Below are 60924 nucleotides of genomic sequence, written 5' to 3'. Positions count from 1 at the left end.
CAATCTAACTTTAAATAATCAACCACTCTAAAAACTAGAAGGTTAAGACAAAGAAAAAAAAAAAACTTCAACCCAAATATATCTTTCATCGTTATTGTTCTTAAAATAATAACATAAGGTGATCTCATATTCACAATTGTGCTTCCTTGTCATATTCATAATTTTTTTTATAGTAACGTTCATAAATATTTATGCATGTAGATATCCACAAATATTTGTAGATTTGTAAAATTCAATATAATAAGGAAAAATCATACACATATTACTTTTTTTTTTACCGAAAAATAAAATTTATCTCATTCACAAATGAATAAAGTCTAATATAGGTTGAAGTCAAGGGTATGAGGAACATGGTTGGCTTGCCTTCTTATAAAATTAACATATACTCCATCCGTTTTAAAATGAGTATCGCTTTAGCAAAAAAAAATTGTTTCAAAATGAATGTCGCTTTACATTTCCAATGCAACTTTAATTTTTTTTCTTCCAACTTTACCCTCAATAAATACTCCAACTTTTCTCACTCACACAATTTTCAATGCAACTTTAAGTTTGTCTTTTTCTTATAAAGTAGGGTTATTTTAGTAAAATTGCTATGACATTTGACTACTTTAGTTCATTTCTTAATCTGTGTGTAATTGACTAAAGCGACACTCATTTTGAAACGGAGGAGTACTTTTGATTCAAATGTAAACAAGCTTTGTATTTCTTCAAGATAGTGCCAAACTACTCAATTGCATTTATCCTCGTTGATATCATCCACCACTGACATTCAATTCAATTCTATGGTAACTCAATTAACACCCATTTCATATATATGCATGTCAAGGCTTGTAACCCTTTTGGGGGAATGTTTCCATCAAAGTTTACACAATTATGTTGCAAGTATATATGACAGAAATGTCATCACAATGGTTTCTCAGTTTCTTCTCACATCTTCTTGTTCCTTCTTCGTGAAATATACCAAAGTTTTGTAACAAAATCATTAATCGTTACATTGATTTCTCGATAATATATGGGGATTAATCTAAAAACTAGAGGCTTGAAGCCCTCGATCATCTACATATATTACTATAAACTATATAATATTGTTAATTTGTATGGATTGTTTGTACTTCGACTTTGTTTAGTCCATACACCTTGTGCTTGAATGGTTCTTACCGTTTTTTATTTTATTTATCATTCGACTTCATAAAAGATATTGTAACAAGCTTTTGTAAAAATAATAATTTTAATAATAATAATATTGTAAAGACATTATTTATATATAAAAATAATTGTTTCATGTTACACGTTCATAAATATGAAATAAAAAAATATTTTAAAATAATGGAAAATATCATAGTATATGTTATATATCTAATAAAAAAAGACATTTTTAAACCTGTTTTTTAGAGGATTTTTAAACCCATTTTTTTTAGCCCTTCACTTGTAAGGGGAACAAGCTCAAATAATTCAGAGTTTATAGCCGGAAGAAAGTAAAGTCTGACCAAGAACTCTTCCACACAGTAATTGAACTCAATTTCTCCTAAACAATTCATACTTTGGTCGAGCTTATCAACCATTTGAGCTCAATTGCTTCGTTTAAACCGATTATTTCTTTAAAAATAAACTTCAAATGTTCCGTTAAATGTGTTATTACGCCATGTTATAATTAAGTCAACTCTTTTGAACAAATTAGAACATCGCCAAATATTAAGTTGGGACATTAAAAGGTTCCTTTAAACGTTCTATTACATCCTCATATACTATGTCGTGACATTCTAAGACATTCGATAAACACAGACGTAAAAGGTTCATTTTAACGGGTCTATAATCCTTTTTTTGGACCGGTGGTTATCGTTTTGGTGAAGTTTCATCACAAGATAGCCAAACTTAATCATTCAGTTAAGTGATCTTTCTTGTTTTCTTCCAAATCAAGCTTAAAATCCTTTTGTTCAAAGCTTATTCTCAACAACTATAAGTAAAAGACGGCCATTCACCAAGAGAATGCAAGTACCCAAATCATACTTTTTCAATTGTTATAAAAGTGTAACATTAATATTATTCTTTATTAAGAAAAAGTACCAAAACCTTAATGTTGAGAATTGTTGTTCCCACATTACGTAAGGCTGTGCCACACGAGTAAATGACATTTTTGCCCCTGCGGTAGTTAACTACCGAAGTTTGGAACCGGCTGCAGTTAACTACCGAAGTTCCTTCGACAGTTAACTACCGAAGTTCCTTCGACAGTTAACTACCGACGAAAAAACGAAAAAAAAAAAAAAACCTCGGCACTTAAGTGCCGAAGAACTCATAATATTTTTTTTTTCAAGATTCTCTTATTACATAATTTTTTTTTTTCAAGATTCTCTTAGACTTACAAAAAAAAACTTGAAGGTTCCAAACTTCGGTAGATAACTACCGCAGGGGCAAAAACGTCATTTACTCGTGTGGCACAGCCTTATGTAATGTGGGAACAGCAATTCTCCTTAATGTTTAAGATATGGTAAAGGAAAAAAGAAGTAAATGTGAGAGGATACCCCTCTTCCAACTTTAGAACATCCTTAAAAGCATGCGAAGAAATAGTGAGTTGGGAAAGGTGAACTTGGAATCAGAACCAAGTCAGCTGAAATGATCGTTATGAAAGTGGGCATTGGGCGGTAAATGTAAACCGTATTGATTTTAAAATGAGAGTGAGATAATAGGAGGTGATGTATGTGCTAAACCTGATCACACGATCAAAGGCGGTGCAGAACAAGGTTGACCATTATTCAAATAATTATAACCTAGACTATTCACCCTCTACTCACACTCATCAAGTAATCAATGAGCACAGATCAAATATTTGACCCCTATAATGTAGCAAACTTGCATAATACAGATCAATGCATAATACAAATCATTTTATTCACATATGGTATTGGAACCAACTTGCTCTACCATGTTATCAAACTCCATAAACCATAACGGCGATTAAAAGTAGACCATACAATTTATTGTAATCAGATAGGTACAGAATTAGTAAAAACAAGACTTGACATCTAAAACCCAAGAAGGATATCCAGAAACACTTCTTTTCACTAACAAAATCAGAATATTAGCAAGAATAGAAGAAAATATTAGGAGTTTGAATAATCAATCATCTAGAAATTATAACTCTTCAATATTTCAAACATCAAATCAACTAATAATTAAGGAGATGGCTTTTACTCCATATCCATTGATCAAGTCACACAAATTTATGTCATTTCATAGAATATTAAAACTTGTAACTGATAAATTGAGTTTAAACTTAGCAGGACCATAATAATGCAGGCGGTCAATAACAAAATAATAGAACACAACTTTCTTCGATAAGCGAGCGAGTTGAAGAAACTGTTAGAACGCTTATCCGGCAACCCAAAATTCCACCTCATTTTCCAGCATCTTTTCATATGAATATGTAATTAGGATTCAGGGGTTTCTTTCAAAGCATATAGTCTGCAAAAGGAACAACAAAAGAAGATAATCAAACCTCATTGTTAAATCTGGTTTTGAAAATTCATAATGATAACTTGCCATGGTGATGTCTTGCATATATTCAAATAGATCCAGATTTCAGTAAAAGCTAATTGCATATGAAAATTAAATGAAGAGCTAGTGAAAAATTAGAACTGTGTATACTTATTTCGCAAGCGCACATTTGTTAGAAAAACCCACAGTCAATGTACATTAAAAATTGTCTTTTTCTACAAATACAAGTTGAAAAATTTATTCTGAGTCTAACAACAAAAACAAAGCACAATAAAGCTATATATGACAATGACATTAGAAACCTTTCAATGCAAGATAACATACTTTGTTACTAATTCAGCTTCTTTATCCGAGGTGTACGGAACAATTTAGAATATTTAGGATAACTGGACAAATCCAAAACCCTACCATCATCCAAGTCCAAAAAAGAGGTCTTACAATACCGATTGAAGATATTATCCATAATGATCACACAATTCCGTTTCCGAACACACAAATCCGATGCAGAAACAGAAAATGAACATAGCCACCCCAAGAACAAAACTCTATCCCCTATATTCGCCAACTTTACCCACTTCTTTTCCTTTTCATTAAGCTTAAACACGTTAATCCTTATATGTTCATCAGGAGCATCAAACCTCCGCTGGTAAACATCTGCTAACAACAAATCACTGTCGCTCTCCACCAAGAATTTAATATCTCCACCACCAACCAAAGATTGAGCCACTAACTGGACAGTGGAATCCTCAGGTCCAAGTTCAACAGTAACTGTCCGTCCAGTATTGTCTACCGCATAAGGTCGGCCTTTGAAAACACAAATGTCTCCAAAATAAGCCGACATGTTAGGTATAGCCTTCCAATTCTCATCACCGCATTTGAACACTACTGGACATCCTCGAGAACAGGCAAAGGTGCCGAGAATGATAGGTTTATTTCCATGGGACGTGACGGCAATGGCTTTTGTAGGGTTCCTAAATGACATGTCTGTTAATGAGATTGGTAGTTTCATTTGTTCGTCAATGCAAATGAAGTTGGTTGCCAGATGAAGAAGGGAGAATTTGTTGAAGTCAAAGAAGACGGGATCAGAAGATGAATGTAAGCCACGTCGTAGGAGTGGGTCGTGGAATTGTATTTTGCCAGTTGAGTTTTGTGTAATTCTAAACAACCAAGGACGACGATGGCGACCAACTTGTGGTGGTTTGATGAGGAAGAAACCGTGTTTAGAGAGGTTACGGAATTCAGAGATGTTGTTGATGGAATCAATGTTGAATGGGGGTCGGAAGAGTGGGAACTGAAGTGTAAAAATGTTACGGTGCTGATTTGGGATGGAAGCAGAACGCCAATTGGAACATATTGATCGGAAGCTATTGAGATCGATTTTGTTGTCGAATAGTTGCGATATCAGATTCAAAAGGTCGTTTGGAAGTTCAGACCAATCTACCGGCATCATCGCTATGGATGATGCTTGCTGAATTGCCGATTCTCTTTTCTTTTTCTTCATCTTCAGAGTAAGGGATAGACTAGGGTTAGTGGTTTCACGCTTTCTCTATCGGGTCAGTCATATATATATATATGAAGATTGCTTTTTAGGCCCCCCAATATCTCTTTAGGCCCCCTAAAAATACAAAAATAACCTTTATAATACATCCGGTAGTTACATACAGGTAGTGCATTTTAAATTTTCACATTTTACACCTTCGATATGTACATACCGGAGGCATATTTACAAATTTTCACGTTTATCGTAGTTATGTTCTGGAGGAACATTCATTTTGCGATTTCTCAATTACACCTCCGGTATATATATACCGTACTCCACCCACGTTGTTATCTGTATAAAATGGTGCAGTTTTTTAAGAGTTATTTTCTAAGCTTCAATATTGTTCCATACCTTGCGTTTTTTGGCCAATTTTTGTTGTGTTTTCATCACAATTAATAGAACAAATGGCGTCAATCTTTACTCAATTGCAATCATTTAGAAGGTAAACCTTGCTTCTTCCTCTCTCGTATTGTTTCTGCATAATTTTTTTAGAGTTCTGTCATATTCAATGAAAAGTTTGATCCTTTTATTTCTGTAAATTTTATGCACCCTACCAAAAGTTTGTGAATTTTCCAACATAGCAGAGCATGTACATTTAAATAACATAATGCGATAAAAGCGAAAATTTGTAAATGTGCCTCCGGTATGTACATACCGAAGGTGTAAAATGTGAAAATTTAAAATGCACTACCGATATGTAACTACCGGATGTATTATAAAGGTTATTTTTGTATTTTTAGGGGGTCTAAAGAGATATTGGGGGGGCCTAAAAAGCAATCTTCTATATATATATATACTAGACTTTTGACCCGTGCTGTCACACGGGCCTACTAAAAAACACAAACAGACTTAATATTCCAAATAAAATAATTTTAATAAGCAATAAATTTACCAATTTCTATTCTCACTCATCAATTCCTGCGGTGAATATTCCTTTTAAAAAGACATCAAACTATATTTGTTTGAACAATGCAAATAACCCAAAATCCTTCCCAAACATACAAACCAATTAATATTATTTAGTCTCTGCACAATCTTTTTTCTTTTTTTTTTTTGCACTTTCTTCTTACTAATAGGAATTCATAAAACTGATCTACATCCACTATGTTTTCATTTTATAGAAAACATAGTTCAATTGTCCTTCCTTAGATTTTTTTTAGTTCAATTGTTGTCAAGCAAATTTTTTATTTTTTCCTTTAATTTACGGCTTGTAGACCATAATGGTTGCTTAGTGGATCATATTTGAGGTTTACTAGATCAAGCTCTATCATTTGCTCAATGGCATCAAAAGTCTAGGACATGTGCTCTAAATATCAAGTGCAAGTTATAATTCTTATGCAACATCTAAAGCAGGAAGAATATAATCTTTGCATAAAACACAGACATGCAATGGACAAAACATATTTGAGGTTTACTACCTCAGGATCTAAAATGTCTAAGCACTTTGATTGTGCAGATAATCCTTAAGCACTTTGATTTGTGTTTTAGTTGACCGTGTCCATTCTTTTCTGCCTTAATATCAAAGTCCTCAAGTTGCATTTCATGAATAATTTTGTTTAGAACAATCACTATTGCTAGATCAGTTTTTACAAGATTCTCAAATGTTCATCCATTGTGATATTTGAAGCTATTAATTAGGAGCACAATACTTTATTGGTAATTGTCATGTGGTTACACATTGTTACTAATACCATCATGAGCAGTATATTAAAATATCCATAATTGTTCAATGGTTGTTATACTTGTGTCTGTTTCTTTATTTTGAGTATAATCAAATCATTTGAGGTACTGATCAGATCAATGTATCATACATGTGTGTACATATATTCTCTATGTGTAAACAAAAGAAAAATTAAATTTAATATCAAAGCATCCCCGAAGGATCACTTAAACAATTAATTTTTTTTTATGATTGTTTAAAAAGACTTGAGATATAGTTCCTGAAGAACTAAAAGTTAACATTAAAGCATCCTTGAAGGATTGCTCAAACAATTTCTAAAGAGCTTAAACTAAATTAAGATTAAAGCATCCCTGAAGGATTGCAAACAATCAAAATTTTATCATTGTTTATGAAGGTTTAAGATAGTTCTTGAAGAACTAAATATTTAATACTAAGCATCCTCCAAGGATAGCATAAGTCATGAAGATTTATGATTGAAAATAAGATATATTTTACCGTTGTATAACTTTTAAAATGAAAGTGTTGAAGAGTTACACGTTGTGAATGTAATGTAGTTATCGAAGGATTAATTTGTTGTTTTTAAGGATCCCCGAAGGATCGCTCAAATAAAGAATTTTCTCGATCATTGTTTATAAAGATTTGGAATATAGCTCCTGAAGAACTAAAATTTAATATTATAGCATCCCTAAAGGATTGCTCAAAGAATGATTTTTTTTCCCGTTGTTTATGAAGATTTAAGATATAGTTCTAGAAGAACTAATAACTTAATATCAAGCATTCGTGAATGATTGCATAACAAAACTATTGTGATTTCCTTTGTCATTGGATAGAGGTTTGTGTTTGAGTTCCTGAAGAACAACACATTTAAAACTTGATATTTATAAGATCTATTTTCTCTATAAAAATAAAAGAGAGAAAATATAAGACAATATGTCTATTTCAATTCTATGTCATTTGAAATGCTCCTGAAGTAACAAAATAAGTGAGTATCTTCAAGAATATTTTTTTAAAGATTAGTCACATTTGTATTTGAACAAAGAGTGGCTCTTGATCAAAATGTTGAAAGGTCACATTGAACCTCATTCCCAGAAATGGTTGATACTATTAGTTTCATAGAACCAATGTTGTGGTTATGGAAATTAGTGTTTGATCAATGATTTTCTTCTTTCTTATTGCATAAGACTTCTAGAAGGCCTGAATTACAAGGTAAGCAAGCACAAACTCTTCTCTACACAACTCTTGAAAACATCGTCTATGAATTGACATTCTCTTATTTGCTTCTAAATCCTTCAAGATTATTATATGCACTACTAGAAAAATCATGAATACCGACGGAATTAGAGATGGAATATAATTGGCTGAGACGGAAGTTGAGATTTTACCTTTAGAGACAGAATTTAGAGACGGTTGTTTCCGTCAGTAATATTTTCCGTCTCGAAATCCGTCTCTCACAAATATAATTTATTATTTTATAATTTTATAATCCTTCTCGGCATCTTTTCCTGTTCCGAAAAAGAACAACCAGCATTGTTGAAATGCGGTGATGAGAATTGGAAGGCTATACCTCACATGTCGGTTTATTTAGGAGACATTTGTGTTTTCAAAGGCCGACCTTATGCGGTAGACAAAACTGGATGGACAGTTGGATTTGGACCGGAGGATGATTCCACTGTCCGGTTAGTTGCTGAATCTTTGGTTGGTGGTGGAGATATTAAATTCTTAGTGGAGAGCAAGGGTGATTTGTTGTTAATAGATGTTTACGAACATAGGTTTGATGATGATCGCGGATGTGTAAGGATTGACTTGTTTAAGCTTAATGCAAGGGAGAAGAAATGGGTGAAGTTGGCTAATTTAGGAGATACAGTTTTGTTCTTGGGGTTGTTCTGGTCATTTTCTGCTTCTGCTTTGGATTTGTGTGTTCACAAAGGGAATTGTGTCATCATTATGGATAATATCTTCACTCGTGTGCGGTGTAAGAGCTCTTTTTTGGACTGGGATGATGGTCGACTTTTACCTTTGTCCGATTATCCTGAATATTTTGAATTGTTTTGCCATCTCAGATGAAGAAGCTGAATTAGTAACAGAGTATATTATCTTGCATTGAAAGGTTTCTAATGTGATTTTGATATAGCTTTATTGAGCTTAATTTTTGTTGTAAGATTGAGTAAACATTTCAACTAGTACTTGTAGAACAAGAAAAATTGTAATGTTACATTGACTACGGATTTTCCTAACTGATATGTTTTCTGTAAATAAGTATATTTCACTTCATTTAATTTTCTTTTTCTCATATGCAATTAGCTTTTATTGAAATCTGGATCTATTTGAATATATTAAAGACATCACCATGGCAAGTTATCATTATGGATTTTCTAAACTAGATTTAACCATGTGTTGATGGGTTTGATTATCTTCTTTTGTTGTTCCTTTTGCGGACTATATGCTTTGCAATGAACCCCTGAATCCTAATTACATATTCATACGAAAAGATGTTGGAAAATGTAGTGGAATTGGGGTTGCCGGATACACATTCTAACAGTTTCTTTAACTCTCTTAAGTAAGAAAGTTGCGTTCTGTTATTTTGATTTGATGTTGATTACTTGTATTATTATGGTCCTGTAAAGTTGAAACTCAATTCATCAGTTACACTTATGTCTGTGTGACTTGCTCGATGGATATGGATTAAAAGCCATCTCCTTATTCAGTGATTTTCTGTTGGCACTCTACATGTTTGGCCATAAATAAGAGGATCAATCTCAATTATAAAAAAAATAATACAGTACCAATTTCAAGTAATCAATCTATCCATTCATTAAAGGATATACTTAGCCTTTAAAACTAAGAGTTGGGTAGCTCAAAACACAGACAAAAGAAAAACGAATATAGTAACAATTAATTACTAACATTTCTTTTCAAAAAGTAATTATTGGCATTTCTCATTTTTTTTAAAAATGTCTTAAACCAAGTGTGCATAAGTGGACAGTTTTCTGGTTGGTGCACATTAAATTGGTCCTTGGTGTGATAATTCGAGTCAATATTCAAAATTAAACTTGTATCATTATAGTCTCTTGCAGAATCAATATTTCCTCTGTTTCAAAAGTTATTAGTTCTTCCCTTTCTTTCTCCTTTTCACCTTTTTTCTTTCTTAATTTTACATTTTCTTTCTTAGGTTTTTATCTTTTGCAAATTGCAACCGTTATAGAAAAAGGAAAGTCAAAATATGATATTTAGTAAATGAAGCTAGATTTCATATACTTTCAAAAAGAATTATTTTCATTTCAAAAACAACGTTCATAGATTTTATTTTATAGTTCTAACAACGAAAAACTTTAATCATTTTATGATAATCTCATCCAAAAATATAGTTGCAACTTACAACATTAACCACATCTAAATTAATAAACAATGATGATATTGCTTAAAAAAACAATGATGGTATTAAGAATCAATAAACCGTTTATATTTGAGTGAATTATAGGATGAAGTTTCGTAAATATACTTTTTATTAAACTTCATTTTTCAAACGTACATTAGGATAAATGTTAGCTCTTTGTTTTTTATTTTTCTGTTTTGACAAAATAAATCTGAGTTCTTTTAGAACAGGTAAAAAATGTGTTTTCTCTAACATAATTTATGTTTCATACTATCATGTAGCTCATTTTTATCGCAACAAGCTTTCCATATAGAATTAAATCCAATTCAATTGTCAAAATGCTAAATGATAAATATATAGTTCCTCCCTCAAAAAATAAAAAAAATAAATAAATAAAAATAAAATATATATATATATATATATATATATATATATATATATATATATATATATATATATATTCCTAAACTTTTTACACAATTCTAACGATTATAAGATGATCATTAAGGTAAACATTTTAAGTGAAAAGTAAACTTACAAGTGATCCATTAACCCAAAAAATGTAAACTTATCCATTAACCCAAAAAATTATTAATTATTTAACATCTTGTTTGACCTACAATTGTCATTCACATACGTTGCTTTTGAAAAATTGTGGATAAGTTAACGAGCATCAAAGAAAATTAGCCATATATAATTTACAATCATTTCACCGACAAGTTAAGTCATAAGTTTTGTTTGTGAACTATATGTAGCTAATATTCATTGATGATTAAATTATTCAAAATTCTTTAAAGGGTAATAGAGAAAATGTTGTCCATTGATCCCTTTCATCTCTTCTCAACATAATTATTTTTTCAGGCTGAAATGAAAAAGGCATGTAAAAGCATCATGATAGTTTTGAACATCCAAACTATATCGCCAGTACCCCCAGCACCATAGTACACATTTGGGTATATTTAAATTGAAAAAACCCAAAAATCTAAAAGTGGAGAGCTAGGCTGCACATAAGAAAACATCAATTCTAAAAAAATTAGAAAAGACCAACTCTATCTCTAAACAAATCAATATGAATAAAATTTATAATAAAATCCCACCAAATGAAACATTGGGATAAAGTGACAAAGGAAGCCAGTTTGTGAGCACTAACGTTCCCTTTCCTATAAATAGCAAGTTTGTGAGCTAGTAACATCCCCTTTCCTATAAAATATGAGAATAAGGGAAAAAATACACCGAAAAACCTAAGCTCGACGTATATACGATGCTATTGTTTATAAGAAAAAATCTTGTATGTTCGAATATTTGCGATAATTTCATGAATTGAAGCAACTGCAGCGGCCAATGAGACAATCATACAAAACCAATTCAAAAGTTGGAGTGCACACCACCTCAATGATAACACGGGTATGCGCTTTTGAGCAATATGCATTTGTATGGGGAAGAAGACAACTAATGGCCCAAATCCAATCGCTCCCAAGAGACCTAGAAAATAATTGAAAAATGGCATTGCCATGGCAAGAACTGTTCCTACAATCACAAATATCGTCCTCCAAATTAGCCTAAACAAGTTCAAATTGATTGTTGCACCACACACGTTAAATAAATAGTCTTGATTTATGAAATTTGAATCGGGCCACGCGATATTAGCACCCATTTCAACGACGCGAAAAAATGGTTGTGCCATAACCTGTAACAAAATATTAAATTATCACGTATTCTTAAAATAAAAATTATATGATTACAATATACCTAACATTTTGTTAATATTTTGTCATGATAATCAGATTTAAAAAAAATATGATGATATTACAAAATGAAAAATATAATGATATGACAAAATGATACTAGATTTCTGTGCAATATCTTTCACTATACCGGCTAACTTTAGCATTAACATATTTTACCTATATATCAAATAATATTTTACAATATTGTTCTACTAGTAGAAATACCTATCATGGTAAATATTCAGTTATAAAACTCAACGATTAAACTGAAATTAGCAATGTTCTAACCTGATAAGCTCCAATCATGTGGATTACTACGAATACATCTCCAAGGGCAACTATCCAATAGGGCTCGGTAAATCCATAAAATATGTTTGATGGTGTGTGATCACCAAAAGCAGCATAGCCAAGGCAACTGCATAGTAGGAATATTATCGTCATTGTTGATACCCCTATCACGTTAGCCCTTTTCATTTGTTTATTTTCTGCTGGATGTGACCTTAATGTATCCTAAACAAAATAACAAAATAAATCAAATACAAGGGTAATAACAGAAAAATCCAACTTGTTACTACATCTTTTTATTTGCTTTTAATAATGATTATAAAAAATGAACTGTGATATGTTACCATTATGTCGTAAATAACCATAGCGTAAGTGCTAGCAAGAGCTATGTTTCCCATTGAAGTTAAAACACTCCAAACTTTATCTGCAACAGATAGTTCTGGCCCTATTTGTGTTCCGATTATGCTGGTAGGTGCTCCTTTTCCTGTTCTTAGCCAAAATGCCTTTGTAAGTAGACATATATAAAATAAAACTATGAATTTGAGGGAGAAAAGTGATCAACAAACTACCTGAGATAAGGACAGTAAGACAAAGACCAATTGCAATGAATACATAACCAAACGAGGTGATAGCGGCAATGGTTGAGATCCATGTCAGTTTGTGAAAGTTGGGAATTTGAGACAAGAAAATCTGCAATATCCCAAAACCGATCATGTAGGGATTAGAAGTACTGCTACAATCAGCTTCAAGTCCTTTTCTATGGACGCAAACAACTTTCGGTATTTCTCTGCCATATTACACTTGTTGGTAAGCATATATTGACAATTATAAAATTAGATAAAGATCATAATACAAATACAAACATTAGAAAAAAAAATATTTGCAAATAATATCCTACTTACAAATTAATCTAACCATGAATTTTTTTTGGATTCACAAGTAATTATTTAATGTAATAACATACCGTAAGCTATTCGATGAAGTTATTGTGTAGCCTATTGTTACCCCAGCAAGCTTTCCGTACAAAATAATTCCACAAAACACTTGCATCTTTCCACCTATTATCAAATAGAAATATAAAATCAAGTAAATTGAAATAGACCAAAAATATGCAACCCATATGTACAAAAACTTTAACTCCTCCAAAATTAAAGGAAAAAATAAACTACTTGGTGAGTAGTTTGAAACTATAAATAATTAATTAAAAATAGTAGAAAATTAGACTATTTCTTAATAATTTGTTATAAATATGTAAATATAGTTTATTATTGTGACCTAAAACCATCAACTCTTTGAGAGAAAATGAGACACGCTGATAGAACAACAAGATACAGCATGCCAGCAGACCCAATATTTGGACTTTAAGGAATATTCTGTTATAAAAGGAGGGAAAAGTGGCGAGTAAGTCATTACGAAATATTGTTAGAAGTTGGTTAGGACAGTTTCTCTCTGGTTAGAACTTGGTTAGAACAATTATCTCTTTCATTCTCTGTATTCACCATTGCAGAGCTCTTGATCTCATCTTTATGTTTGAACAATACATAGTTTTGTGATCTAGATTTTACGAGTTCTTTCACATGCACTATCAGTGTAAACCATCAATTCTTGAATAGTAAAGGGGACATCCGCTTGCCCTCGTTGCTAAAATATGTCTCATATATTTAGAAGTGTGCATGTATCAAAACGAAACAAATTGTCTGACAGAACACATCAGAACGGGGCAAAATCGAGTGTTTTTTTCATATGTATACAAGAGTAAAAGAGTATACCTAAGTAGCTCTTGACAGCTTGCATGTAAGTATAATTTCTCTTGCCAGTAACTGGGTCTGGATACCTATAGCAATCAGCTACAAGACTGTAAGTGAAAGCAGAGATGCATGCAAAGATTATTATACTGGCTATACCAGCTATCCATCCTAGTTGAGCCATGGCCCATGCTAGAGCCAACACCCCTGCCCCAACTACCACTGTTATAATGTGTGTTGTTGCTGTCCACACATTTCCTGCAATATTGCACACCAAATATTAATCATAAACATCATTTTTCAATCGTAATTATTCCTTAAAAAAACAAATCATTAGACGCATGTGTTAAATAATTGATGCATAGTTGCTTTTATAATTTTCGGGTATTTGTATGGAATTCTGGCTTCGATTTTGGTTTTTTTCATGAAAAAGAAGCTCAACTATTCATATACATTAGTTATAATTTTGGTTAGTTTCTGTTGGAAAATTTGTTGTACTAATTAAATTTTCTTGGTACGCAAGAGTCAGAGATCAAACCTACAAATAGCTTAAGTGTCCAAATCTTTAACCATTATTAAGATAAAAAGCATAAGTAAAAGAATCAGATTCTGATTCAGGGAATTAAGATAGAAAGAAAGAAGGTACATACCAGTTCTTTTGGGTCTGCCATCATCATCTTGTTCATGTTCCATGATTAGAGTTTGTGTAATACTGAATTAGATTTAGATTTAGATTTGATCCACTACTAGTTATATCAGTTAGTTAGTTATCCGAGTAAGCCCGGTTTATTTGGGGTAGTTATTTTTCAGTGACTGTCAAAAAAGATAGGAGAGATAGAGATATACACTCATGAATCATATAGATGGATGGATGAATGCCAATCAAATATTTTTTTTCTTTTTTATTTTATATATTCTAATAAATAAATGTAATTAATGGCCACGTTTCTAAAATTGATGTTTAATTTTTTTAAATACAAATCAACGTAAACTAATCACAAATAATAAATACATGGAATCTCTTTAAGAAAAAATATTGGATTTGTCAAAAAATAAATAAAATTGGTTGAAGAATATTATATGTAAATTCTAACTATATATACTTGAAGTACATCTAGAAATACATTATGGGAGTGTGCGTGTGATATAAGATCATCAAAAGCAATTAACACCAAATTGCAATTGAAGAGTTTAATGCCATTAACTCAACGACGGCGATGACGAATATAAGACTGTAACTTCAGCGGCGACGACATCAAGGCAACAACCTCAAATTGAGACTGTAAATCCGGCGACCGAGGCAAAGGAAGTATAAACGTGTGTGAATGAAATGATTTGGTCTCTATTAGTCTCATTTGGCTAATAGTGTTAGGTTCATTTCAGGAACAAGTATAAAATGAATTTGATGATTAAAAGAATAAAGTGGAATGGGTTGAAAACAGTGCTAGGTATAAATATGGGGATTGAGAGAAAGAAAACTTAGTTTTTCACTGCTTTCTAGTTATGAGTGTTTTTGGAAAGATGCATTGTTTTGATTATTCACTATATTGTTGCATTAACGTCTAACGTAATATCAGTATCAGGTGCTATTCACCCTATGTTTGTTGTTATTAAGCAAGCACAATAAACAACACAGGGATGTTTCCATAGGTGTAGCCGGAAGAATATTAAGGAGCTTGATTTTTTATATTTTTCTCTCATATTATTTATATCCTACATTCCCAATCTCTTACTTCTATTTCTTCATATGCTAATTTTTTGTATCATTACATTGCTTTGTGTTCAACAATCTTGAGAATATTTTCTTCCATTTTTACGTTTACTGCTCAATGGCCACTTTCATAAAGATCATTTCAGCTGACTTGATTCTGATTTGACGCATTCGGAAGCGTAGGCTAGCAAGGGCTAAACTTATATTAAAAAGAAACAAGTTAGCAAGCGTCAAATTTATGAAAATAGGGTTCCGGAATCCAACTGAAATTAAGAAAACCCTCTAAAATATTATTAAATGAATAAAAGTTACCTTTTAGACTACAACTGTTAAGCTTACATAGGGAGATAACAAAACTCTAATGGACCAAAAATCAAAAATAGAAAATAAAACAAAAATTATAAAAATACTACGGAAACCCTCCTTTTCACCTTTCCCAACTCACTATTTCTTTGCATACTTTTAAAAAATGGGAAAATATGTGAAGAGAATACTACAGTTTAATTCAGGTAACTATTGTTGGCTTTGGTCCCTAGTGGAAAAAAAATTCATAGCAATTGGTGGAAATACTGTTTATATTTAATTAACGTTTCCAATTTCTATGGAAATTAAGTTGTTGATTTTTTTAATAATTGATTGGCACCATCATTTTTGACAAACTATTGTCATTTTTTTATCGTAATAAAAGTTGAAAAAAAGATATACTGAGAAATACATAATTTATTGTCTATTTTTTTCCTTCGTTGGTTTCTTGTACCGGTGAAATCGATTACCACTTGTTGTACATGACTTTTTTGTTTTGCAGAGTAAATGTGAATAACGAGAAGATATTTTTTAATTTTTGCTGAGCACGTTTGTTGTAACATGCTCAAATAGGATAAGCAATTTAAGCTAGAAGAGCATCCCTGCATAAATCATATCTTGGTAACTGGAAATATTTCCTTTATCTAAACTTATAGTAACACATTGTTGTGTGTGATGCTTATAAGTTATACACAGAAAATTAAAAAGTTAATTCATTGGGATAGATGGCTCTTATGATATTATCATTTTAAAGGTGTACCCGTGTTTCTTCCAAGACAAAGCATGTAAAGAAAGTCTACGAGTTATTTCTTCAGAGAGAAGCTTTCTTACATAAATCTAACTCTGAAGCCACATGGAATGTATTCATGTTTCCTTATCAATGCAATGGCTATTGCTTTTTTCTTTAGGTGTCTTATTTTAATATTCTAAACATTAATATAAAGAAAAATTCTATAGTGAAGTCACGAAAATAACTTTTTTGGTGAAGTTAACACTATAGTATTAAAAATGTTGTGAGTAACATCCACTGTTTGTACAATGACATCAAAAGTTCAGTCCCCATAGTATCAACAATTAATCAGACTAACAAGAATACACTTAATCTAATTTTATTCTACCTTGTTTTAAGTGTAACACCCCACAAAGTGTAACACTTAAGACTATCACATAATATCATCAACTATGTTTGTATGTTAAAGATGCCAACGATAAAATAATATCTGTAAGTCCAAGATGTTGCAAGCATTACTAGATGAATTACTATTAATCATGAATCAGTAATCCACAATTTAAAAATGAATCAAACATTAAGATTAAAATCAACTTTTTCAAAAAAAGTTAGTTTTCTAACATGAAAAGTTGGTATAATTATAGGGATGAATTAAATTTGATTTTTTTTTGTGTGTGTTTTTGGCACTTAAAAGTTCATATTTATATAATGTTTTGTTAAAAAATATAATGTTTTTGGAGAGAATTTTATAATAATATAAATATTTATGCAAAAACTCATTCAACATTTTGAATGATACACACGAGTTGATTTAAAAGCAGGGATCAAAAGTGGTGGTTCACGACTTTTGGGAAAACAAAAGTTGGTTTTTTTAAGAGAACAAAAAATTGGAATATTTATAGGATCAAAGTTGTGACACAATCCTTGATGCGTAACTCCACTCCTAACATGCTTCTCTCATCATCCCTCTTTGTGGATGAGTATGTGCATCATTGTCCAGTCCCACTTAGTCTCGAGTCATTATGAGAACTTGATGATCCAATTTTCAGAAGATTTAAAGTCCAATATTTAACATTATTATTTTTTTCTCACGTTTGTTACTAATCTTTTTTTTAGAGGATTTAAAGTCCAATCTTTAACATGATTTTTTTCCTCACGTTTGTTAATAATCTGTTTTTATAGGATTTAAAGTTCAATTTTTAACAAAAAAATTTTGCTCACGTTTGTTACAAAAAATTTTTTTGGAGGATTTAAAGTCAAATCTTTAACATTATTTTTTGGTCACGTTTGTTACTAATTTTTTTAGAGGATTTAAAGTCCAATCTTTACCATTATTTTTTGGTCACGTTTGTTACTAATTTTTTTAGAGGATTTAAAGTCCAATCTTTACCATTATTTTTTGCTCACGTTTGTTACAATTGATCAAAGGCTAAGGAAAAGTAACTTAATAAAATAATATGAAAATACTGTTTTTTGTGGAAGTAATAAAATAATATGGAAATATTGTTTTTTGTGGAAGGGATATGAAAATATTTGGCAATCTTTGTCGGTTGTATTGAGGGGAACAACACAGATGTACAACATAAAATCGGCTTATAAAAAAGTAATATGAGTTTTTGTTTTGTGCTAGTTTTTTGTGATTTGATCTATGGTTAACGGAGGTAAAAGAGGGTTAAAGGAGACGATTAGTGACATGGATTAGTAATCACGTGTTATTTTATAATTGGCTAACAGTTCATAAGGAATTGTGCGTAAGTTTTCTCCTTAAATTAAAATTTATTCTTATCTATTTGTTACATGTGATATTTATATTTAAAATTAAAATTAAAAATTGAGGGTATTTTTGGAAAGAAAAGTCCAACCCAAAACTGTGCTGAAAGGGATGGCAATTGGACCCAAGCCCGATGGTTACCCGCAAAAAATACCCACAATGGGTAGGGTAAAACCCCGCTTTCATGGGTTTGGGCACGGGTCCGGGTAATACCCACAAATTTAAATGGGTATGGGCACGGGTAAGGTTACTATACTACCCAGCCCCGCAACCCTACATATACAATTTATATAATATCATAGATAATTTATTTATTTTGTGGTGTATAATTAATTAATTAATTAATTTAGCTATTTAAATCTAAACCAAAAAATTACTTAATACAATAACAGCTTCATCCTGTCGGTGTATAATTTTTTAGGGATATTCTTTTTTTGGTAGATAGACAAGATGACAAAGTCATCATAAACTCACACATAAAGTGAAGGTACCGGGGTTCGAACCCCGGTCATGACGTCCGGCCTAACAATTTCGACATTTTTGTCAGTTGAGGTAGGACTGATGAGACATTTTTTAGGGATATTTTAAATATTCTTTATTTGACTAAATACTACAATTCATATTATTTTATGAATTAATTTTAAAAAATTTGGACCATAGTTCTATTTCAATTGTGATGTTTAAATTTTGTCTTTTCACAGTTAAAGTACGAGTAATGGGTACGGGTATGGGCACTTAGGTACCCATAGAATATATGAGGAAGAGCACCAAGGTTGTTTGCCCACGAGAGTACGGGCAAAGGTACAGATATTTTTTACAAATGCGGGTATGATGAAGGGCATTGTAGTACCCTATCCATAGGTATCCATTATCCCTAGCTGAAAGGGATAATTTTCTTTATATATAGTATAGATTTTTCACTACCAAAAAAATTAGCCTATATATATGACTAACCCCATAGAGAAAGAGAAAGTGTGAAGCAACAACCCTAGTCCCTTTCTTTCTGAAGAAAAGGAAGAGATTCGGCAATTCAGCAACATCCATGGCGATGGCGACGAAGGCAGATTGGTCTAAACTGCCAAAGGATCTTCTGAATCTTATATCAAAACAAATTGACAACGAAATCGATCTCATTCGCTTCCGATCAATTTGTACCAATTGGCGTTCTTCTTCCATCCCGAATCACCACCGTGACATGTTAACCATCAATTTCCCACTCATCAAATTCCCACTCAACATTGGTTCCATCGTCATCATCACTAAATTCCGTAGGCTAAACACAGTTTCTTTCTCATTAAACAAACCCTAAGTCTTCGTCCTTGGATCCTTAAAATTACACAAAACTCCACTGGCCAAACCCAATTCAACTATCCACCACGAACTTTTCCTTTTGTTGTCGACTTCAGCAAAAGCTCCCTCCTTCATTTAGCAACCAACTTCATCATTCCCGACATCATCACACCCGAAGACAGAGAAACAATAAGACCACCGTCCTCACCCGATGGCCATGTCGTCAGCCACTTCAATCCTAAAATAGTGGTCGCTGTCATGTCCCATGGAAAAAAACCCTATCATTGTCGGCTCGTTGAACTGTACTGGAGAAGAACCAGTAGTGTTGAAATGTGGCGATGAGAATTGGAAACTTATTCCTGGAATGTCGGCCTATTTAGGAGACATCCGTGTTTTCAAAGGCCAGCCTTATGTGGTTGATAAATTCTTAGTGGAGAGCGACGGTGATTTGTTGTTAGCAGATGTTTATGACCATGAGATTGATGAAGATGCTGATGATTATGATCGTGCAAGGATTAACGTGTTTAAGCTTAATGAAAAGGAGAAGAAGTGGGTGAAGTTGGCAAATTTAGGGGATAGAGTTTTCTTCTTGGGGTTGCTATGTTCGTTTTCTGCTTCTGCTTCGGATTTGTGTGTTCCCAAAGGGAATTTAGTCATCATTATGGATAATATCTTCACTCGTGTGCAGTATAAGAGCTCTTTTTTGGACTTGGATGATGGTCAACTTTTACCTTTGTCCAATTACCCTGAATATTCTGAATTGTTTTGCCATCTCAGATGAAGAAGCTGAATTAGTAACAGAGTATGTTATCTTGCATTGAAAGGTTTCTAATCTGATTGTGATGTAGCTTTATCGTGCTTTGTTTTTGTTGTCAGAGTCGAATAAACTTGTCGACTAGTATTAGTAGAAAAAGAAAAATTGCAATGTTGATACATTGACTGTGGCTTACTAATATGTGCTCGGTAAATAAGTATATGCACTTCTAATTTTTCACTAGTTCTTCATTTAAATTTCTTTTTTCATATGCAATAATTAGCTTTTACTGAAATCTGGATCTATTTGACGTTTTTAGTTGACTCTTTTGCGGGGTAACTTTATATGTTTGTGTATGCAGGACATCACCATGGCAACTTAATCAACAACTTATCTTAACCGAGTTTACAAGGCCGATCTTGGTTCTATTATTTTGTTGTTGACCGCCTGCATTGTTTTGGTGCTGTAAAGTTGAAACTTATGTCTCAATTAAGGTTTATCTTGGCTTGTGATTTTATAAGTTTTAATATTCTATCAAATAACTTAAAACTGTGTGATTTGCTCAATGGATATAGACTAAAGCTATCTCCTTATTCAGTGATTTCCTGTTGGTACCGTACATGTTCGATATATTGACGAGTTATAATTTCTATAGTTGATTATTCAAACTCATTATTTCTTGATTTTTCTCGTTGAAGCTTCTAATATTTTCTTCTGTACCTGCAAATGTTAAACAAAGTTTAGTTTCTTTTATATGTCCGTCGGTTCTTTAAACTATTCTTACTTTGTTGTTATTTGGTTTCTTGTTGTTCTACTAAGGCGAACCTAGTAGATTAAACCCACGAGGCCAACTAATTAATTCTTTAGGGCATAATGTGGACAAAGATTAATCGGACAATTTTTTTTTTCAAGTAACCTAGTAACTAAACTTACACACTTGAAGTGTGGAGAAATCAAATTATTTTTGTTTGGTTAACTAGCCTAATGGTTAAACTCAAACACTTAAGGTTGGAAGAAGTGAGTAATCTCGGATTCAAACCCAGAACCCTGCTTATCAACGTCATTGCAACCAACTGAGTTGAATTTACAAGCACTAATCAAACGAAATTTAACTATCAATTTATATTTCAGAAGTTAAAGATATAGAATAAGATGGAACTAGACACCATGACCATTATTGTAATGCACAAAAAAGTACTTTCTAATACAAGTAGGCTAGTTTCTGAGTTACACTCATAACTCATGAGAGCTCAGTTTAATTGGATAAGCATAACTTATCTTGCTACTAAGAAGATGCTTCCCCAACAATTTAATTTACCCTAACATTTTAAAAATATTAATTTCTTGCTACCTCTGCATAAACATCAATCTGGCCAAATTGAGGTAGTTATTAGGAGTCTTAAATAGCCATATAACCATTCTATGGCTCCTTGCATTAAGTATTTTCAAATGTGATCAGATGCTTAAGAACTTCAAATAATCTAATTACAAAAACTTTTTGAGTATACAAACTTCAAATTACTATATTGAAAGTTTAATGTGTTCAACAATCATGAGAATATTTTCTTCCAGTTTTACATTTACTATATCATTTCAGCTGACCCGGTTCTGATTCCAAGTCACTATTTTTTCGCATACTTTTGTGTGCTCTTTTAAACCAATATAGCCTCGTATTCTCATGTACTTGTTATATTGCTAAAATTCAATATGTTCAAATATCCTATATCACCTTGAAAGAATTTAGACTATTTTCATGTTTTAAAACTTTTGTTTAATTTTATAGTTCCAACATCAACCTTAAATTCCATAACAAAAAGAAAGAACTGGAAATAAAAAAGAGTAGCTCACAAAAACTATTCATGGACTATGGTTTCTGATCCTTTTGCTACACACTTGGGCTGTTTTTGTTCGATTTTCTATTTTCTTTACGTTGAAGAAATCTTCCACTGTCATTAATTGATCATTTGGCTTAAAGGCATCATCAAATACATAATTTCCACTACTTTTCCATCATTTCCTCATATTCAATTGTTCTTATCCTACCATTGGTAATTTAAACAAAAATTAGTAAAATAGTTTTAGATATATAACAAAATTTATTAGTTAATTTAATAATATACAGATATAAAATAACTTCAAAATCTATATCGTGCGTTCTCCATCACAAGTTACAATCCAGTCACTGGCTAGTTATTTGATTTTCTAACATCACACAACTTCAAATAAAGATAGAATTGCTCCGAAAGACTTGAAGTAGGAAAGCATTCTCCATGAGGGATTGGAAGATGACACTGTGTGAGCAGCAGTAGGATGCTCTAAAGTTGGAAGAGGGGTATCCTCTCACATTTTCTTTCCTTTACCATAAAATCTATTCCCATCTGCAGCATTAACCATGGATGGACCTTCATCATTTTTAACATGATAACCGATCATATAATACTTTAATTATACTTAATTCAGTTTTATCAATGATTCATTAATAAAAAAATAAAAAACCTTTTTAGATTCGCTACTTAAGTTGGTTCTCTCTGCCACCCGACTTAACAAATAATGCGGTGACAGTTTCACAATTCTTTCAAACTTTCTTAAGTCGATTATAAGCTTACTCGACTTCTTTTTATGAAGGATACTCGACTTAACTTTGATAAAATAATTAAAAGAAAACATTTAAATTAAATTCTTGAAGTCGCTAGGTTAACCAATTTACTTAAGAAGTCGTTTTCTCAAGTCGGTTTGTTGACCACCCCCGACCTAAGATTTATTATATTCTAAAAAAAGTCAAAATATAGTAACCTTTTATGGTGTCCTTAATTAAACAACAAAAAATATTTCGGTGGTGTCATCCGGAACCACAAGGGTGAATGGATCGCTGGATTTTCCCATTATGAAGGAGGATGGTTTTCACTCTGTTAGCCACTGTCTTAGTAACAATCTTCATGATCACATTGCATAAACTTATAGGTCTGAAGGTGTGGATGGGTTAGTAATCTTGGGAATAAGGCTGAGAAAAGTATGATTGATCTGACCAGGGTTTCCCCCTTTGTTGAGTATATTAAGGGTATAGTCTAGGATGTCTTGACCAATAACATTCCAAAAAATTTGGTAGAAGAGGGCAGTAATGCCATCAGGGCCAGGAGCAGAGCTTCCTTTAAGTTGTTGAGTTGCCTCTATGACTTCATTTATAGTATAATCAGCTTCTAGAAAATTACTCATCTCTTTTGTGACTCTATTCTTAACAACGTACCTAAAGATCCCTAATATTAATTAGAGGATTGGAGCTGGAAAAAATGTTATGGAAGTAGGAAATTAGGGTGTTGTGAATATGCTGATTGTCTCTCCATATGTTGTTAGCAGATGTTTACAACCGCAGGTTTGGTGATAAACGTGTAAGGATAGATGTGTTTAAGCTCAATGCAAAGGAGATGAAGTGGGTGAAGTTGGCTAATTTAGGGGATATAGTTTTGTTCTTGGGGTCCCTATGTTCATTTTCTGCTTCTGCTTCTGCTTTGGATTTATGTGTTCCAAAAGGGAATTGTGTCATCATTATGGATAATATTTTCAGTAATGCGCCCTGTGTGTTTTTGGACTTGGATGATGGTCGGCTTTTGCCTTTGATCGACTATGCTGAATATTTTGAATTGTTCGTGCCACCTCAAAAGTGGATAAAGTAGCTGAATTAGTAACAAAGTATGTTATCTTGCATTGAAAGGTTTCTAATGTAACTGTGATATAGCTTTATTGTACTTAATTTTTGTTGCTATTGTCGAATAAACTTTTCAACTAATATTTGTCGAAAAAGACAATTTTTAATGTTGTTACATTGACTGTGGGTTTTTCTAACTAATATGCGCTTTAAATAAATATATGCAGTTCTAATTTTTTACCGGCTCTTCATTTTATTGTTGATGGGTTTGATTATCTTCTTTTATTTTATTGTTCCTTTTGCAGACTATATGTTTTGCAACGGTCTCCTAAATCCTAATTACACATTCATATGAAAAGATGCTGGAAAACGAGGTGGAATTTGGTTTGCCGGATAAGCGTTTGAACGGTTTCTGCAACTCTCCTGTTTTAGAAAGTCGTGTTATGTTATTTTGATTTGATGTTGACTACTTGCATTATTATGGTCCTGTAAAGTTGAAACTTAACTTGCATTATTATGTTCTGTTAGTTTTTTGTTGGTCGCCTGCATTATTATGGTGTTGTTAAGTTGAAACTGAATTTATCAATTACATGTATGTCTGTATTAAGGTTTATTTTGGGTTGTGATTTTACATGTTTTAATATTCTATTAAGGTTATATTTTCTGTTGTTAGTATATGGTTTATGGATTTATTTCATTGTTATGTTACTACTGCTGATGATTATCTTAATATTATAATCACTTGAAGAGGTTCAAAGGTGAACCCGGTAGATTAAACCCACATAGCAGACTTATTAATTCTTCATGAGGGCACATTGCAGACAAAGATTAATCAAACGAATTGTTTAATGGCTAAACTCACACACTTTGAGTGTGGAGAATCCCGGGTTCAGTCCAACTGAGTTGGACTTACAAAACTAATCAAACGAAATTTAACCATCAATTTATATTTCAAAATTAAAGATATATAATAAGATGGAACTAGACACCACCACCAATAATATTGTAATACATATAGATGAAGGAATGAATTCTTTTAGCCTGTGTTTGGTTTGACGATGGCACATATTTTCTCGCGTCCTAATACAAACAAAACATGGAAAACAGGAAGCTAAACGCACAGTAGGCGGGCATTCCACCGTGAATTTAAACATACACTTATAAATTTGGGTGCAAGTTTTTAGCTAACATACAATTTAATATGTTAGTGAAATCAAGCGTTTCTGGTTATATCCTTCTTTGGTTTTTAGATGTCAAGTCATGATTTTACTGTACCTTACTATAATTATTTTCGGGTTCTACTTCTTAATGTTTTCATGCAAGGAACTGAGTGTTTTGTTGTTGTAGTCTCCTTTGTATCTGTCTTATTTTTCTTTGATTGAAATATTGGTGCAATTTAATTGTTAAAGTAGGATAGTTTCTGAGTTATTTTTCTTTTGAATCTGATATCGTGACGAATCGACAACGAAATCGATATCATTCGCTTCCGATCAATCTGTTCCAATTGGCGTTCTTCTTCCATCCCAAATCACCACCGTGACATGTTAACCATCAAATTCCCACCCTTCCAATCCCCACTCAACATTGATTTCGTCAACAACATCGCTAAATTCCGTAACCTCTCCAAACACAGTTTCTTCGTCGTCAAACCACCACAAGTTCGTCGTCGCCGTCCTTGGTTGCTTCAAATTACACAAAACTCCACTGGCAAAACCCAATTCCACCAACCACTCAGCCTATGTGGCTTATCAAACCACCACAAGTTCTTCTTCTTCGACTCCAACAGATTCTCCCTTCTTCATTTGCGACAACGGACAAACAAAAGCCATTGCCGTCACGTCCCATGGAAATAAGCCTATCATTCTCGGCACCAGTTCCGGAGGAGAACATCCATTGCTAGAGAGTTGTTATACGGTACGACAAGTTAACACACGAATTTGCACGACACTCTCAACTAAAGGTGGTATTCTCTTTTAATGGGTACTACCTTACAATATTTTATACTACCTCCGTTCCTAATTATAAAATCCTTTTGAGAATTTTTTTTTGTCCCTTTTTATATAAGACCCCTTTGCTATTTCCAACTACATTAATTATTTTTTTACATACATGCCCCTATTAATTATACATCTTTTTCTTCAATCAACAATAAATAACATGTTGAAAACATAAATCATCTCTCTCTTAAAGGATAAAATTGTAAAAACAATATTAATTACAAACATATTTAATACAAATATCCACTATCTTAATTCCCGTTATTTTTTCAAAAGGACCTTATAATTAAGGACAGAGGTAGTAATAAAACATAAACTTGGCTATTATATAAACGTCTAGAGAAGCAAAACAGTTATATACATTCTTCTTTGCTGCAACACATGGCAATCAATGGAGATCAGCAACTCACAAAGCTACAGTGATGAGGAGAAAAGTGTTTTGTGTTATTTTATAGACAAACACATATGCTAGACTACTTTGACCATTTGAAGTAAAAACACAATTAAAAAAGTTCTCAAATAACAACTTCCAATTAATTCGTGCAATAGTGACGAATTTCTTTATCGTGCGTTTTAGCTTTTTCCATTTTGTTATCATAATACAGTTAATTAAGATTGATTGAAATTCTAGACTAGAGCATTTTTTTAAGGGAGAGTAGAGCATTTCTTTTAACTAATTAAGAATTAAGATGGACGGTGTCAAATGGTGCTAGAAATTTGGTATGACGTGTCACAATTCAACGCCTTAAATTCCTTATTTTTATGGATTGTTTTGAAATTTGTATTGTAATCAAAATAAAACACGTTGTTTCATTTGTTATGTGCTCATAGATCTGAAAGCCAAGTTTGTTTATCGTGAATTCAACTTTGAGAGCATGGAGACGAGTGAGGTGCAAAATGAAAGGAAGAAGGAGGTGGATATAGCAGTAGTTGCAAATGACGGTGCTCTTGTAGATGATGATGGCAAGCCCATACGAACAGGTATACATAACTCTTTTTCTTTCGCAAAATTTTATGCTTGGTGAAATATAATCTTTCTCCGAAGCACAGACACTTCTAGGAGGTGCGTCGACGCATCTGTGTCTAACACCAATACCTATAATTATATTGAATTATGTCATATTTTTTATTTATCATCTGTGTCCATATCTATATCCATGTTTCATAGCTCTCATTTAAATTGTCCAATAAAATGCAATATACAAATGCTCTCATTTAAATTGTCCAATGAAATGCAATATACAAATCAAAATGTGACCTGATGTGGTTGTATCTACATATATAAAATTTCCTCAAAAGCACCATGATTTCGTTATATTTTAAAAATGCACCCATTTGAATTTGGATTTCTTTTCCTTTATGAATCACTTAATAATGTTAATAAATTTTGGAAAGCTTACACACTTGCCAATTATTAGCTTTGTTTTTTAGTATCTCTCCTACTAATGCCTCTTGCCCGTTTAGGTTAAACAATTTGGTGCAAATATTTTGTGAGAGAAGATAGAAATTAAGGGAATTGCCCTTCGAGATTTTTGTATATTGGGTAACTAATACCTTTGAGGCGACACAACCTATGTCTTTTCCCTCTCCCACAATATTTGATCCAAATCGTTTAACCTAATAATGAGATGGAGATGACGTACGCTAGGAGATGTAAAATGGGTACGCGTTTGATAAGTGGTCAATTTTGTTTCTTCATGTCAAAGGTGATGGGTACACGTATTATAACGGCAGTGATTGGTGCTGGTGTGCTGACATTGCCATGGGTGATGGCTCAAATGGGATGGATCCTTGGTATATCATATATAATAATCGTAGGTACTGTCACACTCTACACATCCAATCTTCTAGCAGATTGTTACAGAACACCAGACCCTGTCACTGGCAAGAGGAATACTTACATGGAAGCTGTTAAAACCATCTTAGGTACAAAATTTATATATCATGTCATACAAGATCAATTTTAATTATGGTGCATAAATATATTTACATTTCTTTTTAGGTGGTAAAATGCATTTGATATGCGGAATTGTCCAATATGCTTTGCTTAGTGGAGCTGCAATTGGATACACAATTACAACATCTGTAGGCGTGGTGTAAGTTCTTTTATCGTATATTAAATTGTCATGACGAATATGGTGTAACACAAATAGCACATATTTGAATATCTTAACCATCAGGGTTTCGATTCTTGACCCGTACATTTGAAAAAACTTATATTAAGAGAGATGTCAGCATTTCAAATTAATCTCAGTTACACGAGAATTAATACTTGAGTTTTAAAAAATTTGTCATGAAATTTGCATTATATATTTTAACTTGATTAATTACAAAATGTTTCATATTTTAGGTCAATACAAAAAATTAATTGCTTCCACAAAAAGGGAATTGAAGCTCCATGCCAATTTTCTAATAATCCCTATGATTGGTCTGGGAATTATTGAAATCTTTTTGTCTCAAATCCCCAATTTTCACAAGTTATCATGGCTCTCAATTGTAGCAGCAACAACGTCTTTTGGCTATGCATTTATTGGTATTCGACTTTCTCCTCCTACAGAAATCCAAGAGCTCATTGCATTGGGAAACACTGCACTTGCTAGCAGCTATGCTCAAATTGCTATAGATATTCAGGTATGAAGAAGTGTAGCAAACTATATTTAGTGTCCATATTAGTAGCTTTCAATTTTATAATATAGCACTTACAAAATAACGAAATTTTAGTCACCTATTATAAAAACGGTTTATTAAAAGCATTCGACAATATTAACAATATAATTATTTTTTATATAATTATCGTCAATGTTTTACAATTTGAGAGTTTACCTCATCTTGTTTTATGTAAACTCGAATCGTAAAAATTTAAATTATATAAAATTTATTATATACGTGACATATATAAGCTAATATAATATTGCAAATAGGTCAATAGTGCAAAATATGACTTGATTATAATGACAAAGCCACCATAATAAAGAGTTATGTTCAACTTAGCATCAAAATACAAAATTAACTTGCAAAATCATAAGTTTCATAAGACTCTAAACCATCCAAATTAAAAAGCAAGTTTCATAAGTTTCTAAAGTTGTTAATAAACCTATCTAAAAAATAAACTAGTTAATTTTTTCAAAAGTTCAATCTTTCCTAAAGTTTCATAACATCATTATCATCGGTGTCTTCATCTCTAACTTCATCAAATTCTTCTCGAGATGATAAAGGGTTTTTAATATTAGAACCAAATATATGACTTGAACTCACTTCAACATTAATTTAAGTGCCTTGAGCTTCAAAAAGAATTGGGGTTCCAAAGAAAATGGGCCCAAAAAAAAGGTTTTTTAAACATAAACTCGATTGAGTTTACCCGAATTTACATGAGTTTATTGAGTTTAATGCGTGTTAACTCGATCAAATATTCTGATTTAACCACAAACTTAGTTTGTCTTCGAGTTAACACATTTTTGACACCTGAAAACGTAAATTCGAAAAAATTTACAAGTTTACACTCGATTTATGAAACACTGGTTATTGCAATGTTATTTGACATGTGCTTTCGGGCGGGTCATTTACTAGTTGTTGATTTAAAAATGGAATCAATTATTTTTAAACATGTGAGTACCGCGTGCAAGATTATATTATAACTATGAGTAAATTATTTAGAAAGTGAACACATTCCCATCGTAAGTTGTCTATGACAGAACAGAACGAGGAATGTTTTTCTTATACAAAATCCACGTCAACATTGTGTTTCACTTTTGGTAAAGTTAATTTAAATTTTTGAAATGGCCAATCTTAGTAATAAGTTAATAGATTAATATTTATCTCCTTCATTCGATTGAATGTAAACTTTTAACTCTTAATTTAAATCAGCTAAATAACCCACCTCTTTGAATCGTCAAAATTAATTCTAACTACAAGTTTGAGATTAAAATATTTAATGATATAATTGACTTTGATACTTAAATTTATTGTTCGACTTACTTTACAAGAATATATCAATTTTTTTAAGGATGAATATATCAAGATATAAGTTATTTTAACTTAAATTTAATTTTTTTTTGTCATGGAAAAACCAAATCAAACTTATACAACTTTTGACTTTTATATTATTTTTCTCTTTGATGGGTCACACGTTCACACTTATTTAAGATTTGATAATAAAAAAATTGTCGGCTTATGCGTAACGTGCTTTTGATCAAAATAGAGGATAGAAACACAAGATTTGTGTTGTTTAGTCACAAGTAGTGGTCTCTCTCTACAAGTAGGCTGAAGAAAATGCTATATTCCAAATGGCTTTGAAAATGAAGTACCATCCATTAGCAATTTACATGGTCTTATTTTCTTTGGATTAAGACAAAGACAACACAGTACTCAAGCATGCTACAAAGAGATATTGGGTTGAAAACTAAAAAGGAAACGTACTTTTTAAAAACTTTTATATTCCAGAAATTAGTTTTTCGAGAGACCTAACATTCAAATTACTACAATAATTGAGGGAGATTCCATGTATTTATTATTTGTGGTTAGGTTAGGTTGATTTCTATTTTAAACATCAATTTTAGAAACGTGGCCATTGGAGTCAGATGAAAAAGTATGGTGTTTGGAATTCAAACCTCGGCTCTTGCATACACCAGTTTGTGCCAAATGAAATATTCTCACGTGGACATTAATTGCATTTGTTTATTAGAATATAGTATAAAATAAAAATAAAAATTGATTGGCATTCATTCATCCATCTATATCATTCATGAGTGTATATCTCTTTCTCTCCTATCTTTTTTGGCAGTGACCGGAAAATAACTACCCCAAATAAACCGGCTTACTCAGATAACTAAATGATATAACTAGTGAATCTAAATGAGTATTACACAAACTCTAATCATGGAACATGAACAAGATGATGATGGCAAAGCCAAAAGAACTGGTATGTACCTTCTTCCTTTCTATTTTAATTCTCTGAATCAGAATCTGATTCTTTTTATTCTCAACTTTACTGGTATTTCCTACTTATATGGTATCAATCTTTTATTCAATTAATTAAAACAGCTTTAATATGTCTATGTCAGTTTACAATATTCTGCTGTGACCAAAATTGATTGATTTTGTAAACTTATGTTTAGTTTAGAGTCGTTGAATGTAAAGTAATTTATATTCGAGAAAATCTACTTATAGGTAAAAGTTGAACAATATTCAATAATGGTTAGAGATTTGGACACGTAGGCAATTTGTAGGTTTGAATTCCGACTCCTGTGTATGAAGAAAGTTACCGTGATAAAATAACTACTGTATATGAATAGTTGAGCTTCTTTTGATTTATGTTTGAATAAAACTAACACACTTCAATAACGGTTGGAGTTTTGGACACTTCAAGTTGTAAGTTTGATCTCCGACTCTTGAGTGTGAAGAAAATTTAATTAGAAGGAGAGAACTTAGTCCAACAAATTTTCCAATAGAAATTAGTCACCATGATAAAATAACTACTGTATACGAATAGTAAAACTTTTTTTTCATGGAAAAAGACCAAAATTAAGCCAGAATTCCATACAAATACCCGAAAGTTTTAAAAGCAACTATGCATCAACTATTTAACACATCCGTCTAATGATGTGTGTTACTGTATAAATTCATTTAATAAGTATGAATGAAAAAACATGTTTATGATTAATATTTGGTGCGCAATATTGCAGGGAACGTGTGGACGGCAACAACACACATCATAACAGTGGTAGTTGGGGCAGGGGTGTTGGCTCTAGCATGGGCTATGGCTCAACTAGGATGGATAGCTGGTATAGCCAGTATACTAACCTTTGCATCCATCTCTATTTTCACTTACAGTCTTGTAGCTGATTGCTATAGGTTTCCAGACCCAATCACTGGTAAAAGAAATTATACTTACATGCAAGCTGTCAAGAGCTACTTAGGTATACTCTTTTACTCTTGTATACATATCAAAAAATCACTTCAAGAGCTACTTATGCACACTTCTAAATATATGAGACATATTTTAGCAACGAGGGCGAGCAGATGTCCCCTTTACTCTTCAAGAGTTGATGGTTTACGCTGATAGCGCATTTGAAAGAACTCGTAAAATCTAGATCACGAAACTATGTATTATTCAATGAGAAAGATAAGCTCAAGAGCTCTACAATGGTGAATACAGAAAATGAAAGAGATAATTGTTCTAACAATATTTCTTAATGACTTACTCGCTAGTTTTCCCCACCTTTTATAACAGAGTATTCCTTAAAGTTTTAAATATGGGTTGCATATTTTTTATCTATTTCAATTTACTTGAATTTATATTTCTATTTGTTAATAGGTGGAACGATGCAAGTAATTTGTGGATTGATTTTGTATGGAAAGCTAGCTGGGATAACAGTGGGCTACACAATAACTTCATCGACAAGCTTAGCGTATGTTATTACATTAAACAATTACTTTTCACTATATATAACTATAGTTATTATTGCATATATAACAATATTACATTATGAAAATATATATTAAATAATACAAAAAAAAAAAAAAAAAAAAAAACATGCTTAGATCAATTTGTAAGTAGGAGACATTATTTGCAAAAAAAAAATTCTTCTAATGTTTGTATTTGTATTTTGATGTTTATCTAATTTTAAAATTTTCAATATATCCTTACTAACAAGTGTAATATGGCAGAGAAATAAACAAAGTTGTTTGCGTCCATAGAAAAGGACTTGAAGCTGATTGCAGCACTTCTTATAATCCCTATATGATCGGTTTTGGGATATTGCAGATTTTCTTGTCTCAAATTCCCAACTTTCACAAACTGACATGGATATCAACCATTGCCGCTATCACCTCGTTTGGTTATGTATTCATTGCAGTTGGCCTTTGTCTTACTGTCCTTATCTCGGGTAATTTGTTGATCACTTTTCTCTTTATCATATATTACATAGTTTTGCAAATTCGATCCTTTACAACCAACTTTATGGTGTAGTTGATTGTCGACCGTAAGACTAATACAGAAAAGTCTACAATAAGATGGATCATAAAATCGACCGTAGAGGATACGAATTCATAGTTTTATATATGTCTACTTACAAATGCATTTTGGCTAAGAGCAGGAAAAGGGGCATCTACTAGCATAACCGGAACACAAATAGGGCCAGAACTAACTGCTGCAGAGAAAGTGTGGCGTGTTTGCACTTCAATGGGAAACATAGCTCTTGCTAGCACTTATGCTACTGTTATTTACGACATAATGGTAAACTACCACAATTCACTTACTATAATCATTATTTTATGAAATTATGCAGTAACAAGTTGGATTTTTCAGTTATTACCCTTGTATTTGATTTTTCCATTGTTTTGTTTAGGATACATTAAAGTCACATCCAGCAGAAAATAAACAAATGAAAAGGGCTAACGTGATAGGGGTATCAACAATGACAATGATATTCCTACTATGTAGTTGCCTTGGCTATGCTGCTTTTGGTGACCACACACCAGGAAACATTTTTTTTGGATTTTATGAGCCCTATTGGATAGTTGCCATTGGAGAAGTATGCATCGTAATCCACATGATTGGAGCATATCAGGTTGGAACATTACTAATTCCAATTTAATTATTGAGTTTTATAATTGAATATTATTTTGTGTAAACATATTTTTACATAGACATCCAAACTAATTTCCCTATCTTGATTCTTGCCACATTATATATCACCATGATAGATATTTCTACAAGTAGAACAATATTGTAAAATATTATTTGATATATTGGTAAAATATGTTTATGCTATTAGTATTTATTTAGGTATTAAAGTTAGCTGGTATAGTGAAAGATATTACACAAAAATCTAGTATCCTTTTGTCATATCATCATATTTTTCTAAAAATCTGATTATCAAAACAAAATTATAAAATATGAACAAAATGTTATGTATATTGTAATTGTATAATATTTTGTTAAGAATACGTGATAATTTAATATTTTATTTCAGGTCATGGCACAACCATTTTTTCGCGTCGTTGAAATGGGTGCTAATATCGCATGGCCCGATTCAAAATTCATAAACCAAGACTATTCATTTAACGTGTGCGGTGCAACAATCAAGTTGAACTTGTTTAGGTTAATTTGGAGGACGATATTTGTGATACTAGCAACCATTCTTGCCATGGCAATGCCATTTTTCAATCAATTTCTAGCTCTGTTGGGAGCGATTGGATTTGGGCCATTAGTTGTCTTCTTTCCTATACAAATGCACATTGCTCAGAAGCGCATACCCGTGTTATCGTTGAGGTGGTGTGCGCTCCAACTTTTGAATTGTCTTTGTATGGTTGTCTCATTGGCTGCTATAGTTGCTTCAATTCATGAAATTAGCGAAAATATTCACAAATACAAGATTTTTGCTTATAAACAATAGCATCATTGTAACAAGGAAATAAATATAGTTACATTATTTTCATTAGTATATATGTCGAGCTTAGGTTTTTTCAGTGTACTTTTTCCCATTATTCTCATATTTTATAGAAAGGGAATGTTTGTGTATTGCTTCTTTTATCACTTTATCCAAGGTTTTATTTGGTGGGATTTTATTATGAATTTTATTCAGTGATTTCTTTAGAGATAGAGTTGGTCTTTCTAAATTTAGACTTGATGTTTTCTTATGTTCAACCTAGCTCCCCACTTTTATATTTTCATCTTGGCTTGAAAAACTAATCATGTTTAGATGAGATGAAAGGGATCAATGGACAATGTTTTCTTTGTTGCCTTTAAGAGTGTGTTTGGATGAGGTAATTGAAAAATTATAGAGAATTTAGAATTCTAGGCAATTTAAATGATTCAATTAAAACTAGTGAGTTTGTCCAAACTCACCCATTAATATAATAGGTGGATATTTTACCTCACCTAAACCGGAGTATCCCATATGATTCGGATCTTGGGTTTAGTCAAACCCAGCCCAAACCCACCCACGTGCACCCCTAGTTATGATACAATAAAACATATCAAAAGTAATTTAATGATCACAGACTCGTTTTAAGAAAATCATATGAATATTAAATAAAATATAAATATACACCATATTAAATTATTTGAGGAAATATCAAATTCTTTACAAACAATACGAAAATTCATAAAATATCATCAACTCAATAAAAAATTTCATTTGCAAGTGTGACTATTAAATAATTTTCAATTCACGAATCACATGGTTATATGCTCAAGATTTAGTCTTCTGACTTTCATATTAAAAAATAGGGTTAATTAAAATTTTAGTTCCTATAAATATTCACAGTTTTGTTTTTAGTCCCTACAAAATAAAATCACACTTTTTAGTCCCTGTAACATTTTCCTTAAGCATTTTAGGGACCAAAAATGTTGATGGAAATTTTTGATAGGGACTAAAAATGCTGACGGAAAATTTTATAGGAACTAAAAACACTAACAAAAAATTTTGTAGGGACTAAAAAGTGTAATTAATTTTTATAGGGACTAAAAACAAATCTGGAGATATTTATAGGGACCAAAAACTTAATTAACCCTAAAAAAATAAAACTACTCTAGAAATCAATGTCCAACCAGTCATTGACCAAGGAAATCAAACCTAATGCACTAAAAGTTGGGGAGGTGGTTGGTGTATCCTTTGTTGTGGTATCTTCTCACATGGACTATAGAAAGAGAGGAATTGGTAAACACTAAATAAAGACATGAATGAATGATATAACAATGACAGCAAATGCTGCAGACAAAAACAACTTATTTTATAGCTTATAGCGTAAGTGTTCATCAAATAAGCGGTTATGAATAAGTTATATGTATAACATAAGATAAAATAAAATCAAACAGTGTATAGTCTATAAGTTGTTTACATAAGCTGTCCTGAAGAGCTTATGGAAATGAGCTGAAAACAGCTTATGAACAGTATCACAAGTGTTTATGTCAGTAAATAGGCTCAATAAGTTAATCCAAATATGTCCATAATCAGAAACAACAACAGACCATACACATAAAGTCATTTATAATTAAAAGCCATTGCATAGGCAGCACACAAACACTCCACAATACTTCTGCAATATGAGAATGCACAAGTGGAAGGGGATCAAGATTGCTACACCATGGAAAGACTTCAGTCACTTTCTCTAAGGAGGACCAATACTCGTGCAGTATGATAATGCACATGGGAGGGGGACCAAGATTGCCATTTGCTACTCTATGGAGAGACTATACTCACTTTATATGAGTTCACTGCGATAAATCTTGTTTTATGTCAATAGCCTTGATCACAATTCAAATTACAAAATTTGCCACTTGTGGAGTACCACATTGTAGCTAAGCACAAAGGTCCTTCGAGATGTAAATTAACATACGTCTATAACAAATGGGTTAGGAAAGAAAAGTGAGGTTTTCTACTTATATTCTTAGAGGGGGTGCCACATGATTGCTTGAGTTCACTACTTACGATTGCTTAGCTACTTATTCGGTGGAGATATGAAGATTTCAGAGCAAACTTGTGGCCAAAATCCCCTGCAAAAGCAACAAAGTCACATCAGATGCAAGGTTTTGTGGTAAGAAGATGATGAAGAAATTAAGTTAGAAAATATGCAAACATGATATAATCTGAAAGTGTTGTTAAAAAAATTAGAAGAGAATTTATGATTCTGACCATAAAAGTGATAAATCAGCAAGTTTCATTAGGATTTTCTTTCCTTTGGATGAGAGGAACGCCATCTTTCCTCCAAACTATACGGTCTTCACATAAAGCCTCTACCACCTCAACATATAATTGGTGTTCCTGAATTTGAAAAATCAAAACAAGCAACTAATAATTGGTATTCATCTTGTCAAAAAGCTAAATTATTATTATTTTTATTGTATACACATGAATGCATCTTATGACAAATATATTAATTAAATTGTATTCATGATTAAAGTTGTTCAATGGTTCAAAATGACACGATTTATTGAGGAGCTGGTTGATGTTATAAACTGTCATTACCTCTCTTAGAACTCTTGCAGCCAACTCTTCTGGTGTATCATTAGTAAGCACAGGGACAACACGCTGAGCAAGGATACGCCCTGTGTCATAGTGCTCATCGACAAAATGAATTGTAGGACCCGAAAATCTAACACAGAAAATGATGTGATGATAAGTATTAAGTAGCGAGAAAAGTCAAAAAGTGTTTCATCGAGATAACATACTTATTTTGAGAGAAATGTACCTTGCACCAGAAGCAATTACTGCTTTGTGTACTTTCATCCCATAGAAGCCCTTGCCTCCAAAAGCTGGAAGAAGTGATGGATGGATGTTAAATATAGATCTTTGGTAAGCTCGGATCAGTTCCGCTGGTATAAGCTTGAGGTATCCAGCTAATAGAACAAAATCAACCTCGAACCTCCTGTTGAAAAAATTAACCATGAGCTAATAATATAACAATGTCTACATGTAGCATATCAAAGTTCTTTTTAATTTTTAGTCCTTTTGCAAATTTAGTTATAGCTAAATTAAAAAGAAAATGCATTTCGACTTTGAAGTAAAGCATTGACATATCAAATTCATTAAATACTAAAAGTTAAATGCAATAAGAGAAAATGAAATAAAGATGCATCTGACCTTAGTGTATCAACAAGGTCATTTGCACTTAATCCATCATATCCGTCTTTTGCTTTGGGGAACACAATAACCGGTATACCATTTTGTCTTGCATACTCCGCACCCCCACAGTCTGGTATTAAAATAAAAAGAAAGAAAGTAAGAAAAAGGAAAGTTTAAGTAACTATAATTCAAAAAATAAATCAAAACAGTGTCAACATCCTGTGTCACATGTGACTAGCTGCATCAATACACAGAGAAACTTCCTTCTTTAAAATACATGTATAATAAAAATATTTTTACAGACAAGCATGCCACCTTAATCACTATGTTCTTAGACTCAGATAGCAGTGTGGAGAGAGTCGGACCCCAAAACTGCTATAGTAGTATTAGTATAGCAGATAGAAGGATGGCCGCTATTGCAAAGACTAATAAATAGTATACAAACTAAACATAAATCCCAACAAGATACATAAATACTCAAAACACACAAAATTAAACGGATAATCATTCTTAATAATTATAAATAACTTTGTTAATTTGTCACTAACAGTAATAATCACAAAACCTTCAATCAAAGAAAACAAATCAAAAACCAGTATAACTTAACTACTAATTGAATCCAAAATAAATAGAGAAAAATGGAGGAAAAGCAGATGGCTTTGCATGCAGAAGAAGAGGAAAATGGAGGGCTTTTTAGATAAAGAACGGAGCTTGCTTGTATCCAGAAGGAGAACCGGAATACTGAGTCGCGCTCGAGAAGAAGAATAAAAAACCTAAGTTGTAACATCTATTATAAAAATAAAAACCCAACGTAACTTAACCCCAATTAAAATAGCCTCACTATTACCGTAGACAAAGAGAGAAGGATATTGGTCTCACTTCAACCTTCACAGAACCAAAACGAAGAAGAACAGGGGCAAAACAAACCCATAGAATGTTGCAGAAGCTGAAGGCGGCTGTTGCTGTCGCCGAAAAAGTTGTCTTCGTCCCCTGAAACAAAGAGGGAAGAAAGACGCTTGGTTGTGCACCGTTGTGCAATGGTTCATCTTCCCACTTGAAAGAGACATAACAAGGATCGCATTGTATGTTTTCGATTGAATGAGAGTGGGAACAGAAGTAGTGTTTAAACATAATATTGCAAAATGACCAGACAACCACTTAAAAAACTTAAACAAGAAATAACACAGTGCAAAGAGGGTATTGTCAACTGTTCCAAAAAAGTCAAGGCATTGCGATCTCTAATACAGACACCAATGCAAACTTCAAACAGTATTGCAGAACAATTAAGAGAATAAGCACAAGAAATGGAATTATCTTTCAAATATTCAATACCAAAGGTAGGTGCAGATGCGATTACAATCCCAATCCACCCATAGAGCCAAGCTCCTCAGAGAAATTCAATTTTCTGCTTAAATACATTTTTGCATACCCACTGACACCCTCGTCTCACTCCTTATAACACTTTGTAAAATAGAATTCCCACCCACAGGCAACACCTACAATCCCCACTACCCCACTCTGCCACATCAGCAGTAACTGGCTATAATATATTTCCCACGCAATTAATAACACCGTGGATTAGGAAATTGTGAACCCACAGTTGGGAGTCCTAACATATGTGGCCGCGAAACACCTCTGCCGCAATTTTTCCGCGATAAGAGGCCGCTATTGTTGGTCGCACGTAGCACTGAAATTGTGTCGCAGGCTCACAGAAGACCCTAAAACTGCTCCGTTAAACTGCTATAGTGCGCGATCATGGCACTATTAGCAACATAGCTTAATCATGACTGTGCCATCAATTAAAATTGAAGAAAATATGCTTATCAAAAAAGTACTAGCGCAAGAATTCAAGTGTTGTACCTAAGCTAAATGATTGTAGTAAACCATAAAAAAACAAATTACATTTTACACAGAAGCACAAAATGGAAGTTATAAGGACCATTACCGCTTTTATTTGTGACCAATACAACAACATCTCCACGAAGTGATCCCCGTTTAGATGCCTCGTGAATTGATTTAAAGTTCGACCCTCCACCAGACACAAACACAGCAAGCTTTTTCCTTCTCCCATCATGCCCATTGCTTGGATCAGCAGTATCACTGCTACTACTGCACCATACTCTAATCCTAGAACTACAAAGTCCGTCTTTTTTTGCAATGCTGATAGGGTACAAAGCTCCACTTGGAACAGCAAAATTTTGGGATTGTAGAGAAGGGTATGAAGAAGAAAGTAAAGAAGGGAGTTTCAAAGAGATAAGCTGTTTTCCAATTGGATTTGATGGTGCATAAGATAATTTTGGAGAAAACCCGGAAACAATATGTTGAATTTCCATGGAAATTTTGGTATGATAAAAAATTCAGAAAACTTTGTTTGTTGAATACTATGTATTGTTGATGGCTATGAAAAATGTTGAGGTTATAATAGTTTCGTAAGTTATTTTCAGAACTTACAGACAGAGAAGGGTGGCGGGGGCGGCGGCAGAGAGAGTTATGAAGCTATGCGAATTTACTAAGCTCGGTCTTTTGCAAAATCGCAGAATTTCGTGAAAGCTGTAAATGGCGAAATTTGGGAGATTCTAATGGGAAGAGGAAGTATGTATGTTTTAGTTTGGTCCCTTTAAAATTAGCGATTTTCAATTTTGATTTATGTAAAATAAAAAATTTAGATTTTGTCCTTGTAATTTCAGATTCTTTCATTTTTTATTCTTTATTTAACCACGTCGACAAAATTTGTATAAATTACGTCATTGTAATTTCAGATTTCTCTCACTTTCGGTCCGTGTAATTTAAGATTCCTCCACTTTTGGTCATTCATTTCACGTGTCATATATGCAGATTCTTTTGACGAATATGAAATTACAAGGACATAATTTAAATTTTTTTTTACAGGTCTAAAACCGAAATTCACTGATATTACAGAGACCAAAATCGATATTAACCCTTCTAATTTTGTTATTCGCAGGCCCGACTTGTGTTCGCTATCTGCAACCCTATTGTTATTAACTTTTGTTTTAGTATCTTTTGAATTCTTTTTAGTTATGTTTGTGTCTAATCATTTTTTAAAATCAAATTTGTTTAAGAATAATAAGAGTCCGTTTGTTATAGTTTTTTTTTTAAATTAATTTACTTTTAAAAAAAAAAATCACTTTTAAAAGTATTGTATATATTTGTTACAATTCTAAAAAAAATAGAATTTACAAACAGTTTCTCAAAAAATAAATTTTTTTAGAAAAAATAAAGGTCAAAAGATTAAACTAATTTTCTAACAAAAAATTTATAGTTGTATGGAAACAAACTAAATTATTTTATAAAAAAAAAATGATTTTTATCACATAAACAAACGTAAAATAGATTGTGATTTTTTTTATAAAATCTTTAAAAAATATTCTTAAAATTATTCAATGTCAAAACTACTTTTATTTGAATCACAAGCAAATTGGCTCTAAACAAAAGAAAAATATTTTGGTTGACATGTGCGCAGTGGTTGATTGAGACATGCATTTTGAAATGGAGAGAGTGTTATAATATTTTGGTTGGAATGTGCGCAGTGATTGAATTATAGAAAACTTCACATTAAGTTCACGAATAATTAACTAATATATCTGACTTATAATATAGTAATTCAAATATATCATTTATAATATAGTCTAAATACATCAATTATTGATAATATAGTATAAAAGAATTACAACATGCAGTACCATTTTCTTTTTCCGAATTAAATTTTTTTTTTTTTAGTGAATTTCAAATAAAACATAGGTAGTGTATTTCTTAACAACTCTCTCAATACAGTTTTGTCTTATGTATTGTTTTGTCCAACAAAATTAGACGCCACTAATTGAGGTTTTCTATAATTCAATCACCGAATTTGGATTGAGATTGGCGCTTCTATAACATGAAAGCACAGAACTAGAAAAGAAAAGAAAATGAATACATAAACAAACACAGTGTATCAGTATTCGAATTCTTTACTATACACAAAACCAAAACCCTAAACTTGAATCAAAAATGGAAGAAGAAGACAACAACAGAAGAAGAATGATGGAGAGAGAACGATACGAACGATACCAAATCGAGCAAATTCTCCAGCTCGATCTCGAAGAATTGCAGGTAGAAGAAGTCGACGTTTTCCACGATTCTTCCGACGATGACAACAACAACAACAATCACGCTAATCCTATGTAATTTTCCCTCTTTCAATTCACTCACATTTTGCATTATCTTAAATAAAATGAATGCTACAGTGCAAATTCCAAAATTGATTCCGACTTGAAGCTAGAAAAATTGTGGCTTTTGATTCTAGAATTGATTTTTAAACTCAAATTTGTTGTTCAACTCACTTTTACATGAATGCATCCAAACCTCATTACCTTCAAATAAATTTTACCCAGAATCAATTTTACAAGATCAATTCACTCAAAACCAACCTTACAAATGATTCGGTTCTGAAGACTTAAAATTGATTCTGTGTATGTTTGCTCCCACTTTTGAGAAGCCAAAATAGATTATAAATGCAAAGAATTGATTATAACTAGAAGCTCCCTTCAAAAAAAAAAACTTGAAGCTAGAAATTGTACCTTCTGTTGTTCAACTCACTTTTACATGCATGTATCCAAACATAAATCACTTTACATTCAATTCTTAATCAGTCAAAATTAATTTTATAGAATCAATTTAATCAAAATCAATTTTTGTCACCGCAGAACCAAACATACAAAAAGGCGGGGCTCTCGGTCTGAATTGATTTTGATTTATTGATTCTAACTTGAACCTAAGAATTGTAGCTTTTGCATCCAATGGTTTTTACACTCAAATTTATTGTTCAACTCATCCAAACATAAATCATTTTATGTTAAACTCAAGTTTATCTAAGATCAATTCGATTACAAGAATTTGGTGCAATAGAAGTCAGATTATCTGGTTTTTGGAACTTAAAAATTTAAATGTAACAGACAAAATAGTCCCATTAGACCAGTTTGAGTTTTCAATTTTTGTTGTTTTGGTACTGACAATCTTTTGTTGATGCTGTTTGGAATACAACAGTCCTGGCTATGGCACCGCAGGCGTCGTCCCGGGTGAATTCACTTACAATACTTGTATAGCATCCTTACATACATATCTGGGCGGTAGGTATTTTTTTGTTGTACTTCGTCGTATATGGTCATTTGTACAATTTATGGTGGTTTCTAATTGGATTGTTTGATTTTAATTTGATATTGTTTGTGTATCTAGATGTTGAAGACACACACCACAGGTCAACGTTTTTGGATGGTGGGACTGTATTGACCCTTCCGATTTTTTGTCTTCAAGGTATATGTGTCATCCTTCATGGATTTGAGTACGGTGCTTTGGTTTCATGGATTTGAGTATGGTGCTTTGGTTTTTGTATATCTTTTAAAATGAAATTGACAGCATTGTTGCTGTCCTGCTTTTACAGACACAGTTAAAAATTAGTCAAAAGCATTGGGATACACTTTTATTACAGGAAGGGAAACATATAGGGATTTGGCTTTTAGGGTCATGCTTACACATTTTAACCATATTCATTGCCTGATGAAGAATTATTTTTCTAAAGAAAATTTATAAATTTTAAAAGAGTTTTCATGGCGGTCCATTTTTTCCTTGCTTATAATATCATTGAATTTTTTATTTGCTTTTCCGCAGGCCTATTGTTTTTTTTGGGTAGTATATCTCCCCTGATTTGTTTTTATGTTCTGATGGGATTTTTTGTGGTCATAAGCCTTTTTCATTCTGCGCCACAATCTTGGGTGCTTTTGCCTATTTAATTTTTGGACTGTATTCTCATAAATTATCGCTGAATACATTCATAAAAAGTGTCAAATATATTACTTCTAACATAAAAAATTGTCACTTCGTAGAACTTATATTCTTATCCTCGTAGAACATAAATATTGTTTTGCATGCAAGTGTTCACTTATTGGAAGAAACATGGACTAATCCTTGCAATATTCAGGAGTTGTGCTCTTTCCTGGGGCTACCCTTCCCTTGAGAGTTATTGAATCCAATTTTGTGGCTGCTGTTGAGAAATCTTTGAGTCGAGTCGATGTTCCTTACACCATTGGTGTGGTAGGTAAATCCATATGATAAAAGCTCGTCATTCAGTCATGCTGTGGAGTCTCTTGTCGTTTTTCTCATAAAACATGAATGTAAAAATTCTGTACATGCTTTTTCCAGATCCGAGTTTTCAGTGATACTGCAAATCGTAGGATGAAAACTGCAAGCATTGGGACGACTGCAGAGGTATTTCCTCTCTATCAGTGTACTATTAACAAATCGAAACAGAATTATTTGCATTTGCATATTACCTGGAAAATATGAATTCAGTTTCTATCTTTTAGATAATGGGATAATGAATTACCAGTCTGCCTGCAGCCAGGAGTGAGTCCTGAGGAGACATGCCAAAAAGTCTTTGTTTGTTAGGATAGAATATAAGAAGTTAGTCAATGATAGTTATATTTATTTGACGAGCTATATAGAATTAGCATTCCATAGATTCGCGTGACTATGGTTACAAAACCATATCATTTTTGTAGTTCTATACATAAATACATGAACGTTGAATCTTACGCAAATAAAATATTTACTACTCTTGTAATAATTATTTTTCTACATGACATGTTTTCCTTTTACATCCAATCTGAAATATAAAGTGACATTGTTTCCCTTTACATCCAACCTGAAATATAAAGTCTTCGGTTGTATTACAATTCCATGTACTGAATAAATTTATGTCTCTAAAATTATGTAACTTGCCACATATAATTCTGCAAAACCTATCTGAGGAGCTGGGATGTGCAGAGCTGCATTACCCACGTCTTATTATTTCTTTTGGAATAATACCTACATCTTATTTGTTAATATAAAAAACTGATTTTTATATTCAGCATTGGTGGGGTTCACAATCTTGCTATATTTAATCATAAGATTGCATCAATCAATTTGTATTGCTTGCTAAACTTATATCTACAGATTCGACAATACGGGCGCCTAGAGGATGGTTCGTTGAATGTGGTTACTCGTGGGCAACAACGCTTTCGCTTAAGACGGTGTTGGATCGATGTGGAAGGAGTGGTTAGAATATTCTCATGTTTACATTTTTTGTGTATCTATAAAAAACTAATCTTCACATGCATTTTATGTCGGTAAATACTGATTGCTTTCTCTCATTTTCTTTCTTTTGTTGGGGTGTTTCTTAGCCTTATGGAGAGATCCAAATTATTGAGGAAGACATACCATCGCGAACTCCAAGGGATGCTTTTGGAAAATTAACACCCCTAAGTAATCTTCCTTGCAACCGTGCCAGTGTGTTGCCTTCAAAGTATTCTGTTGATGGACAGGGTTCCTTAAACGAGGAAAGTGATACAGAAGAGAGCTTTGAGAATGAACTTTCATCTACAGAGAGAAGAATCCATCAATCACTCATTCGTTCCAGTTTTGAATATGATGAATCAGCAAGTAGTGGTGATGATAAATTCACATATGAGTCAGATCAGGAAATTAGATCCAATCTAAATACACCAGACACCTTAACACCATTGCTACCTGACCATGAAAAAGATGCAGAAAATCTGGATTCTAGGATTGGGAGCTGTTCCACTTCTGGAAAACAATCCTCCATCAGAGAAGGGCTTAATTGGTGTTCCAAAAATAGAGACCTCTACTCCTCACGTAGAACTTCAAGAGCATTCTTACCTGGTTGGGTATATCGTATGTTTGACTCCTATTTGCTTGCACAAAAGGCTGCAGGTAGCTTTTCTTTGCTGCTTCTAACTCTTTATCAGCCACTTTTGATATCACTATTTTAGTCTTGTTTTTATTTTCTGAATGCTGATTAATCTGTATGATTTTGATTTTTAAAAATCAATCTAAGTGGATTTTTTTATGAAGAGTTCATGCGTGTGTTACAATTTCTATACAGTTTTACCGAATTGACATTACTCACAAATCTATGCTTGTCCATATTTTGTTATTTGTCTTTGGATAAATTTAATCCTCTCCTTGACTTACGAATTGAAGCTCTTATTTGTAGAGTATATACTATATCCATTTGGAAGTTTATGTAATGGGTCCTTTGAGCTTTCGGAGTATATATTGATCAGAAGCCTTTGGCAATTTTTTTTTTTAAATCAAGGTTGAAAGCTCCCCAGAGGCCTCAGCCCTCAAATGTTGCGCACATTGCCATAGTTTCTGATTAGAGCTTTCGAGTGTAGGAGAGAGATTATACTAAACACCTTTTTCTTTCCTTTAGAATAAGAAGCATTTGTCAACAATAGATCACTGATTCATAACTATATATTTGTTGGGTGTGTACTTAATCTAGCTTAGTGTTTTGGTACAATAATTGGGAGCCTTGGTGCAATGGTTGGGGTTGTTGCTATGTGATAAGGTCACAAATTCAATTCATGGAATCAATCTATTGCAATTGATATGGCTTGGCTACAGTGGGTCTATAACGGGTCTGACCTTTCCCTAAACTTCGCATTGGCATCAGCCAAGAGCTTCATAGCACCAGATTGCCCTTTTTAGTGCTTTGGAACAATTTACATATAATTAGTATTAGTAAGGTTCAGGTTCAATATATATATACTCAAATTAGGAAAATTAATTGGACCTATTGTTCATTACTACATTAGATTAATTTATAATTATTTTTCTGCAATGTCGAAGAACACAATTTTTAGCACATGCTTCTTCTCTCTCTCTATATCCATCACAATAGCATCCAGAGTTTAAAGAAAGGCAACCCGAGCGCTTTCCGATTTATCTAATTTTTAGGGAAGGGAACACTTGTGTAGATAAACTGGTTAATTTTGGTTTATCTAATTTTTGGTATATTTGGTGGGATCTTATTCCAAATTTTGGTTCTGAGGGTTTTTTCAGAAATAGATTTGGTATGCCTTTCTTCAGGTTTAGACAGTTTCCATGTGTTTAGTCCTATGCCCCCCATGTTTTGTTCTTATTTTCTTGTTAATAAATAGTTTTTGCCGTGTTGTAGATAATTGTGGTTGTGGTGCCAACCTATTTGAGTATACAATTATGTATGGTTGCATTATTTTCATTTATGTGACATATGGTCCTTCAAGGGGGGAGTGTCAATATTTAACTCATACTATGTAGTTTATATTTTTATATATTTCTTATACTCTCTCGTCCCACAAAGATTGTCATATTAAGTCGTTTCACACAAATTAAGTAGACAAAATATTAGAGGGTACAAGTAGAAAAAAAGTAATTAAAATTACATTGACACTCTTTTTGGGTAAATTTGTTTTTGCAAATGTGACAATGATTATGGGTCCGGGGGAGTATTTTTTAGGTGAAAACTAAGGTAATACTTCAAAAGAAATATACTTGTCTGAATTTGTCTCTTTTTATGAATTTGTCTAAAAATGCTAATTTCTCTAAACTCTAACGGTAGTGTTCATGGTCTGTAGATATGTGGAAGCAAATCGTTGGTGCACCAAGCATGGATGCTCTTGTTAAGAAGCCTGATGTTTTATCATTTTCTATTGCCAGTAAAATACCTGTTTCTGAATCTACAAGGCAGGAGCTTTTGGATATTGATGGGATCTCATATAGATTGCGTAGGGAAATTGAACTACTAGAAAGCATTGATCTAATTCGATGTAAAATCTGCCAGGTAATCATCGTCACCAATCCTCACAAGTGTTTTTCTAATATTTATATAGGATATTCTAGCATAATAGGATACTTTTGTAATATAATTATTCTTTTCCTGTAAGATATGATATTATATTATAATTGGATACTTTTGTAATATAATTATTCTTTTCCAACTTTCATCAAGGGCAGATATTAATTTTTTTTTTGCTTGCACTATTTTAAAATTGTAGATTATAATTGCAAAGCGGAGTGATATGCTGGTGATGTCTAGTGAAGGTCCGGTTGGTGCATATGTAAATGCAACTGGTTATGTGCATGAGATAACGACTTTGTACAAGGCAAATGGATTAGCTCTAACTGGGCCAGCACTTACAAAATACAGTTGGTTTCCGGGGTAAGTGTCTGCCCATTTTCATTTCTGGTGGATGCTTTGAATAGTTTACTATTTCTTGTTACGTGTTGGGGTATGCCATGTTATTACTACCAGTTATAACTGCATCATCCACATAAACGATAACCTTATACAATAAATATAAAGATTCTAATACATTCTCAACAAATCCAATTATAATAAAAAATTCAGAATATAGTTTAGAGTCTGTCTAAAGTTTAGACAGATTCCATGACATGTTTCCGAATCTGATCCAATACCACTTTGATCTTCTTGATAATGCTCCATCCAGCTGCATTTCCCATTTTTCCTTCATTTATGCTTCGAACTACCACCTCAGAATTAAGTTGAACCTCAAAATTCACTACCCCACAAACTCTTGTTATGCATAGTCCTTAATACAAACCCCAAAACTCTGCCATATAAGTTGTAGTAATCCAACGATATTTAGAAAAACCAGTGATCCACCGCCACATCATCCCAAACTAATCCTCCACACCCCGCCAAACCAGACGGTGGCTTTAGTTCACCATCAGTTAAAAGAACTTTTAGATCTTGAACCATATTAAGTTCGGGTTATAATGTATTCCTAAACAAGTAAACATAAAAGTTTCCATATGTATTTCATATAATATAATCGCTTAAGCTTTTATGATAGTCAGATCATGATATGGTGCAAGAATGATCCAGGGGTTGCATATTTGATCCTTGTGATCCTGATAGATTTAGTCTCTCAACTATTACCTGCGAGGATCTTCCATGCTGTTTTTATTTTATTTAAAAGCTAATATCCAATTTTTTACTTCTCGTAGGTATGCGTGGACAATCGCTAACTGTGCGACATGTGAAACCCATATGGGGTGGCTTTTTACAGCCACAAACAGAAAACTGAAACCTAAGTCATTTTGGGGTATACGTAACTGTCAAGTTGCAGATGAAACACATTAAAACTTTCAATAGTGTTGCAGTACTAGTGAAAATTTGGAAATTCATATTCATATTGCAGCATGAATATTGATGATACAGGTGTATGTGTATTACTTGCCTTTTATACAGCTGGAAAAAGTAAAAAGTTCCAGACGAAGGCAAAATCTAAGATGCTATTTTTTTATAACTTTGCAATTTTAAGTGAATTGGTTTTAGCATATTCAGTCCATTGAAACCAGCATAAAAATGTAAGGACTAGATTGGGTTTATCCATGGTTATTGGTTGTAATGGAAAATGATTCAATGGATTATTTTGTTACTCCTGATCAAAGAAAAAGAAAATGTTAAATTACTTTGTACCCAAATATAGTTTTATCATGTTTTTCAGTAAGTTCCGTGATTGAAAACAATATAAAGTATCGTTCCAAGTCTCATAAGTAAAGCTGAGATGTGTGACAGTGAGTTTTGCTGTTTAACTCTTTGAAAACAAAAAGCTTTGAAAGAGTCCTTGTCATTCAATTTTTTTAAAAATCAAGTCTCTTCAAACTAAAACAATTGCGTCTGTAAATTTTCTGGCGTGGTAAAGGGACGTAGCAATAAACTTTTATTAAAATGCTCGTGTGTCTGATTTTTGCTGTTATGAGATGAGATTCCTAATTTCATTAGGATTAAACCGTACATGCTGATCCTAATCTACACTTTAAGGCGGGAAAGTCATTGTGACTCTCTCATCTTATTTATCTTTTCTCTTTCATAAAATACATAAAAAATGTATTAAAGTCACAATGACTTTTCCGCCACCAAAGTCACATATCAGGTAAATGCACTGAACTAGCCACAAAATAAAATTTGTGAAATTCTTCTTTGCTCTTGCGAGCTCATCAATTTGTTGAAAGTACGTTTGAATGTATAAAATCCGAACATATTTTATTTTTCTTTATGAAATTTTAAATTAAAAATTTTTCAACAGAGATTAGTCACTGTCAAGTGTTAGTGTAAACTTCATATGATTACAAAAGAAACTTGCGTTATGCTACTATGAGCTGATTTGAATGTTATGTTATTTACACAAAAACATTGATCATTAAATTACACTAAGCTGCAGTGCATCATTCTTCTTTAACAAGCATTGAAGACGTTCTTGTCCCTTTCATTAGCCTCGTCATCATTCCATGTAAAGGAAGTATATACTCTCCCCCTTGGCCTTGGACAACCAAAGAACCTTCTCCCTAAATTATCTTGACCAAGCAGCACCAACACATATCATAACAACGTCATTCTGCCATAGCATGAAGTAGAGGATGATACACATGATGAACTCGCATATGAAGATGAAGAATAAGGCACAAACACATAATGATAAAGGAAAATATGAACTGAGTCATACTCGAGGAAGTTGACTTTAGCAACTGAGGTATAGGATCCACAATTAAGGATTATAACATGGACACACTCCCCTCTATTTTTATCTTAATTTTACCAGTGCCGCTATATGCAACGAAATATGAGTCAATATGACAAAATGGTTGGAATAATTTAATTCCGGAATTCACAAAATCATGAGGTGGTGGTTTTATGTAACTAAAATACACTATTCATGATAGTTGAAATACTACGCATAGCATTATTCTAATTTCAATTAAAATCCACATTGGCGTGACAATTAAGCCACGTTTTTTAAAAAAATAAAAAATTGTCAACTCAAGTCAAATTGGGAGAAAATGAACAAGGGACTACAAAACAAACAGGAAGCAAATTGGGCTGTCAAAATCGCCAGAAAAGGCGGATACAAAATCGCTCAATTAAAGTATAGGGGCAAACAATGCAATTACGTCAAATGTAGACTTTGATTAGTTGCAAAATCATTTACAAAAATAGATTTGCTTCTAATTTATGAAGCTTTTTCGAAATTGACCCCAACATGTGGTATAGTTTTAGGGTAAGACACGCAACTTCTCGATTAGGAAAGACCATTTCTGCTACTTAAATATGTTAAGGTCATAAGGCTGCCTTGCTGTCAAAGTTCTTTTCGAAGAAGAAATAAACAAAAACACAATCATTGAGCAAAACAGCGGTACTAAAGCACTCAACATGAACCTTAGCAAACGACGAAGAGGGAAATATTTCACCTCCTAATACAGAAATTATATACGATGTCATCTCAATCAAAACTGGTTGATATTTGATTTGATAATCAAAATATGGTAATCAATTGACATTCTAAAATATCACAATTTGAAGTTGGCTTGAAGTCTCATTTACAACTTCATATTTTCCCACGAAAGGTAGTGTCTGAAAAGGGAAAAAGTCGCATACACTAGCTAGTTCAAAAAGCTCCATTACCTTGAAGAGCTTCCCCACTAAAATAGGGCTGCTCCAGAATCATAATCATGGCATGAACCAATATGTACAAATCTGCAAATGACCACAGCCACTAAACTTAAGTTTCCAACGAAAGTTATTTTTTTACTGAGATAGAGATGTATATAAAGTAACAGGAAAATGAAGCTTTGTGCCATCAAACAAAATGAACATTAAGACATTTCACTGACAAAAGGCATATCTGGATGAAACCATACAAACATACCTAATCTGCTTCAGATGTTCAATAAACTCATGTTATTAGGCACAACAAATGTGTTAACAATATCGCAACAGTTGAGCTTCCAAGACAGCCAGCTGCTCGTCAGAATCACAAGTTGCTTGCCCCATGCTTGATTGCATTGGAAATATACAATGAGTTTATTGAACAACCGAGTGATGTACTAACAAGAGAAATAAGCAGCAAATAGATAGCCAGCATTTACGATTGCCAAGTGGAAGGCCTTTTTTCCCTAGAAACATATAAAAATTCATATGCTATACTTAATGCTGACCGTAAAAGAGAATTATAAATTCCCAGTATAGGTGCAAAACAAAATGTCAAAAGCACATCAGAAATATAATAGTTCGAACATAATACTGGAAAAAATTGAAACTACGGTATTTTCGTTTCAACCAGATGAACATGATTCACAATTAATAAGAGAGACCAACAAGAAAAATCTGAAATTAGATTGCATGTAAGTAATGCAGTTTATTTCCTCACTAGGTAGGACAGACTTACAGATAAAAGAACAGCCATTCCAGGTCAAAACAAAGTTTATGTATCTAAACAAACAAATAATCTTCACTAGGTAGGACAGAAGTACAGATAAAAGAACAGCCATTATCTGTCAAAACAAAGTTTATATATCTAAACATACAAATAAAATTATCAGAGAGAAAGAAAAAAATTGACTAAAAAATGTTAAGTTAAAAGCTGCTCTCAGACTATACCATTGTTTTCCATCTTTAAAATAAGGTCAAATTCAGAAATCCAAGAGGCCAGAAGTAACTTAAAGACTTCAAAAGGAAAGGAGAAAAGAGGTCCAAGTTTAAGATGCACGGCTGAAAATGTCCAGTGGCCACACTGGAAACTTATAGTAGCACATTTACAAAATACCATCAATAAACAAACCTAACCTATGTAAATACCTTCACATTTTAATTATTATTCAAACCCCTACAAACTTCCTATCAAGACTCACCCAGGTTGACAAAATATGACCTAAAATAGCTCATGAGCATTTCGATACATTTGACATACAGTGCACAGATATTGCATCATATGATTAGTGATTACGGCCACATAATAAGTTATGCATACATCAATGCAGAAGGGATTTGTTCAGCAAACTTGTCAGAGAGGATCTCCAGTTCCAAAACTAGCCAGATTTAAGAGAAGGCAGTGTGACATGAAAAGTCAAAATTATGTCAGCTGAATCTCAGAAAGCTTCACGGCTCATGAAACAGTTCTTCCATAACAAATAGATGCAATGTAGAGATTCTTTGCCCATTTTTCCTGCAAAAATCACATCAAACATAAGATTTCATGATTAAAGAAGACAATGGATACAGCAAAATCAACTGCGGTATTTACCTTGACATGAGTACTAGGAAAGTCAGATGTGCGAAGTGTTTCTTGAGTTTCATCAGTCGGTTTTCTTCTTGGAATACTAAGAACAAGAGCAGCCTGGTCATATGTAGCAGCAGTTGAAGTGATGCGGTAACCATTGTCCCACCTTCGATGAATACCTTCACTAGGATACAGGAAATCAAGCTCCACAACCTGGAATTAATTTTAGAAGAGAAAACATCACATATGGTATAAGCACAACTAAAAATTAAATTTAACATTTTTAAAAAAGAAAAAAGTAGAACCTGATCTGAAAATCCAGCACCACGGGACATAACAATTGCCCATCTACTTCCAGCGGTGGCCATAGCAGTGACGAAAAATCCTTCTTTCCATTTTTTATTAATCCACTTGAATGGAAATGATTCACTGACCTTATAGGATTGCTGCAAGTATTGGGTCCCTGAAACCAACAAATCACCAGTAGAAGTGAGAGACATGGTCACACAGGAACTAAACTCTACACTACAAGCCAAAATATGCAAAATATCCTAATACAAAATGCCTGAAGAATAGAGCTTTAACGAATTACCTTTCGACATTACAACCAACGAGCTCCCGCTATTAGATCCTGCTATGGCACTAATATAATAATTTTTTTCCCACTGTTCCATAATCCATTCCTATAAAAACAAAAGTAGTTATATTAGTTCTTCAACATGCACCAAGTTCCAATACAGTGAAGAATACATTATATCAGATATGAAGTATAAACATGATATTACGAACATAAATGACATAATACCACATATTACTAAATCTTGAACAAAAGCAAAAAATAACAACCTTGTGAAGGAAGAAGGATGAGAGTTCATAAACTTGTGCAGTGAAACCAGTGCCGGCATCCATAATCAGTGCCCAAAGGTTAGAACAACAACCTACACTACTGATAAATAACCCATCTTCATATCCCTTTTCGATGTGTTGGGACAACCGCACATCAGCAACATTGTAATGGTACCTGGACAAAAAGAATAAAAAACTTAGTCTCTCATCATTTTAACATTGGCCATAAAGACTCATTTAACTTCAGAAGAAAACCTTTGCTTCATAGGTCGGCGTGCATTGTACACACTAATCCATTGTGTTGCTGGCATTCCCATTCTGACTTTCTTCTTTGGCTGCTCATCATCATCTCCTTCCATGGTCAACCGTCCTCTCTTCTGTCCAACCTGATAAATAAGCTTAACAGCACAAACCAGAAAAATATTAGCAACAAGACTCAGCCCTCATCTGTAAACAGTAATCTCTAAATATTGAAGAATTTAGTACCTTCTGAGCACCGTCAGTGTTTATGGGTCTAATGTCTGGATTTGGACCAACAATTCCATCAAAAAGTGATATATATTTGGCATAATTTGGTTCTTCGTCAAACTTCAAATTCACCACGAACTCAATGAACTGCCGAAAAGGTGCGGGACAGAGGATACACATATTTTCTGGCGAGGTGGCCATTTTCTTCTTGCAAACAAGAAATCCTTTATTTTCACCCTGCAGCCAACAATTTTATCAGAACGGAACATTTTTATTTACTATTATCACTAAAGTAACTATTGTGAACAAATATGACCTGGTATCCTTGCCAGGGTAGCCGTCCACGAAGAAGGAAGATTAGCGTGTATGCAAGAGATTCCAAATCATCTCTTCTGCTACCTGTCCTACCAAGATGAGCATGTACACTAGCATAACGAACTGTTCCCCTGTGGTAAGAATATGACAATCAACATCTAAATCAACCAAAGCTTGGATTTTGATCAGAAAATTCACCTTATATTAGAAATGCAAATAAGTTACCTAAATACATCTGGACGCTGATCGTAATCAACATGAAGACCAGACGAATTATCACGCCAACGAGTTGCTGCATGGCAAAAGAGAGCGGATTGCATAAATAAACTAAAGAGAAATTAGAAGAAAAAATTCAATGAAGTGTAAGTACCAACTTTTTTTGGCAAGTAGAATACTAACCTAAACCAAGATCAACCAGAAAAAGCTTTTTCTCTTCATGAGTTCCCGGAGGGCCGAGCAAAAAGTTCTCAGGTTTTACATCACCATGCACGTATCTGAAACAAATGTAAGCAACACAATGACATTCTTTGCAACAATGAGAATCATGAATTCAATATTGTCAGACCAGTGATATGCATTTTTTTTTTCTTTTGGCTTTGGACACACAGATCCTAAAGCCACATTAGACCCCAAATAATTTAAGTTGAGCTGAGTGGACTTAATTAAGGACACAATAAGCTTAATCTAGGTACACACACTATGGGAATAAAGAGTGCATCCCCCCCACCACCCAAAACATGCAAGAAAGTCTGTTAAACGGAGAAAGCCACAGGGTGAGACCGGTGTGGCCACTGAAATTGCCAAAGCAGCCTAGCGTGACTGGTTTAGCATGCTGGCTATATCCAATCCGTGCAGTAAAGAAAAAGCCAGAAATAAATCAAAAACAGTATCAGGAAAAAGAGAATCACCCTCACCCTCTAGAATGCATCTTCTCTAATATGGAAACAGCCTCGATTGCTATGCACGACACCATTTCAGCAGACATCCTAAAGCCGAGAAAATACGATTAAAACAAGCATTATTCACTCCAACAATAAAAATCAAGACACATTACATAGCACTATAATTCCAGCACGAAAGATGAACTTACGTGTGTGTCTTGTTATTCCAAACATCCCATAAACTAGGGCCAAGAATATCCATGACCTGCAATACAATTCCAGGTTACAAAAAGTTGATAGATAAAAAAACCCTAGCCCTCTATAATAAAATAAATAAATAAATCTTTAAACAGCACTTACCATGACATACCAATCACCTTGCCGTCCCTTGTAATGAACTCGTGGGACACCATGGCTACCTCCTAATACACTACATACAAACAAAAAACATGATTTTAGCAACATACAATTGTAATAAATGAGCTGAAAGGAAAAGATAGACCACACTCACTTGTAAACCTGCCACTCGTAAGGAGGTCCATAATTACACCCTTTGCTGGTTTTATGCTCAAATTTCAAAGCCACCTGCAAATTATTCATTGCACAAACAATGTCAAAAAACCACTGCAACTTACACACACTAAGGTCTAGTCTATGTATACCCCATTAAAAAAGAATGCACCGGTGATCTCTCTTTTATTTACGCTTCATTTATGATAAAAACACAATGCAGATTAACATCAATCAATGCTTGCTTTTTGAGGTTGATTCCAAACTAGTAGCTATTATTACCAACTCCCATGTGGAGTTTGCTAGGAGACAAACTAATACAGTGGCTCAAGCTTTAAGCAAAAGCGGCCACATATAATGCTAGTTCTCCAGTTTTTATGATATTCCTACATGTATCCAGATTTTGATTATGAATGAAATGCATTGGTTGTATTTTCTCAACAAAATAAAAACATCAATCAATGTGGTCGTAGCGTCACAGCAGCATGGTAGATTTTGTGTCAGTCTGTAACCGATTTCCATGCGCAAGGAGGGCATCATGAACCCAACTCATCGCAAGTGATGAACCTGGTGCGAAGGCTTGTATAAAATTGAACAATCCTCCTAGCGGAGTTAGGTTCAATCCGTATCACAGTCAGCATAGACCATAACATCATACTTATATGGCGGATCATTTCCATCACCCGCCATCTACTGTCATTAGCACTGACATCAATTTTTAATCATAAGTATCAAATAATTCATTATTATGGTAGATATTAGGTTCAATCCGTATCACATTCACCATAGGCCACAACATCGTACTTATATGGCAGATTTTTACACAACCCGCCAACTTCAATCAATAACACCGACATCAATTTACAATCATAAGCATCAATGATTCATTTTTATCACAATTTCAAATTTTATATCAATCCCCACATAGATGATACTTTATTATCACTGGTTTCAATCAGAAGTTACAATCACACACAAAGAAACACACTAATACTATCATACCTCAACAGCACCGGCTCCGGCACCAATACGACGACCAACATAAACTTGTCCAAATCCTCCTTTCCCTAGCTTCCTATCTACTCTGTACATCGGTGAACCACCCACCTGAACCTGTTACACAAAAATTTAAAAATCAAATTTTTTTTATCAAAATTTCACAAAAAAATAATAAAAAACACCATGCAGATTAAAAAATTGATAATTTAAACAAAAGAAAGAAAAAAAAATTACTTTTTCAGGAATAGGCGGTGTACTCCCTTCATCTTCAGCCACCGGACCCTTATCAGCGGCGGTTCTCCCACCACCGCTATCACAGTCATCATCCATAATCTCTAGCTTATTAGAAACCCTAATTTGAGGTTGTTCCGGCACGTGAGGTTGTTCGTTTTGTTGTTGTTGTTGTTCTTGTACTTGATCACGTGCGGCTGCGGCGGCGATGGTGTTGTTACGATTTCTAGCAGGTCTACCTCTTCTACCTCGTGTAGCGGGTTCGGGTTTAGCGATCGGGTTCGGGTTTTGATTCGGATTCGGGTCTTGTTTGGTTTTAGTTTTTCTGGTTCGGAGTTGAGGAGGCATGTTAATCTTTAAGGTTGCTCCATGAAGAGTGTTTCATGGAGTTTTGTTCTGGAAGATTCGAACGACGACGGTGATCTATCTATCTATCTATGAGAGTGTAGAGAGAATAGAACCGACGCAGATAGAGAAGGTGAAGATCAAAACAACATCTACCAATGAAAAAATCAAATTATTAGTTTTGCATTTTATAAGAGATTTATTCAATTAATCTCATGAAAATGAAATTAAATATAAGATATGAGTTTCATCTCAAGAGATTTTATCGAAAACTTAGTATCTGACTCAAAAACTAACAACAAACATCGCACCGTCCATTAATCAGAAATCAAGTACTAAAAATGAAAGATTTGATTGAATACACATGTAAAAAAAAATTACAAATCAATATATGCAATATAATTATTTTTTTGGAAAAACCAAAATGGAATATATGCAACATAATTTGATTTGACTTTCTAGATGGACACATGTAAAATAAGCAATTCATTTTATAGATATCATTGGTAAGTCATAGTAGATTATAAGTTTTTATAAAATAACACTTCTTGATTTTTATTTTTATTTTTATTTTCACTTTACACTTTAATTGATTTAAAGGATAATTGGGTCTTCATTAATGGACGGTGGAATTGATGCTTTGGATTAGTCGGTCCTATTGAATTGGTATAAGTTTTAAAAAAAAAAATCAAAATGTGTGTATTTTTTCAATAAAATATATTAATTATTTAATTGAATTATTTAATAAGATAAATTACAATCAAATAGTGTTCGTCAAATTTGTAGGAAATTTGAGAATGTATAACAAAATTATTGTTTTAAAATAATATTACATTACCAAAAAAAATATTAGATTGAATAAAGTAGTTTAAAGAAAAAATTGAATTTAAAGAAAAGTACACAAAAAATTATAAATCTCTATATATATATTATTGAAATTGTCTTCAAATTGTGATGTTGTGAAAGCTGAAAATCGTGGCGCGATTTCTCTTGGCAGAATGAATGTTTTTGCTAAAGGCAAATCGCGGCGCAATTTAGTACTGGCGTGGCGCGATTTGTGGATAAGGACGTTGTACCTTGGGTCGTACGTTAAAATTATGGCACGATTCGGACAGACGCGGCGAGATTTGTCTGTCACTGTGTACTATTTAAGTGTTTCTTTGCAGATTTTTGAGTGAGAACTTCAAGAGAGGAAAACTTGGAAAATCAAAGGAGGTAACTTTAGGGTTGAGGGTCTTTGATTAGAGTTCTCTTGGGTTGGGAAACATTGTAAACACCTTGGGTGAGTGAAAATCATTGAGTGTCTTGTTCATTTGTGAGATTGAGAAAATTGGTAGAAATTAGGGTTGTTCTTTGTGAGCTTGTTTAAGTTAATTTCTTGTAACTCATTTGTATCCCTTTGTAAGAACTCATTGATAGTGGATTGGAGAGATTTATCTCTCCCCCAGATTAGGTCAAGTTGGACCGAACTGGATCAACAATCTTTGGTGTGTTTTTTTCTCTCTTCTCTCTTTATCTTTTGCTTGTGGTTTTGAGCTTCTCACTTTGATTACTAGATTAGATGTAGGTGTTGTTATTATTGTTGTTGCTTGTGTTCACTTTGATATTGGTTACTATTTTCCTTTGCTCCACACATCATAATTTGTATTGGTGTGAATTTGAGTACGAATTCACAACATATATGTTTTAAAAAAATAAAATAATTTTCAACGAATATCTGATTATATTCTTTTGACTCAAATATATAATCAAATCTTACCATTTGTATAAAGAAATTAATTATCATTCATTAGTTTTACACAATTATTTCGGCTTGTATTTTCTTTCTTTTTTTAACATATATCTATAGAGATTTATATAGGAGGGGAGAACCCGCTTGTTTGCCCCACATATTTTTCGGCGGAGATTAGTCACTACTTTTTTTTTTTTTTTGAAGAAAGATATTAGTCACTACTAAATAGCGGTGGAAATTTCATATCAATATCATGGTAACAAAAAAAAAAGTATAGATGGGGCTTTTAGCCATCTTTTTCCAACAAAAAAAAAAGTATAGATATTTGAAAAAAAAATCAATTATTCAATTAGATAAAGAATGATTAAAAATTCAATTATATCCTTTATATTTACTTATTTGCTTTTAGCACTATACCATGTTTGGCCAAAAATCACAAATTTTGAAGGTTAAAAATCTAGATTTGAATCAAAATTGCAACAAGTATGATAGTTGATGATCTAAAAATTAGAATTTAAAACAGAAGAGATGTTTTTGATAGTGTGATAAAATAGAGAGACCGAATGTACAATTAAGCGTAAAATTTTATTAAAATACTATATAACTAAGAAGGTGGAGAATGGTAGTAACACGTTGTTTAGGCACGAGCCATGATCGGATGAGGCTATTTTAAAGGACTGACTTAGTAGGTTGTTTAACTTAACATTGGATAAAATGATATGATGTCTAGTTGTGTGTTAGAGGGGAGGATGTTGAAGTTGGAGAATAAACTTGTTTGCCTGGAGGTAGAGCTAATGAAGGAGTGTAGGACTTTACTATCTAACCTTACTTTGCAAGGTAATGTGGAATATATATGGGTTTGGAACCCTTATTTTGCCGATATGTGTTTTATAAAAGAAGTTTGTGTGTTGCTATCTAATTTTAAAGTAAAGTTGTAGTGGATTTCTCGGTGAATAGAGCTACTTGGAACAATTTGGTTCCAACAAAGATTTTGTTGATTGCGTGGAGACTACTAATTGATCACCGTTCAACTAAAACTAATTTAGTTTGTAGAGGAGTACAAAATTTAGCATCTCCTTTGTATGTGGAAAGATGTAATTTGAGTGAAATTTTCAAACTTTTTTTTATCGTTTAGTTTTTTTATCGTTTTGTTTTTTTTATTGTTTTGTTGTAGTATCTTGGTTATGAACCAATTGTGTGTTGTCAAACAATAGTTATTATCACGGACAATTTATAGGTTTGATATATCATGGAAAGAAAGTAAAAGAATGTCGTAATTCTATTTGGTTGGCTTGTATGTGATCAATCTAGAAGCATTTTTCGGTAATCATGAACGTCTATTAGGCTCACCTATTAATATGTTTTAAATATTTAATATGATCATGAATTTAGTCTAAAATTAAGAGTTTTCTTTTTATGAATACTATTATCGGAACATTCAACCACTCAACTGTTTAAAAGTTGTTTTATCTCCTAGTTGATTTTTTTTTTTGTCAAGTAGCTTAGTGGTTAGAATTCACCTTTTTCAAGGTGAATAAGTGGGGTGTCTGGGGTACGAACCTCAGCCCCTGCATATAATTATGCATGTCCCTGCCAACTGAGCTACGCTCACAGGGACCGTTGATTATCACTTTATTTTATTTTTGGTTTGGTGACAATATTGATTTGGGGCTTTTTCTTGTAACCATTGACTTTTGCATCTTTTGAATCTCAATACCACTTATTTTGTGTTGTTATTGCATTGTTTTAATATATATGTTGTGAATTCGGACTCAAATCGAAACCTCACATCAATGAAATTTAGATTCACGGAGCAAGTATCAATGGCAACCAACAACCAAAGTAAACCACAAGCAACAACAATAATATAGACCTAGTCTATAAACCAAGTGCATATCAAAACCACGGTGCCATTTAATTTGGGAAAGCAAACTTCTTTCCCATCATGGGAAAGTAAATCTCAACCATTAGATTCAAGAGGAACATTGATTTTATCATACTATCTCTACACTAGATTATTTTTTATACTATCTTTCATCCTCTCTCATGTTCCCACACACCTACACCACTACCACCGCATCACATTCA

General features: G+C 32.9%; 9 protein-coding genes across 13 annotated transcripts; 5 read left to right on the top strand and 4 right to left on the bottom strand.

Moving 5' to 3' along the window:
- Positions 1-3227: 3227 nt before the first annotated feature.
- LOC11420846 (F-box protein SKIP23) lies at positions 3228-4993 on the bottom strand. The gene is made up of 2 exons (XM_003588391.4): positions 3817-4993; positions 3228-3459 (listed from the first exon to the last, which is right to left on the bottom strand). The coding sequence occupies exon 1, from the start codon at positions 4991-4993 to the stop codon at positions 3824-3826; it is 1170 nt and encodes a 389-aa protein (XP_003588439.2). The 3' UTR covers positions 3228-3459; positions 3817-3823.
- Positions 4994-8282: 3289 nt separating this feature from the next.
- LOC11432254 (F-box protein At2g17036) lies at positions 8283-8777 on the top strand. Its single transcript, XM_003588390.1, has one exon. It carries the CDS (start codon positions 8283-8285, stop codon positions 8775-8777), a length of 495 nt encoding a protein of 164 aa, XP_003588438.1.
- A 2573-nt stretch (positions 8778-11350) lies between these two features.
- On the bottom strand, positions 11351-14536 carry LOC11420845 (amino acid permease 1). The gene is made up of 7 exons (XM_003588389.1): positions 14494-14536; positions 13868-14101; positions 13063-13156; positions 12668-12885; positions 12443-12582; positions 12102-12323; positions 11351-11773 (listed from the first exon to the last, which is right to left on the bottom strand). Exons 1-7 carry the CDS (start codon positions 14534-14536, stop codon positions 11351-11353), a joined length of 1374 nt encoding a protein of 457 aa, XP_003588437.1.
- Positions 14537-19312: 4776 nt separating this feature from the next.
- Positions 19313-21056, top strand: LOC11430545 (F-box protein At2g17036). The gene is made up of 2 exons (XM_003588387.4): positions 19313-20450; positions 20764-21056. The coding sequence occupies exon 1, from the start codon at positions 19914-19916 to the stop codon at positions 20427-20429; it is 516 nt and encodes a 171-aa protein (XP_003588435.1). The 5' UTR covers positions 19313-19913; the 3' UTR covers positions 20430-20450; positions 20764-21056.
- A 6644-nt stretch (positions 21057-27700) lies between these two features.
- On the top strand, positions 27701-28679 carry LOC11429592 (amino acid permease 1). Its single transcript, XM_039830098.1, has 3 exons — positions 27701-27968; positions 28045-28138; positions 28427-28679. The coding sequence occupies exons 1-3, from the start codon at positions 27701-27703 to the stop codon at positions 28677-28679; spliced, it is 615 nt and encodes a 204-aa protein (XP_039686032.1).
- Positions 28680-30762: 2083 nt separating this feature from the next.
- LOC11429591 (amino acid permease 8) lies at positions 30763-34575 on the top strand. The gene is made up of 7 exons (XM_003588384.3): positions 30763-30960; positions 31724-31957; positions 32356-32449; positions 32709-32926; positions 33137-33276; positions 33389-33610; positions 34016-34575. Exons 1-7 carry the CDS (start codon positions 30894-30896, stop codon positions 34436-34438), a joined length of 1398 nt encoding a protein of 465 aa, XP_003588432.2. The 5' UTR covers positions 30763-30893; the 3' UTR covers positions 34439-34575.
- Positions 34576-35814: 1239 nt separating this feature from the next.
- LOC11431305 (phosphoribosylglycinamide formyltransferase, chloroplastic) lies at positions 35815-40215 on the bottom strand. The gene is made up of 6 exons (XM_003588383.4): positions 39555-40215; positions 37628-37739; positions 37236-37412; positions 37013-37139; positions 36680-36808; positions 35815-36540 (listed from the first exon to the last, which is right to left on the bottom strand). Exons 1-5 carry the CDS (start codon positions 39940-39942, stop codon positions 36695-36697), a joined length of 918 nt encoding a protein of 305 aa, XP_003588431.1. The 5' UTR covers positions 39943-40215; the 3' UTR covers positions 35815-36540; positions 36680-36694.
- A 1201-nt stretch (positions 40216-41416) lies between these two features.
- On the top strand, positions 41417-48898 carry LOC11420844 (protein cereblon). Its single transcript, XM_003588381.3, has 10 exons — positions 41417-41790; positions 42653-42735; positions 42842-42919; positions 43584-43696; positions 43805-43870; positions 44600-44701; positions 44827-45376; positions 47065-47270; positions 47485-47648; positions 48458-48898. Exons 1-10 carry the CDS (start codon positions 41618-41620, stop codon positions 48591-48593), a joined length of 1671 nt encoding a protein of 556 aa, XP_003588429.1. The 5' UTR covers positions 41417-41617; the 3' UTR covers positions 48594-48898.
- Positions 48899-49662: 764 nt separating this feature from the next.
- Positions 49663-57411, bottom strand: LOC11432252 (casein kinase 1-like protein HD16). 5 transcript variants are annotated; one of them, XR_005645248.1, is made up of 18 exons: positions 56763-57411; positions 56532-56642; positions 55531-55604; positions 55380-55449; positions 55229-55284; positions 55053-55124; positions 54538-54632; positions 54364-54430; positions 54140-54269; positions 53842-54060; positions 53611-53753; positions 53356-53530; positions 53102-53192; positions 52815-52972; positions 52534-52722; positions 52261-52455; positions 50916-50987; positions 49663-49851 (listed from the first exon to the last, which is right to left on the bottom strand). XR_005645248.1 is itself a non-coding variant. In XM_003588380.4 (16 exons), exons 1-16 carry the CDS (start codon positions 57105-57107, stop codon positions 52396-52398), a joined length of 2055 nt encoding a protein of 684 aa, XP_003588428.2. In that variant the 5' UTR covers positions 57108-57411; the 3' UTR covers positions 51862-52395. The 5 variants fall into 5 exon arrangements, 2 of the variants coding, with proteins under 2 accessions (XP_003588428.2, XP_039687565.1); XR_005645249.1 differs by lacking the exon at positions 49663-49851 and adding an exon at positions 51160-51406 and having other exon boundaries at positions 50722-50987; XR_005645247.1 differs by lacking the exon at positions 49663-49851 and having other exon boundaries at positions 50722-50987.
- Positions 57412-60924: the final 3513 nt, after the last annotated feature.

The sequence above is a fragment of the Medicago truncatula genome, chromosome 1 (genome assembly GCF_003473485.1).
Source record: "Medicago truncatula cultivar Jemalong A17 chromosome 1, MtrunA17r5.0-ANR, whole genome shotgun sequence".
NCBI classification, from domain to species: Eukaryota; Viridiplantae; Streptophyta; class Magnoliopsida; order Fabales; family Fabaceae; genus Medicago; species Medicago truncatula.
The sequence above is the reverse complement of the archived record's forward strand: the minus strand, read 5'-3'. Positions and strand labels throughout refer to the sequence as shown.

Coding starts and splice junctions, on each gene's coding strand:
- LOC11420844 (XM_003588381.3), top strand. CDS start 41,618: ATGGAAGAAGAAGACAACAACAGAAGAAGAATGATGGAGAGAGAACGA. Junction 45,377..47,064: donor GCTTGCACAAAAGGCTGCAG/GTAGCTTTTCTT, acceptor CATGGTCTGTAG/ATATGTGGAAGCAAATCGTT. Junction 47,649..48,457: donor AAATACAGTTGGTTTCCGGG/GTAAGTGTCTGC, acceptor TACTTCTCGTAG/GTATGCGTGGACAATCGCTA.
- LOC11420845 (XM_003588389.1), bottom strand. CDS start 14,536: ATGGAACATGAACAAGATGATGATGGCAGACCCAAAAGAACTG. Junction 13,157..13,867: donor AGCTGTCAAGAGCTACTTAG/GTATACTCTTTT, acceptor ATTTGATAATAG/GTGGAAAGATGCAAGTGTTT. Junction 12,583..12,667: donor TCTTACTGTCCTTATCTCAG/GTAGTTTGTTGA, acceptor GGCTAAGAACAG/GAAAAGGAGCACCTACCAGC.
- LOC11429591 (XM_003588384.3), top strand. CDS start 30,894: ATGAGTATTACACAAACTCTAATCATGGAACATGAACAAGATGATGAT. Junction 30,961..31,723: donor TGGCAAAGCCAAAAGAACTG/GTATGTACCTTC, acceptor GCAATATTGCAG/GGAACGTGTGGACGGCAACA. Junction 33,277..33,388: donor CTGTTATTTACGACATAATG/GTAAACTACCAC, acceptor TGTTTTGTTTAG/GATACATTAAAGTCACATCC.
- LOC11429592 (XM_039830098.1), top strand. CDS start 27,701: ATGGGTACGCGTTTGATAAGTGGTCAATTTTGTTTCTTCATGTCAAAG. Junction 27,969..28,044: donor AGCTGTTAAAACCATCTTAG/GTACAAAATTTA, acceptor ATTTCTTTTTAG/GTGGTAAAATGCATTTGATA. Junction 28,139..28,426: donor ACAACATCTGTAGGCGTGGT/GTAAGTTCTTTT, acceptor TTCCACAAAAAG/GGAATTGAAGCTCCATGCCA.
- LOC11432252 (XM_003588380.4), bottom strand. CDS start 57,107: ATGCCTCCTCAACTCCGAACCAGAAAAACTAAAACCAAACAAGACCCG. Junction 54,061..54,139: donor TACCCTGGCAAGGATACCAG/GTCATATTTGTT, acceptor TGTTGGCTGCAG/GGTGAAAATAAAGGATTTCT. Junction 53,193..53,355: donor CATCCTTCTTCCTTCACAAG/GTTGTTATTTTT, acceptor TTGTTTTTATAG/GAATGGATTATGGAACAGTG.
- LOC11432254 (XM_003588390.1), top strand. CDS start 8,283: ATGTCGGTTTATTTAGGAGACATTTGTGTTTTCAAAGGCCGACCTTAT.
- LOC11420846 (XM_003588391.4), bottom strand. CDS start 4,993: ATGAAGAAAAAGAAAAGAGAATCGGCAATTCAGCAAGCATCATCCATA.
- LOC11430545 (XM_003588387.4), top strand. CDS start 19,914: ATGGAAAAAAACCCTATCATTGTCGGCTCGTTGAACTGTACTGGAGAA.
- LOC11431305 (XM_003588383.4), bottom strand. CDS start 39,942: ATGGAAATTCAACATATTGTTTCCGGGTTTTCTCCAAAATTATCTTAT. Junction 37,740..39,554: donor ATTGGTCACAAATAAAAGCG/GTAATGGTCCTT, acceptor TTTTAATACCAG/ACTGTGGGGGTGCGGAGTAT. Junction 36,809..37,012: donor CTGCAAGAGTTCTAAGAGAG/GTAATGACAGTT, acceptor TTTCAAATTCAG/GAACACCAATTATATGTTGA.